Source organism: Arachis stenosperma, chromosome 7 (assembly GCF_014773155.1).
Source record: "Arachis stenosperma cultivar V10309 chromosome 7, arast.V10309.gnm1.PFL2, whole genome shotgun sequence".
Taxonomy (NCBI): Eukaryota; Viridiplantae; Streptophyta; class Magnoliopsida; order Fabales; family Fabaceae; genus Arachis; species Arachis stenosperma.
Genome location: NC_080383.1, coordinates 87,315,180 through 87,387,268, shown reverse-complemented (window position 1 = coordinate 87,387,268; position 72,089 = coordinate 87,315,180). Strand labels below are relative to the sequence as shown.

The following is a 72,089-nucleotide window of genomic DNA, read 5'->3' as shown; positions in this document are numbered from 1 at the left end:
AGAAGACAGTAGGAAAGCAGAGATTCAGAAGATGGAGCATCTCCAAAGCCTCAACCTATTCTCCATTACTGCTGAACAAGTACCTATTTCATGTTCTTTTGCTTTTCACAATCAATCCTGATAATTTCTGATATCCTGACTAAGATTTACAAGATAACCATAGCTTGCTTCAAGCCGACAATCTCCGTGGGATCGACCCTTGCTCACGCAAGGTATTACTTGGACGACCCAGTGCACTTGCTGGTTAGTTGTGCGGGATTGCAAAAGTGTTATTGCAATTTCGTGCACCAAGTTTTTGGCGCCGTTGCCGGGGATTGTTCGAGTTTGGACAACTGACGGCTTATCTTGTTGCTTAGATTAGGACTGTTTTATTTTTGTTGGTTTAGAGTCTTTTAGTTGAGTCTAGTTTCATATTCTAAGTTTGGTGTCAATTGCATGCTTTTGTTTTTCTTTTAAAATTTTCGATTTTGCATGTTCCTAGTCCCTTTTTGATTCATAAAAATTCTAAGTTTGGTGTTCTCTTTGTGTTTTCCTTTAAAATTTTCGAAAATTAGTGTTTGATTTTCTAAAAATTTTAAGTTTGGTGTCTTTTTGTTGTTTTTCTCTTTCCTCCTTTCAAAAATCAAATCTTTTTCAAAAAAAAAATTTTTCAATCATATCTTTTTAATTACTATTTTCAAAATCTTTTTAATTAGCTAATTGATTCTGTTCTCGATTTGCTTTGATCTTATTTTCTTTTTGATTTTCGAATTTTTATTTTCTTTTGTTTTATTTTATTTTTTTTCGTTTAACTCAAAAAAAAAAAAAACAAAATTTATCTATTTGCAATCATTATCATTTCCCTTTTGTCCATTATGGACCTAAGAGGGATTGATCAGTCCAAAAGGACTCTGGGGTCATATGCTAACCCCATTACAGCTGCATATGGGAGTAGCATCTGTACACCTCCCATCAAAGCAAGCAGCTTTGAGCTAAATCCTCAACTCATTATCATAGTGCAGCAAAATTGCCAGTATTTCGGTCTTCCACAGGAAGAACCTACTGAGTTTCTGGCACAGTTCTTACAAATTGCTGACACAGTACATGATAAAGAGGTAGATCAGGATGTCTACAGACTATTACTGTTTCCATTTGCTGTAAAAGATCAAGCTAAAAGGTGGTTGAATAACCAACCTACAGCAAGCATAAAAACATGGAAACAGTTATCAGACAAATTCCTGAATCATTTTTACCCTCCAAAGAGGATGACACAGCTAAGGCTGGACATCCAAGGCTTTAAACAAGAGGATAATGAATCCCTTTATAATGCCTGGGAGAGGTATAGAGGTATGCTTAGAAAATGCCCCTCTGAAATGTTTTCAGAGTGGGTACAGTTAGACATCTTCTACTATGGGCTCACAGAAAAAGCTCAGATGTCTTTAGACCACTCAGCTGGTGGATCTATACACATGAGGAAGACAATTGAAGAAGCTCAAGAGCTTATAGACACTGTTGCTAGAAACCAATACTTATATTCTAGCAATGAATTCGTTCCAAAAGAGGAAGTCATGGCATTAGTCACTGATCCTAATCCTCAAGAACAGATGAATGAGCTTAATCAACAATTGCTCCTGATGACAGAACAGTTAGCAGAATTTAAAGAAATGCTCCATGATACTAAGGTTGCTAACAAGAACATAGAACTGCAGTTGAATCAAGCAAAACAGCAAATATCTAAACAGATAACAGAAGAATGTCAAGCAGTTCAACTGAGGAGTGGGAAAACACTGAACACCACTGCTCAAAAGAGCAAAAAGCCAAACAAGGAACAATTGACAGAGGATAACCAAACCACTGTTCAAAATCCCTCTGAGGACAGTAAGAGCCCAGAGAGGAATGTCATTGGCGTTCAAACGCCAGAAAGGGAAGGAAAGCTGGTGTTAAACGCCCATTCCTTGCCCAGTTCTGGCGTTCAAACGCCAGAAAAGGGGGAAAAGTTGGCGTTGAACGCCCATTTTCCACCCAATCCTGGCGTTCAGACACCAAGGGAGGATCAGACACATGAGAGTGCTGACAATAATCCCTCCAACAAGGCTTCTTCAACCACTTCTGTAAGGAATAGACCTGCAGCATCAAAGGTTGAAGAATATCAAGCCAAGATACCTTATCCTCAGAAACTCCGCAAAGCGGAACAGGATAAGCAATTTGCCCACTTTGCAGACTATCTAAGAACTCTTGAAATAAAGATTCCGTTTGCAGAGGCACTTGAGCAAATACCTTCTTATGCTAAGTTCATGAAAGAGATCTTAAGTCATAAGAAGGATTGGAGAGAAACTGAAAAAGTGTTTCTCACTGAAGAATGCAGTGCAGTCATTCTGAAAAGCTTACCAGAAAAGCTTCAAGATCCTGGAAGCTTTATGATACCATGCACATTAGAGGGCGCTTGCACCAAGACAGCCCTATGTGATCTTGGAGCAAGCATTAATCTAATACCTGCATCCACTATCAGAAAGCTTGGGTTGACTGGAGAAGTTAAACCAACTAGGATATGCCTCCAACTTGCTGATGGCTCCATTAAACACCCATCAGGCATAATAGAGGACATGATTGTCAAGGTTGGGCCCTTTGCCTTTCCAATTGACTTTGTGGTGCTGGAAATGGAGGAGCACAAGAGTGCAACTCTCATTCTAGGAAGACCTTTCCTATCAACTGGACGAACTCTCATTGATGTACAAAGAGGGGAAGTAACCCTGAGAGTCAATGAGGATGAGTTCAAGTTAAATGCTGTAAAAGCTATGCAGCATCCAGACACACCAAATGACTGCATGGGCGCTGACATTATTGACTCTTTGGTAGAAGAGATCAATATGGCTGAAAGCCTAGAATCAGAGCTTGAGGACATCTTCAAGGATGCTCAACCTGATCAAGAAGAACTAGAGGAAGCAAAGGAATTTTCGAAAATTCCTCAGGAGGAGGATAAACCTCCCAAACCTGAACTCAAACCTCTACCACCATCCCTGAAGTACGCATTTCTGGGAGAGGGTGACACTTTTCCAGTGATTATAAGCTCTGCTTTAAATCCACAGGAAGAGGAAGCACTGATTCAAGTGCTAAGGACACACAAGACAGCTCTTGGGTGGTCCATAAGTGATCTCAAGGGCATTAGCCCAGCTAGATGCATGCACAAGATCCTGTTGGAGGATAATGCCAAACCAGTGGTCCAACCACAAAGGAGGCTAAATCCAGCCATGAAGGAGGTAGTGCAGAAGGAGGTCACTAAATTACTGGAGGCTGGGATTATTTATCCTATTTCTGATAGCCCCTGGGTGAGCCCTGTCCAAGTTGTCCCCAAAAAGGGAGGCATGACAGTGGTTCATAATGAAAAAAATGAACTGGTTCCTACAAGAACAGTCACAGGGTGGCGCATGTGTATTGACTACAGAAGGCTCAATACAGCCACCAGAAAGGATCATTTTTCTTTACCATTCATAGACCAAATGCTAGAAAGACTAGCTGGTCATGATTATTACTGCTTTTTGGATGGCTATTCAGGCTACAACCAAATTGCAGTAGATCCTCAGGACCAAGAGAAAACAGCATTTACTTGCCCTTCTGGCGTGTTTGCCTACAGAAGGATGCCTTTTGGTCTGTGCAACGCACCTGCAACCTTTCAGAGGTGCATGCTCTCTATCTTCTCAGATATGGTAGAGAAATTTCTGGAAGTCTTCATGGACGACTTCTCAGTATATGGAGACTCATTCAGCTCCTGCCTTAATCACCTAGCACTTGTCCTGAAAAGATGCCAAGAGACTAACCTGGTTTTGAACTGGGAGAAATGTCACTTTATGGTGACTGAGGGAATTGTCCTTGGGCACAAATTTCAAGCAGGGGGATAGAGGTGGATAAGGCAAAGGTAGAGGTAATTGAAAAATTACCACCACCTGCCAATGTTAAGGCAATCAGAAGCTTTCTGGGGCATGCAGGATTTTATAGAAGGTTTATAAAGGATTTTTCGAAAATTGCAAAACCTTTGAGTAACCTGCTAGCTGCTGACACACCATTTGTGTTTGACACACAGTGTCAGCAGGCGTTTGAGACCCTGAAAGCTAAGCTGGTCACAGCACCAGTCATCTCTGCACCAGATTGGACATTACCATTTGAATTAATGTGTGATGCCAGTGATCATGCCATTGGTGCAGTGTTGGGACAGAGGCATAACAAACTTCTGCACGTCATTTACTATGCTAGCCGTGTTCTAAATGATGCACAGAAGAATTACACAACCACAGAAAAAGAATTACTTGCAGTGATTTATGCCATTGACAAGTTTAGATCTTATCTAGTAGGGTCCAAGGTGGTTGTGTACACTGACCATGCTGCTCTTAAATACTTACTCACAAAGCAGGATTCAAAACCCAGGCTTATCAGATGGGTGTTGCTTCTGCAAGAGTTTGATATACAAATAAGAGACAGAAAAGGGACAGAGAACCAAGTAGCTGATCATCTGTCCCGAATAGAACCAGTAGCTGGGGCGTCCCTCCCTTCTACTGAGATCTCTGAGACTTTCCCAGATGAGCAACTCTTTGCCATTCAGGAAGCTCCATGGTTTGCAGATATTGCAAATTATAAAGCTGTGAGGTTCATACCCAAGGAGTACAGCAGTGTGCAAAGAAAGAAATTGCTTTCAGATGCCAAGTACTATCTCTGGGATGAACCATATCTCTTTAAGAGATGTGCTGACGGAGTGATCCGCAGATGTGTACCCAGAGAAGAAGCACAAAAGATCTTATGGCATTGCCATGGATCACAGTATGGAGGACATTTTGGAAGTGAGCAAACAGCCACTAAAGTCCTCCAGTGTGGCTTCTACTGGCCTACTCTCTATAAAGATTCCCGAGAGTTTGTGCGTAACTGTGACAGTTGCCAAAGAGCTGGTAACCTGCCTCACGGATATGCCATGCCTCAATAAGGGATATTAGAGATAGAATTGTTTGATGTATGGGAAATTGACTTCATGGGGCCATTCCCACCATCATACTCAAACACTTACATTCTGGTGGCGGTGGACTATGTATCTAAGTGGGTAGAAGCAATTGCTACACCCACTAATGATACCAAAACCGTGCTAAAATTCCTCCAGAAACACATCTTCAGCAGGTTTGGTGTTCCCAGAGTACTAATCAGTGATGGGGGCACTCATTTCTGCAATAAACAGCTATACTCTGCTATGGTTAGATATGGAATCAGCCATAAAGTGGCAACTCCGTATCATCCACAGACAAATGGGCAAGCTGAAGTCTCTAACAGAGAGCTAAAAAGAATCCTAGAATGGACTGTGATAGCCCGAAGAAAGGATTGGGCAAAGAGCTTGGATGATGCTCTGTGGGCATACAGAACAGCATTCAAGACTCCTATAGGAACCTCTCCATACCAACTGGTGTATGGGAAGGCCTGTCATTTGCCTGTGGAACTGGAACATAAAGCCTACTGGGCAAACAGATTCCTAAACATGGATGCTCAGTTAGCTGGAGAAAAAAGATTGCTCCAGTTAAATGAGCTAGAGGAGTTCAGACTCAATGCCTTTGAAAATGCAAAAATTTACAAGGAAAAGGCAAAGAAGTGGCATGACAAGAAATTGTCAACCAGAGTCTTTGAGCCAGGACAAAAAGTTCTGCTCTTCAACTCTAGGCTCAAATTGTTTCCAGGAAAACTCAAATCCCGGTGGAGGGGTCCGTATGTGATCACAGGACTGTCACCATATGGATATGTTGAGCTTCAGGATATTGATTCTGACAAAAAGTTCATTGTTAATGGACAGAGAATCAAGCATTATCTTGAAAGCAATTTTGAGCAGGAATGCTCAAAACTGAGACTTGAGTGATTCTCAGTAAAGGTCCAGCTAAAGACAGTAAAGAAGCGCTTGCTGGGAGGCAACCCAGTCATTAAGAGGTTATATGATTAGTTCTTACAGAGGCAAGTATCAAAAATGAAGGAATTCACAGAGTTACAAAAGGATTCAGCTAAAAAAGCAGAGAAAATGAGCTTACTGGCGAAAAAAACGCCAGTAAGGGGCATTTTGGGCGTTAAACGCCAGAATGGGTACCATTCTGGGCGTTTAACGCCAGGAATGGTGCCATTTTGGGCGTTAAACGCCAGAATGGGCACCATTCTGGGCGTTTAACGCCAGGTGTGCAGCATCCTGGGCGTTTAGAAAAACGCCCAGTGATAAAGGATTTCTGGCGTTTAACGCCAGCCAGGGCACCTGGCTGGGCGTTAAACGCCCAAAAGGAGCAACAAATGGGCGTTAAACGCCAGAATGGGTGCCATTCTGGGCGTTTAACGCCAGCAAGGTGGGGGGACCACAATTTTGTTTTCAAATCAAATTTTTTTCAAACTTTCCTTTTCTTACCCATATTTTTCTACAAAAATACATTTCAATCTCTCATCATTCACTTTCAAATTTTCAAAAATCTAAAATCACTCTTCAAATCTCTCAAATCATTCCCAAATTTTGTTCAAAAATTTCACCCTTTTTCTCAATTTCTTTCCATATCTTCTCAAATCTCCTTTCAAATTTCTCTTTTTTCGAAAACTCCCCTCCCCACCTTATAAATACACGTTTGGCTCCCTCTTTCTACCACACCATTCGAATTTCCTCTTCCTCCCTCTCTCTTCCTTCCTTTCTTTTGCTTGAGGACAAGCAAACCTCTAAGTTTGGTGTGCTTTTCCGTGATCACTAAGCCAAGATTCATCAAGATCATGGCTCCTAAGGGAAAACAAACCAATTTAAGAGGAAAGAAAGAGACTATTCCAAATAATCTTTGGAATCAAGAGAAGTTCTTAACCAAAGAACATGAAGACCATTATCACAAAATAATGGGTCTGAGGTCAGTGATCCCGGAAGTTAAATTTGATCTGAAAGAAGATGAATATCCGGGGATCCAAGAGCAAATTCAAAACAGAGGATGGGAAGTTCTAACCAATCCTGAAATAAAGGTTAGAAGGAACATGGTTCAGGAATTCTACTCCAATCTGTGGCTGACAGATAAGCAGAGAATGACTGGAACCGCTTACCATACCTACAGAACCATGGTCAGAGGGAAAGTTATGTACTTCCATCTGGACAAAATAAGAGAAATCTTCAAGTTGCCTCAACTGCAAGATGATCCTGACTCCTTTAATAGGAGGATGGTGAGAGTAGATAAAGGGTTGGATCAAGTTCTAGAGGACATTTGCCTCCCTGGAACTAAGTGGATAACCAATTCTAAAGGTGTCCCAAACCAACTTAAGAGGGGAGACCTCAAACCAATTGCAAGAGGTTGGCTAGACTTTATTGGGCGTTCCATACTGCCCACTAGCAACCGTTCTGAGGTAACTATCAAGAGAGCAGTGATGATTCATTGCATTATGCTTGGAAAAGAAGTGGAGGTTCATCATGTGATTACCTGTGAGATCTACACAATTGCAAATAAGAATTCCACTGTAACCAAACTGGCCTACCCAAGCTTGATCTCCTTGCTCTGTAAAGAGGCTGGGGTGAAGATGGGAGCAGATGAATTCATACCCATTGAACATCCAATCACCAAGAAGTCAATGGAAGGAGCAAGAGGAGCAGGGGCGTGAACTCCAAGAGATGAAACGCCAAAAGCTCTCCTCTCAAGCTGAGGGAGCATCCACTTCTCAAAATCAAGGTTGTTGAGTCTTAACTCTGTGAAAACCTCTATCATTAGGAGCCTATGTTTTGCGTTTTTTGTTTTGTTTTCTATTTCTAGTTTCATCTTATATTTATTTTCTGAGTCTTGTTCTTAATTCATAATTAATAAAATTTGAAGTTTATGCCTTAAAGCTATGAGTGTCCTATGAATCCATCACCTCTCTTGAATGAAAAATGCTTTAACCACAAAAGAACAAGAAGTACAGGATTTCGAAATTTATCCTTGAAACTAGTTGAATTAGTTTGATGTGGAGACAATACTTTTTGTTTTCTGAATGAATGCTTGAACAGTGCATATGTCTTTTGAATTTGTTGTTTTGAGAATGTTAAAATTGTTGGCTCTTGAAAGAATGAGGAGAAAGAGAACTGTTATTGAGGATCTGAAAAATCATCAAATTGATTCTTGAAGCAAGAAAAAGCAGTACTTAAAAAAAATTTCAAAAAAAAAAGAGAAAAGAGAAGAAAAAGAAAAAGAAAGAAATAAAGTTGTGAACCAAGGCAAAAAGAGTGTGCTTAAGAACCTTGGACACCTCTAATTGGGGACTCTAGCAAAGCTGAGTCACAATCTAAAAAGGTTCACCCAATTATGTGTCTGTGGCATGTATGTATCCGGTGGTAATACTGGAAGACAGAGTGCTTTGGGCCACAGCCAAGACTCATACACTAGCTATGTTCAAGAATCACTATACTTAACTAGGAGAATCAATAACACTATCTGAGTTCTGAGTTCTCATAGATGCCAATCATTCTGGACTTCAAAGGATAGAGTGAGATGCCAAAACTGTTCGGAGGCAAAAAGCTACTAGTCCCGCTCATCTAATTGGAGCTATGTTTCTTTGATATTTTGGAGTCTATAGTATATTCTCTTCTTTTTATCCTATTTTGATTTTCAGTTGCTTGGGGACAAGCAACAATTTAAGTTTGGTGTTGTGATGAGCGGATAATTTGTACGCTTTTTGGCATTGTTTTTAGTATGATTTTAGTATCTTTTAGTTAGTTTTTAGTATATTTCTAGTGGTTTTTAGTTAAAATTCACTTTTCTGGACTTTACTATGAGTTTGTGTGTTTTTCTGTGATTTCAGGTATTTTCTGACTGAAATTGAAGGTTCTGAGCAAAAATCCGATTCAGAGACTGAAAAGGACTGCAGATGCTGTTGGATTCTGACCTCCCTGCACTCAAAGTGGATTTTCTGGAGCTACAGAAGCCCAATTGGCGCGCTCTTAACGGCATTAGAAAGTAGACATCCTGGACTTTCCAGCAATATATGATAGTCCATACTTTGCCCAAGATTTGATGGCCCAAACCGGCGTACCAATTCGGCCTCAGAAATTCCAGCGTTAAACGCCGGAACTAGCATAAAACTTGGAGTTAAACGCCCAAACTGGCATGAAAGCTGGCGTTTAACTCCAGAAAAGGTCTCTACACGAAAATGCTTCAATGCTCAGCCCAAGCACACACCAAGTGGGCCCGGAAGTGGATTTTTCTGTCATTTACTCATTTCTGTAAACCTTAGGATACTAGTTTACTATTAATAGGACCTTTTGACATTGTATCTGTACCTCATGATATTTTTACACATTTCATTGTATACCTTCCACGGCATGAGTCTCTAAACCCCATGGTTGGGGGTGAGGAGCTCTGCTGTGTCTTGATGGATTAATACAATTACTACTGTTTCTTATTCAATCATGCTTGCTTCCATTCTAAGATATCACTTGCTCTTAACCCGGATGAATGTGATGATCCGTGACACTCATCATCATTCTCAACTATGAACATGTGCCTGACAACCACCTCTGTTCTACTTTAGATTGAGTAGATATCTCTTGGATTCCTTAACCAGAATCTTCGTGGTATAAGCTAGAACTGATGGCGGCATTCAAGAGAATTCGGAAGGTCTAAACCTTGTCTGTGGTATTCTGAGTAGGATTCAATGATTGAATGACTGTGACGTGCTTCAAACTCCTAGCAGGCGGGGCGTTAGTGACAGACGCAAAAGGATCGATGGATTCTATTCCGGCCTGACCGAGAACCGACAGCTGATTAGCCATGCTGTGACAGAGCATAGGAACATTTTCACTGAGAGGATGGGAGGTAGCCATTGACAACGGTGAAACCCTACATACAGCTTGCCATGGAAGGAGCCTTGCGTGTTTGATGAAGAAGACAGTAGGAAAGCAGAGATTCAGAAGATGGAGCATCTCCAAAGCCTCAACCTATTCTCCATTACTGCTGAACAAGTACCTATTTCATGTTCTTTTGCTTTTCACAATCAATCCTGATAATTTCTGATATCCTGACTAAGATTTACAAGATAACCATAGCTTGCTTCAAGCCGACAATCTCCGTGGGATCGACCCTTGCTCACGCAAGGTATTACTTGGACGACCCAGTGCACTTGCTGGTTAGTTGTGCGGGATTGCAAAAGTGTTATTGCAATTTCGTGCACCACCTACATACAGCTGGCCATGGAAAGGAGTAAGAAGGATTGAGTTGAAGCAGTAGGAGAGCAGGCGTCCTTGAGCCATACAACATCTCCATGTGCTTATCTGAAATTCCCACCTATGAATCTGCATAAGTATCCCTTTTATTATTTCTTTTTATTATTTGATTTTCGAAACCATAAACAGTTTTAATCTGCCTAACTGAGATTTACAAGGTGACCATAGCTTGCTTCATACCAACAATCTCTGTGGGATCGACCCTTACTCACGTAAGGTATTACTTGGACGACCCAGTACACTTGCTGGTTAGTTGAACGGAGTTGTGAATTCAACCAGTGCCATAATAATGATCTCATCCAAAATAGTTAGAACATTGATCACAATTTCGTCCACCACATACCTCGTAAACTGAAATTCTTGCAACATGTGATCCATTCAGTTCCAAAAGAAGTTTCTTTTCCTGGGAAAGAGAATATCAGTCAAGCAAGTAGTTTTGAAGCTCACAATTTATTATTATTACAAGTGTCAAAGGTAATAAACAAACTAATAGATTAGCGTCTAGCACTTTAAGCAATTCAAGGTCCATTAATCACAAAAGCTTACCAATTGTAAAGTCAACAAGCTCAGTAGCAACTGCTACTGCTGAACCACTAGAAGACCTTCCTCATAACAAATATATTACCATTATTAAAAGAATAATGGTAGATTAATAAGTTATATTATAAAATTATCAACTAGAATAATGGTTTTTTAATTATCAACTAGAGGCAAACCCGAAAAATTATAAGTTCATTCTTGAGATGAGCATCTCGGCAAGTCTCAAGGACGTCTAAAGGCTAACCGGACGATTAGCCGCCCTTTCCCGCCTCCAAGGAGCCTCGGCCCAGAAAGCTATGCCTTTCTTCAAACTCATGAAAAAAGGGTATAAGTTTTAAATGGTAACTTGAGTGCGAAGAAGCCTTCCAACATTTTAAAAAAGTGTTAGCAGAATCCCTCCATACTCTCCAAACCTAGAACTGCGGAAACGCTTTACCTCTACTTATCCATAACAGAGGAAGTACTAGCCGCGGTGCTCGTTCGAGAAGAGGAGCAAAAAATACAAAGTTCCATATACTTCATAAGTAAGGTATTCCAGAGTGCGGAAACACGCTACTCCTGACTCAAAAAGCTCGCCTTGGCACTACTGACGGAATCCCGATGCCTCCGGCAATACTTCCAAGCCCATTCCATTGCAGTCCAAACGAACTAGGCGATTAGGCAAGTGCTGCAAAAATCGGACGTCGCAAGGTGGATGCTCGCATAGTTCATTGAATTATCACAATACCAAATCAGATTTGAGGCTAAGAACGCTATTGAAGCCCAAGCCATGGAAGACTTCATAGTCAAAATGACCCCAGGAAATGAACCCTTGGAGACTTGGAAACTCCATTTTTACGGCTCGTCAAACACTAACTCAGGGGAGCAGGAATAATACTGGAAAATGAGAATCGAATCGCCATCGAACAATCCATTCGATACGAGTTCCCAATCTCTAACAACCAAGCCAAATACGAAGCCCTTATAGCTGAATTGATATTAGGAAGAGAAGTCGCTGCAAAATTGTTAGATGTTTGCAGTGACTCCCAGGTAGTCAGCTCTCAAATTAATGGAGGCTACCATACATGGGATCCTTTGCTATAGCAATACCTGGCCAAGGTGAAATAACTAGTGGCCGAGTTTGACAGAGAAATTGTCCAACACATTCCCAGGGAAAGGAATGCGATGGCCGACCCACTCTCGAAACTGGCAAGTACCAAACCTGTTCTGGGAAACTGATCACTGGTCCACGAGATTATCAAGACACCGTTCGTCTTAGTCACAACCTCCCAATCACAAGCCAACTTTCCTGGACCTTCCCAATCCTTCAATACCTCACTAACAGAAGGTCAATGAAAGTCGAAGAATCACAACTTCGATCCATCACGGACGGCAGCGGCCCCTCCTCCTCCATGTTCTCACTACTACTACCCTCCGCTGCCCTCATCCGCTTCCTACTCGCCTCGGTGGCTGAGACTACAACCACCTCCTCCTCAAGTCTAGCAATTGGCCCAGGCAAAACAGGACCCGCGCCTCCAGCCGAAACCATCTCCTAAGAGACAGTTCGGGAGTCCGCCTGAGGTCGGGATTCATGACTCAAGATCACCAACATAGTTGGGTATTCATGACTCAAGATCACCTAATTTCTCTTTCCAAGCCAAGAATGCTCAAAATCTACTCTAACATCCAACCAACCATTTTGTCAAACACTTAGTGGATATAAAAGGAAAGCATAGTAAATTGCAAGAATAATAAAATCTACTAACTATCAATTGCAAGGAAATTAAAATCAACACTCAAGCCAACAATAAAAGAACATCAAACATCAAATTGCATTAAATGTAAACCAAATCCAACATGAGCATTCATAAACATAAAAGAGTCATAAAAGTAAAATTAACAAGAAAACTAAGAGGAATGAAAGTGTAGAAGCAAGAAATTGTAAAGGCAACAAGATGAAAACATGAAATTCAGCCTAGATCTAGATGCAAAATATCCTAAAAACCCTAATTCTAGAGAGAAGAGGGAGCTTCTCTCTCTAGAAACTAAACTACATGATGCCAATTCTACAAATAAGTGCTCCCCCTTTGCCCAAGCTTGAATTCTGCATGAAATACCCTCAGAAACGAGTTGGATTTGGACCTGAGCAGCTCAGAAATCGCCCCAGCATTTTCACTTTAGTGAGGTCACGTGTGAGCATCGACGTGTATGCGTGGGTCACGCATACACGTCGCTTGGCATTATTTTCATCAACGCGTATGCGTAGTTCACCCGTACACGTCGCCATGCGACGTCATCTTCCACGCGTGCGCGTATATTGCGCGTGCGCGTCGATGAATATACTCCAAATCCTTGATTTTTCATGAGTTCTCCACTTTGCATGCTTTTCTCTTCACTCATTTGATCCATTACTAGCCTTTTCAACCTGAACTCACTCAACAAATACATCAAGGCATCTAGTGGAATCAAAAGTAAATTAAAATGACCAATTTAAGGGCCTAAAAAGCATATTTTTACACTTAAGCACATATTCAGGGAGAATTACAAAACCATGCTATTTCATTGAATAAATGTGGGAAAAGGATAAAATCCCCCAAAATAAACACAAGATAAACCACAAAATTGGGGTTTATCAGCAACCTGGACTAAAAAAGGAAAAGCAAACAAAGCGTAAGTCTCAAACCCGGAAAAAAAGGGATATATAAAAAGAAACATTTAAACACACACCAATATAAATCCGACACATCTCCGGTTCACCCATGACATCTCGAAAATTCAACGGCCACTCCACAAAGATCGACCACAAGACATCGCTGATGTCTTTATTCTCGGGAGGGAGCATCTCGTAAGTAACGAGCATCAAGTATGGCCCACCAGCACCAAAGTTCCAGTATGTCGCGAACCACCACTCCACCTTGAGGGTCAACCAAAAGGGATGGTGCCCTAGTAGGGCACACCTTAAAGTACTCCCCTTTGAAACCGTGGAAAGAATCCTCAAACAAACCAAAAATTCGTCGATTAGGCTGAGCCCTAAACGACACATATCCCTTCTTGTGTTTTCCCTCCTTAGATGGGAGAGTACACAAAAAGAAGAAGAGAAAGACTTTCACCCGAACTGGAAGCTCTAAATATCCACAAACTAACTCGAACATCCGGATGGCCACCCAACTATTAGGATGCAGCTGAGACAACGCCACAAAATAACGATTTAGCAGCATCTGAACGCATTCCAAAAATGGGAATCGAATCCCTAGCCGCGTGAATATGGACTTATAAACCTACATCCAATCAGCAACTCGGGGGAGTCAAGGTTTATATAGCAGACCCTCTCATCCACCCCAGGGGACACCGCCAGTCGGGACCACCGGAACCCTCGCACCCTCGCTCCTCTGTCGGGCTATACCTATAAAAGAGGAGGGCACTACAATCAGCCCCCTAACCAAACGGGAAGAAAAATTGCTGCGAATCCCTGTCTAATAGATCACTTAAAGGAGAAAAAACTACACCTAACACAAGCACAAACCACACCCAGAAACAATGGCACACACTCCCTCTAATAAACTAACACTCGTAACCAAAAAAGCAACCCCAAACGGAGAAATACAGAGCAGTCGAAAGGAAAAAAAAGAAACATACAATCAAAACATGTACCAAAAAGGAAAAAGAAAAGTACCAATCTGATTGAACTGGAGTAAAGGAAAACACAAGGAGCAGCAAACGCACAAACGAACCAAAAGATCGAAGTAGTAGAAAGAAAGATGTGAAACAGAACAGAAGGAGAGAACTATAAGTGAAGGAAATAAAAGGAGAAATAGAAACAGTTACAAATAAAAAATCAAGAATTTTTTAGAAGAAACACGAAGAGGAAAATGGCAAAAATGGAAAGAGAAACCAAATGTCCATTTGCAATAAGTGTTATTTTGATGCCTAAGAGAGTGCAACTGACAAACTTCCCTTCGGGAAAAGCAACACACATGAGATGAGACGTCCAAAACCACTCCACGGTTTTCCGACCTCGCACGCGACACCCTGACAATACCCTCCACGCTAAGATTCATGATCACACGATGGCACGATTGCACAACCAATACGAAACCTAGTAATACGACCGAGCACGCTGACTCTATCGCTGCAGGGGCAACTGTTCCAGACCCGGCTCCTGGGTCCTTCCTCAGAATGGTCAACGAACCTGGATACTTGGGGTTGGGCCATCCTCACGGCCCAAAATAGATCAATAACTTCCAATATCCCAGGCCAATATTCGAATTCAAATGCCTCCCTTATCTTATCTAGATAAGATAAAATAAGATAATTACCACCGACTATATAAAGGGGAATCAAAGCCCCCCTCAGGTACGTTACTCATTCCACACACCATGTACCTCTTAGATACATTCTAACTTGAGGCGTTGGAATGTCTTGGCAGGTACCCAGCCTATTGCTCCAGTTAGATAATCCGACGACCAGCTTGACTCGCAAGTCCCCGATCTATCTCACAACCCGTATCAGAGGCTTCTAGTACACGTTGCACTTGGACTTACTGGCGTGAAACTTGGGCTTGAGATTATGCTTGGGCATTTAACACCGAGCAATGGCGTTAAATGACTTACATTTGGGTGCCCTTCATGTGGCGTTACACGCCACCTACTTTAGCAAGCATTCACTTGACTGATCCAGGGGCTTGGGGTTGTTCAAGGGCATTTAAAGCCAAGTGATAGCGTTAAACGCCACTTTGTTGTAACTTCAGGGCATTAAACGCCCTTAGTGGCATTAAACACCACTTCTATTTGCTCCCAAGGCATGTAGATTGGGTATTGGGCGTGCCACTTGCTGTCTGGGCATGTAACGCAGTCTCTGGGTACTTTTCAAAGGCGTTACATGCCTATTTTGGTTGTTACACGCCATGCCTATTTTCACTGATTTTATGAGCTAAAAGGTGAGAGTCATTTGTAGCTCAAATTGAATGTCCACTATAGACATATGCATATCGTTTTTGAAGCTCTAGATATTACTTTTCTAACGCTACTAAAACCGTCTCATTTGGATCTCACTAGCTCAAGTTATGATCACTTGAGTATAAAGAGGTTAGAATTGACAACATATATAAATTTTCTTTCCAGGAGTTTGCTTGTCTTCAAGGTGTTACATGCCTGTTTTCATGCATGGCACGCTAGCTCCAACTTGCATGCAGGGTATTGCACGCCCTATGTATGGTATCGCACACAGCACACCCCTGTTCCTCTCCAGGGCGATGCACGCCAACTATGCTGCATGGCTTTAATTTGATCCTTATTTACTTGCTATGGCTCTTCATGCGATGATTCTCCTTTGATTATCCTCTCTTTTGCTACTTGATTTTCATATCTTTAATTCTGTATTTTCTTAAAAACACTTCGAAAGTACTTAGTAGTAAGGGATACTTAAAAGTAATGAGATTAAGAGAAGATTATGCAATTAAACTTAAGAAAACAATAGAAAAACACAAGAGAAAAACATATTATAAACTACTAAATATGCGAACGCATCATTTAGCCAGATTTTTGTCAACAATACTTCGAATAGATGATTTATACATTATATCAATAAAAAATACGAAATATAAGTACTTGCAAAAAATATTTTCACACTCAAATAAGTCATTTATAAGATGAGATCAGTATTTTTAAATATTCACTACTCAACATACCTCGCTCCTCCCTTTGTTCAAGAGTTCTTTCCTAAGCAACTGGTATTCTTAGGACCGTTATAGAGACCATCGGTTATAGGATAAATAATAAACAATTATAAAAAAAATAATAAATCTCATGAATTCTTTCATATGAATGGATTTGAATAATAAAAACTGAAATATAATTCGGTTATCACGGAATTATAACAGAGCGATCAGAACTCCTATAATTTATATAATTTTCAAATTAATTGACCTTTTCTAAGTTATAAGGACTTTTATGAAACTTCATGCGTTAAGTTTTTCTATCACGAATTGGTCAAGCAATTCTTTTGCTTCTGAGATCATGATTTACATTTTAAAGCTCAAATATGTCCACTTTAGAAAGAAATCTTTAGTACTAGGTAAGGATCTTTCCTTTAAGTATAGGTAGATTAGGATAACTTTGTACACTAATGTAGCGTTTACTTTTTATATTATATCTGCATATTTCTTCTAAAATACACTACATTATAGGTACAAAAAACACCAAAATTGAGTAATGTCTTGACACCATCTAGCAGAAATGTATGATAAGTTGAATCTGCTAATAAGAGGGGGTATTACAAGAAATTAAAGTTAAAAATGGTGGTTGAAAAGGCCAACAAGGCCAAACTGAAACAAAAAGAGTATACTAAAGACAATATCCTAGTTATTATAAAAAGGTTAGGAGATAAAAATAGTTCCAATGATATTTCACTACCACTGCCCCTATCCTCAATGGAGTCGAATGAAGATAAAATCACATTGAGGATTATAGCTGATCGTTTAATGTTTATTAAACATGATGTACTTATTTTTATGTTTAGAATTAACTTGTTTAGTTTTAGTATTTTTTTTTAATTTGATGACATGACTAACTTGTTTGTTTATACTACTTTTTTTTTCTTAGTTTGATAATATCATTGATTTGTTATTTTTTGAATTATCATGAAAATTCTAATTTAAGTTTTGGTTTTATAAAAAATTAGATGAAAATCTGTCATAATTAAACTTATATTTATTTTATATAAAAACAAATTTATTTTGTGATAGAAAGAAATTATGTTGCATATTTTTGACAAATTATTATCCGGTAAATAAAGTTATTTAACATTTTTTCTAAAAATAAATTACAAACAGAAAATTCGTCGAAAAATTTGACCTTTTTTATCGACCGAAAATTTGTCAAAATTGGACAATCATTATTGATAAAAAAATCTATTGAAAAACTAGATGAATTTGGATAAATCGAAGAGATAGTTACTGAAAAAAAATCCTTTAGTAACAAAGGAAAATATGATGCTAAATTACTGACAGGAAAAATACATCATTAAATTATTACTATGCGAGGCTTTTACCAATAGACGGAATCATTGGTAAATGTATCGGTAATAAAAAATCCGTTAACAAGAAAAACCAAATTTATTGGTAAATCTATTTGTAATATATTATTTTTTGGTGGTGACTTACTCTTAGTTGCTCTCTGAATTTTAAGAATGTTAGTTGTTGCTAAATGTGGTTTTCTTAGGATATTTGTCAGCTAATCTTGAGCTAGAATATGTTGAATGAAGACTTTTTTTTGCATGATCTCTCAAAAATGATTGGTTCAGTGCAAAGTGTTTTGTGGTGGTGTGTAGAATTGAATTGATAGAGAGTAGTATTGCACTTTGATTGTTACATTAAATGACTAGTTTTGTTGTGCACGACATTCTAATTTTATCTAGTAAATTTTGCAGCCAAATCGTTTCAGTTAATTAGAATGTTAACTATCCCTTTGAATTCAACTTCTATGCTGCTCTTAGAAACTGCAGTTTGCTTCCTACTCACCCATGACACTTACTTTGTCCCCAAAAGAACTTCAAATCCGTTTGTTGACTTCATATCATCTACATTACTAGCCCATCAATCAGACTCACAAAAACTTGAGAAATTTGAGAAATTGCTGAACTTCAGTCCATGATGGATTGTGCTTGCTAGAAATCGGAATTGAGCTACCTTGACCGAGAAGGAGAAATGAATCATGAGAGACACTTTTTAGTTGACCAAATTAGGCAACAATTTTTGGTGAATGCATTTTAATTTTTGTTTTTCTTGGTATGACAGGCCATTGGAAAGAGGAGGTGCAATTTTTTTGTTTGAGCAGATGATGTTTGATTCTTCTTCATTATTTCACTTCCTAAGCTTTTCCATACTTCAAATTAGGGTATTTTCTAAACTTTCTTCACTTCCTACAAGCCACCTCCTAGCTATTTGCTACCTTATTTTGGTATTCCTATAGCACATATAATCATAGTTAAATCTCTTAATTTACCAGCATAACTCATCATGATCCTTTGCAGTTACGAACCTTGAACTTGAATATTGTCTTTACCCCATAACTTACATTTCTTTGCAACTTTATTTGCCTACCCTCTTATATGGTAAATTCTCTAACCGCCTCTATAAAGTCCTTCTTTATCCTACTTTGAAGTCTCAATTCTACAAACCTGTCACTTTTTTGTGAATATTCGAAACACATCATTACTATCAACATCAGAGTATTTATCTTCAATTCTTCATCATCAAAATTTGGGGAGTTTTCATCTGTTCTAAATGCCAAGAATCAACTCCATCAAAGACCTCATGATATACATTATATGCATCATAATCTTGTTGGACATCACCAACAATTCCCAACACTTGACCTAAATCAGTCTCCTCGTTAGAATTATCAATTATCACCTCATCATCATTCAGTAACATTTTGTTTTTCCCTTACTCCAAACAAACCCTAGTGCATGCGTTAGCTTCAAGTCACTCATCCTTATTGTAGAACATTGACAACCAAGGTTTAATTGAGGCATTATTGGATGAGAAGAAATTGGATGCAATGAAATTGTATTGTTTTGAACTGCTTCATCTACTTCTACAAGAAATTTGTATTCATTACATTTGGACTCTTCTTCTTACTCAAAGAAGAGAGATAACTAGAGATATTAAATTTATAGTAGAAAAAATTGTATTTTCTTATATCAGTTATGTATATTTGCCCATAAATTACTATCCTGGGCCTTGTTTGGTATCGTATTTGAAAATTAAGGAGATAATAATTAAGTTAAATTACATCGTTGGTCTCTATATTTTTACTGAAATTATAAATTGATCTCTACCCTTTAAATGTCTATACGTAATTGGGTCTCTAAACAAAATTAAATTTGTTTGATTTAACAGAATATTCATCAGCATATTTACTATTTTAAACATGTGAGTGGCACGTGTTTGACAGTAGATACTAATTTGTAATTTTATTGAAAGTACATGGAGTAACGGTATAATTTAACCATTTGAAAATGGCTAAAAAATTTTTAGGCTATATGAATCCACTCCACTACTCTCCATCTCTCTCACTCTCACTTTTTCACTTTTCAAAATAGCACCCGGCCCCACCCCAGCGCTCTTTATCTCTCACCTCTGTCCACCGCATCTGTGCTCACAAATTTTGTTTCGCCTCTCTACTTTGTCTCGTCTCTCTCATTCGGCAGGGCTTGCGTCGCTACTACTCTCCCTCTCCAGTCTCTGTATTGGTGTGCTTCGTCTCCCTCTCCTCCTCCTGCGTTTTGTCTTTACATTATTAAATTTTTTTTTAATTTTTTTAACTATTTAGTTAATTATTGAATTATAATATGTTGATTTCTTGCTATTTTTATATAATTGTAATAAATTGAGCTACTATTTTTATGTTGATTTGTAGAAGAAAGAAAAAAAGAAAAGAACAAAAAAGAAGAGAAGGAACAATGAAAGAAGGGGACGGGGCAGACTTTGGTAATGGTGGGTCAGTGTGATAATAGAAGAAAAACAAAAATCTTAAAAAAAGGAAAAATAAGAAAAAGAAAAAGAAAAAGAAGAAAACATTATAGTAAATGTGAAATTTTTTTTATGATAAGCGTTATTGAATATAAATTTATATTTTGTACAAAATTTTAAATATAAAAACTAATTTATAATTACAATAAAAATATAGAGACTAACTATTTAATTTAACTTAATAATTAGTATTAGCAAGGTAGAAGGTACTATTATCATTCACTTACTAAAAAATTACGGTCAATATTAGTCAACAAAGAAATCGACAAGTATGTATATGGATTGGGGATCAGTCCACGTTTTGCTTTGTTGTTTTTTTTTTGTTCTTTTTTATTATTATTCAGTTACTAAAAAATTACACACTCCATATTAGTCAACAAAGAAATAGTCATGTATACGGATTCGAGATCAGTTTTGAGTGTACGCGGTTTGCTTTTATGTTTTTTGGTTTTTGCCTGTGAAACCCCCACCAAGTGTGTCCTTTTTCGCAAGTAGACCCATAATTTGAGTCCTTCTCAAAAGTCATTGCTGGGCTATTTTAAGAAAGGTGAATACTCCCGTTAACACATCTATTTCACATGAAAATGAAGTTACAAGACATTGGATGATATTATTTGATATGACTAAATGATAAGCAGATATTTTATACATTTTTTGGTGATATTTTTTTGGTATTTTCAGTTTGTTTTGTTAAGTTTTATTATGTTTTAGTAGATTTTAATACAAAATTCATTTTTAGGATGCCATTTTGAGCTTTTATATTTTTTTTATAATTTTAGGTGAATTTTGGATGAATTTAGAAAGTTTTGGCAAAGTCTGATTCAAAGGCAAAGAAAGGACAAGAGATCCTGTCAGATCCTCACCTCCGTGCATTCAAACGAGCATTTCTGGAGCTACAAAAGTCAATCTGAAGCATTCTCAATGGCGTTGAAAAGTTAACTTCCAGAGCTTTCCAATAAGATATAATAGTTTATACTTTGCTTTGAAAATGAAGGCCCAAAACGGGCGTTGAACGCCCAAACTACTCCCTTTCTAGCATTCAACGCCCCAAGGGGGACAGAAGCCAGCGTTTAATGCCCAAGACTGGCGTTCAACGCCACAAAGGAAGCAAGGAAGCAGCATATCTACCCCATATTGGGTGTTGGACGCCCACTCACTCAAGTTAGAAGCCAAGTTCAGCCCAAACACTCACCAAGTGGGTCCAGAAGTAGATTTTCGCATCACTTTAGCTTAGTTTATTTCATTATTGTAATTTCTAATTATTATTAGTTTCTTTTTATGTCTAGTCATTAGTATCAATAAGGGGAGATCACCAATGTTTAAAAGAGTTTTTTTCGATCTTCTCCACCACATTCGAACTTTACACTTTATTTTTTGTACAGTATGAGCAACTAAACCTCCAAAGTTAAGATTAGGAGCTTTGCTGATTCCTATGAATTAATATAATTACTTTTCTATTCCAATGCATGTGTGATTCTCTTCTATGATGCATTGTTGTTCTTCATCCTTATGAATTTCGATTCTACAGGAGTTTCTTACAAGTCATGACCCGGATAGTATTGAGCTACAGCTTGAAGATGCATCACGGATTCCAACAGAATTATCTGGATTAATCCGTGTATGTGACATATAACCTCGTTGGTCAGTGGCAATTGAGGTTCCTGTGGCTCTAAGGGCTAGAACCATAAGAGCAGCAGTCTCTGATTCAAAAGATCTGACCTTGTCTATGGCATTTTGAGTAGGATCAACAAAGGGATTGACTTGCACTTGATCTAGTTCGTTCGGATGTTCGGTCTGGACCTGTAAAACTTAATGACCACGACCCATGGCTTAATCACTTCCAGCCTTGCTATTGAAGAAATCATTCATCATTGAAGTAGAGAGTATGACGTGTTAATTCAGAAGAAGAAGTAACTCCGAAGCCTTAACTACTGCTAATTACTATCTTTATCCTATCCATTTATCGCTTCTATTATTGTTTGTTTATGCGCCTACAACAATCAAAATTACCTTTCTATTCACCTGACTAAGATCTGCAGGATAACCACAGCTTGCTCAATCCGACAATCCTCGTAGGATTCGACCCTCACTCACCTGAGGTAATACTTGGACGACCCGGTGCACTTGCCAGTCTAATTGTGGGAAATTCAATTTTTCCGCATAAAGTTTTTGGCACCATTGCCGGGGATTGTTTGTTGGCAAACTAACGGTTGTCTTGCTAGTTAGATCAGGTATTTTTATTGTTTTTCTTTTAGTGTTTCTTGTTTTCCTTTTAGAATTTTTTGGAAAAAAAAAACAATATATATATATATATATATATATATATATATATGTTTTATTTTTGTTTTTAGTATCATTGTTTTTCTTTTGTTTGAGTCTTGTGTCAATTTTTAAGTTTGGTGTCACTTTGATTTTCATTTCTTTTCTTGAGTCTTTAAAAACTGTTATTGTTTTCTTCCTTAGTGTTTGAACTGTTCTTGCTATTTTTCTTATTTGATTTCAAAATTTTTAAGTTTGGTATCTTTTGGTGTTTTCTTTCAAGATTTTTTAGAATTTGTGTCCTTGATCCTTAAAATCTTTATGTTTGGTATTCCTTAGTGTTTGTCATTTTTTTTCGAAAATTTGGTGTCTTTAATTTCAAAATTTTTAAATTTGTGTCTTGTGGTGTTTTACTTTTTTAAATTTTTGAAAATTTTTTAATTTAATTTCAAAAATTTTAAGTTTGGTATCTTTGTTAGTAGTCTTGCTTTTCTTGCTTATGTTTTCTTTCAATCTTTATCTTATCCTTCCTTTCTTTGATTTTTAAAATTTTGCTATCTTATCTTTCTTTTAAAATTCAATTTCCAAAATTTTAGTATCTTGTTAGTTTTTCTCTCTTTTGAATTCTAATTTTAAAATCTTTAAATTTCAAATCTTATCTTATCTAATGAAGCAATTTGCAGAATAATAAATTATGATTGTGTGGTGGTGGTTTCGAGTTTGCGAAGCATTGATTTAACTAATGTAATTATAATGATGATAATAATGAATTTCAATTGAGTTAGAGATGGGTTGATTATAATGATTTTGTTAAGGTATAATGATGGTTGAATTAGAATGAATTGAATGAGATAGAGGTGATCGGGTAAGATGGCAATGACTACTCGCTCCGGGTATATGTTGAAGAAGTGTAAAGATGTTGAGAATGTATGGAAGATGAATCGATGATTGAATGATTATGAATGAATTTGAATAGTAATGAAAATGAACTTGAATTTGATTGTGATATGCCTCCGGGTAAGACGTAGTGGTGTTATCCACTTGCTTCGGGTAAGAGGTGAGATTGCCGGGTAAGATGCAGTGGTGTTATCCACTTGCTCCAGTTAAGAGTTCGAAGCTCCGAGTAAGATGCAAGGGTAGAATTTTATCGCCGCTTGCTCCGCGTTAAGAACTGTAATACCACCTGGGTAAGAGGTAGGGTGAAGTTGTCCCCTACTTCGGGTACGCGGGTAAGATGCAATGGTTACGGCGTTATTTCACTTGTTACGTGTTTGGTGTTCTGTCCACGGTTAGCTACCAGGATATGTCGGGCTAACTAAGTAACCGACAGTTGATATCAACAGTCATAGGACATGTATACATCATGTGCATTTGTTTGCTTGCTTTGAAATTGATATTCATGTTTAACAGCTATGTGTTCTGTTTGTTGCATCTATAAATTACCTATATTTTCTTTGTCTGCTTGCTTGTCTGTGTGATTCCACTAGTGATGGAGGTTTTGGAAAAAAGTGGATGGTGAAGGGTTACATTAAGGTTTTGGTTAAGTTTAAGAATCCTTAGAAAACCACACTTATTTATGGATACTGTTTTAAATCTTTAAGTTTTATAATCTGAGTGTCGGAGTTCTAGGATTGCCTCTGACTTTCCCGAGACCTTATCTATTATATATGTGGGCACCTTAACCATACTGAGAACCCCCCGATTCTCATCCTATACGATATTGTTGTTTCTCATATGCAGGTCAAGATGCGTTTCACTAGGCGTCTGAAGTTCTATTACAGTGAAGATGGGAGTTTGGATTTTCATGTTTTGTTATGTGTATATATATATATATATATATATGCTTAGACTTCTTCTTTTATGTATTATATTTTGGTGCCTCGTAGAGACTTTTGTTGGAGAACTAAGACTTATTTTGAGAACTTTGCATTTGGAATTATATGTATGTACATAGTGACGGATGCAAAAAATTTAATAGTAGGAGTAAAAATAATATATAAAAATAATAAAAAAATTTAACATAAATATATTTAGATATTAAAAATTCAAAATATATTAGTCAAATTTTAAATAATTTAATTAACACATAAAAAAGTATATTAATTTAAAAGTTTTTTTTTATCAAATATTTTTCATATCCATCAACTCCCATTTTATTGATTTTTTTTATATAATACAAAAAAATTATAGCTCAATAATTAAAAAATCTATAAAAAATATATAAGATTCAAGAAAGAAACACAAATAATTACAAAAAATAAAAATTAAACTTAAACGATCACATTTTTTATATATAAATTTAAATAATGTCTTTTTTTTCTATCAAGTAATTATTTAAATTTTTTTTGCCATTTAATTGCACAGTTGACACTTGACACTCTATAATATTCATGGTAAAATTTTTTTTGATGAAAATAATTATTATACATAATACCAAAACTAAATTAAATAAATAGTAAAAATAAATAAACGATATATAATATATATTATCTCAATTAAATTAAAAAATTATTAAATATTAACCGTCTCATTTTTATTTGAGAAACTAAATTTAATTTTGAATAATTAACTAATTAAATTATTATTATTTAATCAAGCATATTTATTTTTCTAATATAAATAGATTAAATTATATAATTCAATAATTTTTATCATTATGTTGTTATTTAATAACCTAGAATTTTCACACATATATTTAAAAAAAAAATAAACATGGGGTAAATTTATTATTTTAAGGGGGCATTTTATACTTATGTATATATTTATTATTTATTTATAAAAATTTGATGGGGACAATTGCCCCCCACATCCTTATAAGTAAATCCGTCCCTGTATGTACATAAATATTCTTTGGCCAACTTTAATTTTGCAGGCTGAACTTGGAACTTGATTACTATGTATTCTTGATCCTCTATTTTCTTTTGTGTGTGTATATATATATATATATATACTTTTAATTTTGCGATTTTGCTTAAACTATCTTTCAAGATTCATCGAATATTATATCCTTTCAACTATATATATATATATATATATATATATATATATATATATATTTTATTTTTAGAGGTTGTAGTATCTCGTCATCTCTGTTTTACATCTTAAGTGTAAAATTTTGTGTAGTAGAATGTTACACTTATCTTATTTATAGTGTAAACAAAATAAGAGATTCAATATATTTTAGTTAAAATATTATAAATTATTTATTTAAATAAATAAAATATTTATTTTATTTCTTTAAAAAAAATCCTGAAAATCTTCGTTGGTTAACTGGCCAATTCTATATAGTCATTCTGCAAGGGGTGCTCATATGTACTCCTCTTTACAGATTTTCCAATTTATGACCCCACCTCTGATATCAGTGTTTAATATGCATTATTCATGATACCTGCATGTGCCGGGTCAATTACAAATTTCTACGTGGAATCTTTCTCAGTTTCTTCCTTATATGCGATGACAAAACACCTTTATTTTTGTAAATGATTGATATAATAATCCTAAGTTAAGCTATTTTTTTAACTTTATTTACTGAAAATACAAAAAATAGAGTATTCCCTGTCATTATGAAATAATAACTACTTACTAATCCTGACTGCTTCATTTTATTTATTGACATAAACAAAAAATTAAACACTTTTATTAGTTATCCAAGTACAAATTTATACGTTATTCTATATTATCATAAAGAGTTTAATTGAAGAATTAATTTTTTCAGTTAATATTAATTAATTTTTTAAAAAATATTTTTTAATTATAAATTCTCAATCCTAAAATCTAAAACCTAGATTCTAAAATCTAAATCTTCAAAAAATAAAAACTCTTGCAATTTAAAAACATTGACTAATATTCATTAATTAAAATTTTATTTTTATATTTATTCTATAATAAAATCACGTATCATAGAAGTTTAAACGGTTAAATACAAGTATACATATATAATATTGAAATCTAAATTTTTTAAGTGATTAAGCTTCTGAAAATAATAATCGATAAAATTAGAGGTTTAAAGATTCAGCAAAGATTTAACTGTAGAAAAATAATATATAATAAAATAATATATTTATGTATAAATATATAATATTTTTAAAATATTAACTTTTTATAATTTACTATTTTAAATCAATTTACTGTTAAAAATTGCATACGTCTTTTTTTATTTTTATTTTTTATTCGTGTGGATAGTTCTAAACAAATCAAAACAAATCGGTTGATTCGATCTGATTTTTTAAATCATAAAGATTATAATATTATACTACGAAATTATTTATTTTAAAAGTTTATATTTTTAAATAAAAGTATACTGAAACGATGATTTGGACCTAAATATGAAATTCAGGCTCTTCTTGAGACAGCATCCGATTTGTTCTGGTGTTGAAGTGTCTCCGTCCGAGTTTTTCGTAAGGAGGCGGATGTGATACCCGCAAGAGACTCCAATCTTTAAGCTAACAAAGATTACTTTAAGAATATTTTTAATAGAGTGGGTCATGAATATATTTAAAGGGTGTCAGTGTATTTATAATAGAGTCAATAACTATTTTTTTGAGTAATTTCATTTTTAATGACCCTTTATCTTAAAAGTTTGTTGAAATCTATTTTTGAGTAAAGATAGAGATAATAAAAAATATTCGCAGAGATTATTACTTATTTAGATAGGTGAAATTAGATTTTTTTTGTGTCCGACCTTTTAAAAAATGAGAAAAGAAAATTTTGGATGGCCTTTCATATTTAATGAGTTTGGATTTGTGTTTTGAATTTGGATTTGTGTTTTGAATTAGGATATGAATAATTCTATATATAAGTAACTTTTTCATGAATTAATACGTAATTTTCAACTTATATCTGACTAGGCATAATTAGATGCGTAAGAATAAGTGAATAACTATTGAATTGAATGAAAAAACATCTGTAAATAATTAAAAGCAAAAAAAGTCACCAATTGAAAGGTAAAAAGAAAAAGAAAAAGAAAAAAAAATGGTCCTTGGTGCGTTGTATATGTTCTCTTTAATTTTCCTCCATCATTTCCTCACCGACGCTACTAGTATAAATATCTTTGTCTCCTCTTCTCTGCGCTTGCTGTGGCAAACTATATTTTCACATCTTATTAAAATCAATTGCTTTCAATTCAATCATCATCGATCAAACTAAATCAGCAAGCAAACATGAAGAAAGCTCCACCATACATTTCTTTCTTCCTATTACTCTTATCTGCCTTTTGCTTTTACTCTTCGGCTTTTGGACAGGCTTTGTCACAAGATGAAGGTAATTAAGCCCATAAATTCTCGCCAAGTAATATTAAAGAAGCAGCTTTTTTTCGGTTAATATTAATTAATTCTTTTAAATTATTTTACCCACCTTAAATTTTATATCTCAAAACTCAAATCATACATTTGTATTAATTTTAGACTCTAAATTATAAACACTAAATTCTAAAATTAGCTACTGTTTTTTTTTTTTTTTTACTAAAGATAGAAAACTCGAACTCGCAACCTCTTAATTGAGTATAGAGAGACTATGTCATTTGAGTTTTGATATCATGATTTTATATATCCATCTCTCAATCGTGATTCTTTTTTAACGTATTATATGTAAAGATCTCAATCTTTTTATATATATAGTTTTTCACACAACAAGTTAAAAATGTAGATATTAAGATTTTGTATAATTAAAGGATATATTTTAACTATGCACAATTTATATATTAATATTAAGTTTTAAAATTTTTGGGATCAATTTCAATGTTTATTCTTAATATTTTTAATAAATTACATTCTATGTTAATTACTTGTTTTGTTGTACTGCATCATATATATCATATGAATGTATATAGTGGAAGCTCTGAAAGACATAGCTAAGACACTTGGGAGGGAGAATTTGTTTTCTGGATGCAATAGTAGTGAACAACTACAAAATATGAGTTCGTGCATGATGTTGAAGAGTAATCAAACTACTGCTGTTATATGCAATTGCTCCTATGCCGATTCCACTCTCTGCCATGTCACTAGCTTGTAGGACTTCTCTACATATATATCTCTCACTCCATCCTTCTTATCCCTAATTGATTACTCTTTTTGAACAAAAATACTCAAAGAACAAAGAAAATTTTAAATTTAAGAAATTACTTATTGCAAAGGTTTAGCTTATTGGATAAAAATTATGTAAATAATTATGTATTTCACATAATATAAATAAATTTGTTTAAATAATTATATTTGGCTTTTTTTTACATAATATAAATAAATTTATTTTGATTTTACTTTTGAATTACGTTTCGGACGTAGTCCTGTTTTGGTTTTTAAGATTTGAAGTGTCCTATTTAAATCTTAAAATGTTTCATTTAGATTAACGAAATATCTTACGTGCGTGACAGCAGTACAAGAATAAGGCCAATAATCTAAAGAACAAGTACAAAGTCCAGAAGTACAAAATCAACAATAGATGCATCAATATATTTATTTATCATTTTTCTTAGTTTTATAGAAAATATTTCATTTAAATTGTAAGGAGATTGATAAATAAATTTATTGATATATCCATTGTTGATTTTGTATCACTGGGCTTGTACTTGTTTTTTATATTATCGATCTTGTTGTACTATGCAGAACATGCCGTTAATTATTTAACTTTAACCTCACGATAAGACTATATTAAAACTAAATAAAACTTTTTTAAATTTAAATAAAATATTTTAAACTTAAAAATTAAAATAGAATTATGTGCAACCTAAGGACAGTACTTTACCCTTAGCTTTGAATTAATACTAGCCAACTCTGCTATTTTACTAAAATGTTTGGCACATTAGCATTGTCTTTTTAGTTTGACAAAATTAGAGTCCGTTAAGATAATAGTAGAAAATAATATATTAACTTAACATAAACAACAGAAAATGATCACAAATGGCTATAATAACAAGTGAAATAAGTAACCAAGTTCATGAAATAACTTTTTGGAAAAAAAATAATACTTGCGGTAACACTTTAGTGTGAAAAAAAAAAATGATTAGTGTTGGCTAAAAGATAAAAAAAAAAAAAGTTGGTCCCTGAAAGTACTCTTTTTGAACATCATTTTCACGGTTAATAATTAAATGAACCAAGCAGATGTGTGAAACGAGAAAGTCTCCCAGGTCAACTCCCAGCGGAACTTGTGAGGTTGCCTTACCTTCAACAAATGTATGTGTCTCTCTTAACTTTACAAAATTCAATACCCAATCATTTCTGGATTGTTTTTTTCTCATATCTTAAACTTTAGAAAACATTTTAAGTACATTGAAAATACCAATATACCAGTTGTTTTAACTGTTAATCTGAATTATAAAAAATATATATAATATATATTAATTAAAATCAATAGTTAAAATAATTGGTACACCAGTACTCCTCGGTGCACTTAAAATATTTCCTAAACTTTAATATATATGTTGCGTGCATGACAAACACTCTTCCTCTGTTTTTGTTACAGCGATCTTACATACAACCTCCTGAATGGAACTATTCCAAAAGAATGGGGCCGAATGACCAATCTTACCTTCATGTATATTATTTTATTTTATTAATTATTTCTCTTTTATACTATATATATATATATATGCGATCACTAATATTTTTGCATAATAATTATCAAATCGAATAGGTTATATTACAAAATTATCAAATTATTGATTTGATCGGTAGGCACAAACTAAATTTACTGATCAAGTTATAATTAAATAATCATATAAAATTAATTTTATTTTTTCTTTTCATAATAAATATATTTTGTTAAGTTTTATTTAATATTAAATTAACAATTATTTTTAAATTTTAATAATTCATTAATTAGTTTATATTTATTATACTCTTTAAATATTTATAAAAAATAAAAAAGATATTATAATTAATAAAAGATTATTTTTTAAAATTTATAAATATAATTTAATTTATTTATGTGCTATATTTAATAAAAAAACATCATAATAACAAATTTTTTTTTGGTGTCTCATAATAACAAATAATAACTTAGTCTAGCTTAACTGAATTTCACAAAATTGATTCATCCGATTTTAGCACGTTTGATCGGTTTTATTGAATTTAACCAAATTTAATCTAATTAATTATTTATTCGGCTCAAATAATGAGTTAATGACCTAATTCAATTTAGTGACTATGAGTTTTTTATTCGACCGACTGGATCAAATAAACCGAATTTGATCGTGATATATGACAAGGAAATTTAATTTGGAGCGAGCATTAAGTTTTTTTAATTTAATTTCAAGATCACTGATACAAATAACAAAAATCTAATGTCGACGTTAATCTTCTATGACAGATCCTTAGGGGGAAATCGAATAACAGGTTCAATACCGAAAGAGATAGCAAACATTTCTGGTCTCCAAGTTCTGTGAGTCTCTGCTCTTCCACACTATAGCTGGCAAACAATTTACGTTTTCAATATTAAATAAAATAATATATTTAAAATTAATGTACTTAAATATAACTTTAAAACTAAATGTATGTTGATAAATTAATTATCAATAACGTAACTTGAAATGGATATAGTGTTGTTGAGTTTAATCAAATGTCTGGAAACCTTCCTCCTGAGCTTGGGAATCTCTCACAACTTCAAAGACTGTAAGGCCTTTTAATTATTAATTACTTTCTTTTATCTTATATTATCTTCCACATGGATGTGTTAGTTTTGGAATTTACTAATTTTGTTTCATAATAATAATAATTTCTGTTTTTATAATTACTAAATATACAGGCAAATTAGCTCAAACAATTTTACCGGAGAGCTTCCTGCAACACTTGCCAAGCTCACTTCATTGCAGATTGTGTAAGCTTCATATATATATAGTTTTATCAAATTCACGGGAAAAAATTGTTGTTTTTGTTTCTCAATTAATTTATGTTTTTATTTGTTTCATGTGTCCTTATCCTATGTGCATGCAGTCAACTTAGCGACAATCAATTTTCTGGAAAGATACCTGATTTTATTCAAAGTTGGACAAATCTGCAGCAATTGTGTGAACTCTTTATTAATTTTTTTTTATTTCTTCTATTGATTGATAATTAAAAATTTATCTGAATTTGTCTCGATTGCTTATTTATTTTGTTAGAGTAATTCAAGGGAGTGGAGTAAGTGGGCCAATTCCTTCTGGGCTTGCAGTTTTGGGATATTTAAATGACTTGTAAGTATATACCATACGTTATTATCGTGTAAATTATTATTTTATTATCCAATATTTGAATAAAATTTTAATTTTATTTTTAATATTTAAATATTTTATTTTGTTCTAGTTTAGTATTTTATTAAAATATTTATTTTAAAAATATTCTTTTTTTCATTATCATCTTTTTATAGGTAACAACAATTATAATTGTAGTAGTTATCATCTTTTTAAAAATAAACTAGTGGTTGTAATAATTTGAAAATGAAATTGATAAAAATAGATAATAAGAGGGAAAAAATAATATTTATAAAAAAAAAATAATTTTGATCATAAGACAAAAATACGATATAATGAAAAAATATAGAATCTAACTTTAGTGTTTAAATTTATAATTTAGGATTTATAATAAAAAAAATTTAGATAAAAAAATTGATAGATGTTGGTTGAAAAGAATTAGTTATCTAGTATTACTCTAAATAAAATGTTTAAAACAAAAATAAAAGATTCGAAATATTAGTGACAAAATGTAAATAATTAGGAAGTAGTTAGATTGTTAGAAGGAGCTAGACACTGAGCTAAAGTTAGTTAGAAGTTGAGCATTTAATTATGTCACCTATCACTAAAGTCTGTTATATAGAAGTAATGTAACTATGTTGATGATTCATTCATTCAATTCACACGTTCACTCAAGAGTGTGAACTTAATCAAAGATTAAAAAAAATGTATTCCCTTCTCAGCTTTCTTTGTTCACTATCTTCAGTTAGAAACATAATTAGGATTTAATTCAAATATTAATAAAAATTGAAATAATGTTTTATCTTTAATTTTATATTGTTTTAGTGTTTTTCAAAAACTGTTTATATATGAAAGCTTTAAAGCGAGCCAGGTAAAAAGAGAAAGAAACACCGAGTTATAAGAGAATAGCCCACTCTGTAGTTTATATAAGCACACACAGAGGAGCATAGAGCAGGGAGAAAACAGAGAGAGAAAGTCGTAACTGAAATAACAAACCTAGTGTATCTAATTAAGTACAACCCACTCGTCCACTTAAATAAATGTGAAGGTTCGAATCCCACGTTATGCATGTAGTAATCTATTGACTAATAGTAAATTTTTAAATAAAGTTCAGATTCGTGACGAATTAGTTCTTTATCTGTGTATCGTGGACAATAAAAAAAACTGACTAACTACCTCCCTAAGAAACATTAGTACATTACCCTTTTATCATTTATTACTACTCCTTAATAATATAGTATGATCGTGTTTATTGATTTAGTTATGATTCTATTAATGATTTTATGCAGGAGAATAAGTGATCTGAATGGAGCTGAAAGTTCACCTTTTCCTCGACTTAGAAATATGTCAATGAAAAATCTGTGAGTTGATTTTTTTAATCTCTCATAAATGATTAAAATTTAAAAGTAAATAATACGTAAAATTGAATATACATATTTTTATTTTCATGAAACAATGAAAAATAAAAAAGAAAAAAATTAAAAATCTTTTTTATTGTTTAGTAAATTTTAATTTAATAAGTCAGATAATTAAATTATTTTTTTATAATAATAACTTTTTAAAAAAAATTATCCCGTGTATTGGTGCTGTATGTGTCTTTTGTTTGGCAGGATTTTGAGGAGTTGCAATATTAATGGAACCCTACCTACATATCTTGGGAAGATGACAAGCTTACAAACCTTGTAATTACATTTTAATATTTTTTGTCTTATAATGTTTTAATATTCTTGCGCTTACCAATCCATATATACATTTTTGTTTTCCCAGAGACCTCAGCTTCAACAAATTAACTGGACCAATTCCCCCTCAGTATGAGAACCTTATCAGACGAATAGTGGCATACATGTAACAAATTTTACCATACTTTTTTTTCCCATAGTTATTTACTTGGTGCTTATATCCGTTGATGACTTATTGAAATACACCCTATTTGGTAGTTGGCACTGTCAAAAAATAAAATTATAAAAATATTGCAATATAAAAATTATTCATGTACTTAAATAAAAATAAAAATAAAATAAAATATTTTGGTTCGAAAATAAAACTTGTTAAATTTTGTGCTCCTTCAAAAATATAGATTAGTTTCTTGACTCCCCCAAACCCGAATGCAGGTATTTAACTGGAAACTTTCTCACGGGAGATGTACCTAAGGAATGGATAAATAATGCTAATAAGAAGCACTACTTGTAAGTTCTCTTTCATAAGCTAATTATACAAAAAAATGTTTTGAAGTCAAAGTTGTTATTATTATTATTATTATTATTATTATTATTATTATTATTATTATTATTATTATAAGTGAAGATTTTTAATGATATAGAGAATGGAGTTTAAATTTAGGGTAACACCAAAATAGCTAGTTTGAAGTAAAGTTATTGCAGTATCTATTAAATCAATTATGTAAGAGATTATTTATTTTTGTTTCATAATTACGATATATATAAAAGATAGAAAAAAAAAGCTTATTGCACTATCATGTATTTTGATTAGGTCATTTATGTAACATGGTTTACATCTAATTTTTATTACAATAATAATAAAATTTTTATTATTATTTCACCAAATTTTTATGTTTTTTTTAATTCTATTAAGAAAATACACAATCTTCTAACTAAACTTGTCATCAGTAAGTTAACCTAACTTAGATTTTTTTACTAAGTGCATTTTCAACTTAAAAATGAAAATCTCTCAAAACTTATGATACAAAACAAAAATTACATCAAAATGATTTGACATAATCAATGGCTTTTACTCTACAATTATTTCTCTTTGCCTTTATTCTCAAAGATTTTTACAATTTTCTCACATACATTATAACAAAACAGTATTTTTGCGACGATTTTTTTAAATGTTAGGCGACAGTTTTTACCGCCACTAAATTTTTTTGCAACAGTTAAAAAAACGTCATAGATTTAAACGTCTCCCGTTGACATAATGACACTTTTAGACTACCGTTGATAATGAGTGATATTAACCTTTTTTTTTTAAAACCAAAAAAGATAAACTAAAAAAAAGCATGATATTCAATGTAAATAATGAAAGAAAAATTAAATTTGTGCTCTCATTCTTTGTTTTCAAAGCTTGACAGAATATCCTTTTGTATAAATGTATTTCTTAAAAAATTGAAGCTTTACTTAGTAACAAATTTTGAACACCAAAGATAGAATTATAGTTGTTTTTTTCTCCAAAAATCAAAGTGTTACAACAGGAATAATGAAGGTGCAAAAACGCAGAAGAACAAAGTTGTAATAGCAGAAGAACGTAGATGTGTACGAGTTGTCCTTGTTACTCTTGTGTTTGCTTTTCTATCTTTTTGTTGATAGTATATTATCTTTGCACCAACCAAATCAGTAGCATTGATTTTTATTTTTCCTCCAAATTTTGATATTTTTTTTTGCCTCCTTCGCACTTGATGAAAATGTTTTGATACCAAGAGTAAAAAAGAACCACTTTTTCTTCTTGCTTTTGTATACTATACCAGAAAGGGAGCCACTCACGTACACTACAAAAAAAAAAGGCCTATGGTCACGGTAAAAAACCATTACCATAGCTAGTAAAAAGGGTGGCCATATATCTGTGGTCACGGTTTTTTACCGTGGCCTATTCTCTCGTGGCCATAGGTCTATGGTCACGGTTTTTTGATCTATGGTCACCGTTTTTATGGTCACAGTTTCAATTTTCAAAATCTGACACTTTAGGCCACTTTTTTTACTGTGACCATAGGTTAATCTATGGTCACGGTAAAAAAAACCATAGGTTAAAAACCGTGACCATAGCCTTATCTATGGTCACCCCTCCTTAAAACCGTGACCATAGCCGCTATGATCACGGTTTTCACCGTGGCCATAGTCTCTATAGTCACCCCTCCTTAAAACCGTGACCATAGCCCAACCTATGGTCACCGTTTTCACTATGGCCATAGACTCTATGGTCACCCCACTTAAAACCGTGACCATAGCCTATCTATGATCACGGTTTTTCACCGTGGCTATAGCCTCTATGGTCACCCCACCTAAAACCGTGACCATAGCCCTACATATAGTCACGGTTTTTCACCGTGGCCATAGCCTCTATGGTCACTCCCTCCTTAAAACCGTGACCATAGCCTATCTATAGTCACGGTTTTTCACCGTGGCCATAGACTCTATGGTCACCCCCTCCTTAAAACCGTGACCATAACCCTATCTATGGTCACAGTTTTTCACCGTGGCCATAGCCTCTTTGCCCTATCTATGGTCACGATTTTTCACCGTGGCCATAGCCTCTATGGTCACCCCTAAAAAACATGACCATAGCCCTATCTATGGTCACGGTTTTTTAAAACGGTGACTATAGCCTATTGTTGTTTATGAGATTCAATTTTTTTAAATTATAATCACATCCCAAAATGATAATAATCACAAAATAAATCTAGAAATAAGAAATTAAAGAAATCTAAATCATAAAAGTTTCATTATAAGATAGATATATTTAATCTTTAGTCTAAACAACACAAATCCAAATAAAGTGAAATTTTTTCAATTACATGTACTACCTCAAAAAGTACATAACACATTAAAATATTACATTTGCATAACTAATTAAGGTCATTGTAAGACCCATCCCATGTGATATTTGTATGGAACATATTTTCTTCATCACATCATGTCTTCCTGCACGTAAAAGAAATAAACATGTTAAATATCTTGCAAAAATGGTTTTGATGATGCAATACATATGCAGCAAAAGAAGGAAAACATTCATCCACAGTAACACTCAAGAATTATTCGAAACCATCATTCACTTCAAACAGCAACTATTGTAAGAATGCAGCAGTAGTGATAGCTTAGACTCAGAAATTCATCAAAGTTATCACTACTGCACAAATAATTCAGAATTTGTTCATTCCAACAGCAGCCAACACAAGAATAAGGCAGCAATAATACTATGCAGCAGCATCATATAAACCAGTTTAGCACAAAAATAAAATAATGAAACAGCAACATAGGATCAATAACAGTTTAAACCTAATCAACAGCGCCAAGCAAACTAATTTAGCACAGGACATATCAATGAAGCAGCAGCAGAAAACTAAATTAGAACAGGGCAAGTTATTACCAGCACAGAAAAACCAATTTCAGATAGAATAAATATCAGAGTTCAAACCTAAATCCACTACAAAATCAATTGACTACCTAACCACCTAATTCAACTAAGCTAACCTAATCAAACAACAACCTAATCAAGTAATACTAACATGGAGTTTAATCAAAGGAAATTTTTAACAGAAGAAACTAATTCCACTCAACTTTTTAAACTCAATCTCATTATTCTTGCAATTAGCAATCACTACGACAATTAAGTTCTCAAAAAAAAAAAATACCATGTGACAAGCAACATATATACAGCCAATATCCATGCATAATTATAAAAGATTAACAATTCTAAAACCTTAACTTTAACTCAAATTCATGATATATCATTTACCAAAAGCATACTATTAATTTAACTAGAAGTTTTGAACAGTACTTACTTCGATATCCTTTGATACATGGTTCGATCCAAATGAAGGAGGAATGCTTCGCCGCGCATCATTTGGTGCACTACTCGCGTCAGGCGGAGATTGTTGGGCAGCTTCTATCATTACTTGCACTTGTTCTGCACTCATACCAGGATTGACTTGTTGCAACAACGTTTTAATCAAGTTTGTTAAACCATCCAACTTGGAAGTTAAGTTATTTTAATTTTTCTCCATAGTTGAAACCACTTCATTATGTTGTTGCTGCATTTGTCGGATTTCCTTCTCCTTTTTAAGAGAGGATTTTGTGACTGATCGACCATAGAAACGAACTCTTCCATGTCTCTCTTTTCCGAAAACTGTTTGAACTGCGTCATCATCATTGTATCCTGCTTCTTTCAAATTTTGAAGATGTTCCTATTACACACAAATAGGATCAAAATAAATGCATGCACCCAACAACTTTAGAATAAATAAAAATAGCTAACACATTTCTTGTTTGGTGTACTTTTCTAAGAGACCAGAAAACTAACAATTGTCTCTTGTGTTCCCGAATCAGTCTCTCCTTTTTTGCTCGTACGAGTTACAACAAACATCTCAGATTGTGATGGATCTTCATTGTCCTCCTTCTTTGCACGCTACAAAGAAACCACCAACATGTGACTAAGTAAATCAATACTAACTATAATTACAATAATATGACATTATTATTTCTGAACTGAGATTTCAACTTTGGGCAAAGTCATTGCTTCAAGGTACAAATTAAGTAGCAGCAGCCAACACAAGAACAAGGCAGCATTAATACTATGCAGCAGCATTATATAAACCAGTTTAGCACAAAAGTAAATCAATAAAACAGCAACATAGGATCAATAACAGTTTAAACCTAATCAACAGCACCAAGCAAACTAATTTGGCACAGGACAGATCAATAAACCAGCAGCATGAAACTAAATTAGAACAGGACAAGTCATTACCAGCACAGGAAAATCAATTTCAGATAGAATAAACATCAGAGTTCAATCCTAAATCCACTACAAAATCAATTGACTACCTAACCACCTAATTCAACTAAGCTAACCTAATCAAACAACAACCAATATATAAAGATATGTGTTTCCATTAGGTGCTCTGCTTTATTAAAGCATTACTATGCCACTCTAAGGATCAAGTACATCTCAGTAAAAATCTTGTGATGTGCAGCTACCAATATCTTCTTCAAACCTTCCTGCCCAGTACTTTGAAGAAACAAAAAATGTGCCAAATTTTGTGGTATCATGTTTCTTTTAATTTTGTGGCTACAAGAACATTGAATTTCCAAATTTTATCTGCATAAGTCAATCACGATGACTTATTATATGGTTAAAAGTAATCAGCCAACTAAATAATATATATGACATGTGACATTCAATATCATCAAATTGACTATGAAGGTATCACAATTAGAACCAATGCAGATTAATTAAAAGAGTAATTTTTGCTATGTGCTTGTCCACAGTGCTAATTAACATTTAACAATTCCAGAATTCTGCTCTTTTCACCTTTGAAATGCTGTCAAAGACTTCCAATGGAGAAATGTAGCCCATCACTGTCACCCTTTTGCTCTCTACATCTATACTGAATGATGTTACTCTTGAGACAAAACATTAAAAACATGGAATCACAATTCTTTTCATCTTCACTGTAGAATAAATAAATACTATAGTTACTGCTGTTTTTAGAAGGGGTAAAAGTTGTAGCTTCTTTTTTTTTTAAACTCATTTATTTGTCACTGTTGCATACCCATCGGTTGTTCTAGGCATAGAAAAGACAGAGCATGAAAAGACCGCAATAAGTTATCACTACTGCACAAATAAAATCAAACCTTAAAGCAAATACCAAAATATCTACTTTTAAACAGCCAACATACAGCAGCAATAGCACTCACAGTGAGACATTGACAAAATCATTCATTTTCGAAGGAGGATAAGTTATTTTCTACAACCACAAGCCATAAGAGTATATATTCCGTTATGTTTTCAAGTCATCACAAATGATTTTGATTAAGTAAAATATAAGCAAAGTACACAGAAAAAATGGAATCATTCATTTTCGAAGGAGGATAAGTTATTTTCTACTTAGAGAGAGAAATTTTACAAGAATAAATGAAAGATTTCAATTGAGATGTTAGTTAGTTTAATTAGAAAAGTGGTGCAATATTGAAAAAGAAAAACGCAAGTCACAAGCAGCTTAAGTATTAAAAATACAATGCTACTAGTTAATCTAACAATGAAGTGATCTGGCATTGAGAGAGTGAGCAAGCAAAGACATTAAATAAGAAAAGATAGAAGAAGTAATTAAGATGAAAATGGACGTAAGTGCTAACAAGATAGGAGATCAAAATCATTTACTGGATACTACCTTTTTACATTTTAGAAAACTTTTATTTTTTATTTTATTTTAAATCCTTAAACAAACTTACGGCAATAACCAGTTACTAATTAAAAAGGGTATTAGTGGAGGCAAACTTCCACCAATCAAGAATAAGGTATAAAATTATAATATAAAAAATCTAAGGTATAATCTGAAAAAAAAATGGAAAAAAAATTGGTCAATAAAAGAAAAAGAAAAGAAAGAAGAAAAAGCTCAACTAGCGAGCATGAGGTACTGATTAGTAACACGATGTATATATATTCTCATGCAAGTTTAGAGGATCACATAATAATAATAATGCTTTCTTTGCCTACTATTATTACAAATAATGGATATCAAATAATAATCATTCAACGAGAGATTAATACCTTCTGGTGTACTCAATCTTTCTTGGTAACTATCACAACAAGCAGTGTTCAGAAATCATATAAACCTAATCAATGATGCAGCAGCAGAAAATTAAATTAGAACAGCGCAAGTCATTACCAGCACAGGAAAACCAATTTTAGATAGAATAAATATCAGAGTTCAAACTTAAATCCACTACAAAATCAATTGACTACCTAACCACCTAATTCAACTAAGCTAACCTAATCAAACAGCAACCTAATCAACTAACACTAACATGGAGTTTAAACTAAATTTTGAGTTAACTAAAATTAAGTTCTGTTTTTTGATTAATCTTAACGGTGTATAGCATGTATATCCCTACTTACATATGCTAAGTACTGTATTTTAGGTTGAGTGTTACTGATAATCAGATTGAATCCAAAGAGAAGAATAACAATATAATTTTACTTAAGAAGTTATATAATTACATATATAGTTCTTGTAATATATTGCAAAATTAGAATAATGGAAACTCTACTTCTTTTTTTTTCCTTTTAATCTATAAACTTACACTTCATTCCCTTTCAGATAAAAAACTATTTTATTTTATCCAATCTATACTTAGAAGATACTTCAACCTAAAGTAGAAGATTGAATGTTACCCAGAGGATTTTGCTTCGAATAAGACTTGCTCACATAATCAGGCTTGCTCTTGTGACAGGAAACTCACGGTGAAACTGAACGGGGCACAGCTCAACGGCGGACTCCACCCGTGGTAATGGCGGCAGCGGCTTCCCCTGGCGGCGGCTCAGACGGCAGCAGCAGCCGCAGCAGAGCTTCAACGGCGGCGGTGACGGCAGTGGAGGCGGTGACGGACGCGAGCTTAGCTATTGACCCCTCTCTCTCTCTCCTCGAAGTTCCACGGTGGCTGGATAGTGGAGGAGCGCGACGCCTACTCTTCTTCCTCGCGGTGAGACGCGCTAGAGGAGCTCAGCGACACTAGGGTTTCTGCCTTCTTCGATCATGGGGGCTGTGATGAAGTAGGGGTTGGGAGGAAGGTGAACAACAATGGTAGGGGCTGGGAGAAAGGGAAACGGCGTACGATGGAGAGGGTTGGGAGGAGCTCGACGAAGGTGGGGGCTGGCTCGAAGGAAAACGGTGAGAATTGGGGGGGGGGGCTGTGACGAAGTGATGATAGGGTTTTTTTTTCCTAAGTTACTAATTAGGAGGGAATGGGAATTTTGTTGGGAGGGAAGGGAATTGGATTGGGGGGGGGGGGAGGAAAACGACGGCATTTTTGGAGGGATACTTAAAATAATAAAAAATGAATTAAAAAAAATAAACCGTGATTATAGACCACCTTAGGCCACCCCTAATAACCGTGACCATAGAATATCTATGGTCATCTCCAAAAACCGTGACCATAGATATTTTTAGGTCACTTTTCAAAACCGTGACCACAGACCCTTTTAGGTCACCCTTTCGAAAAACCGTGACCATAGACCCTTTTTTGTCACTGTAAAAAACCGTGACCATAGACCACTTCTAAAACCGTGACCATAGACCCTTTTATGCCACCCATCAAAACCGTGACCACAGACCACTTAGGTCACCCCCAAAAACCGTGACCATAGACCCCTTTAGGTCACCCTTTTTTGAAAAACCGTGACCATAGACCCTTTTTGGTCACTGTAAAAAACCGTGGCCATAGACCCTTTTAGGTCACCCCTAAAACCGTGACCATAGACCCTTTTAGGTCACCTCCCAAAACCGTGACCATAGACCACTTTAGGTCACTCCTCAAAACCGTGACCATAGGTACCCTATGGTCACCCTTAATGTGAAAACCGTGACCATAGACCCTTTTTTGTCACTGTAAAAAACCGTGACCATAGACCCCTTTAGGTCACCCCCCAAAACCGTGACCATAGACCCTTTTAGGCCACCCTTTTTTAAAAAACCGTGACCATAGATACTCTATGGTCACCCTTTCCAAAAAAACCGTGACCATAGCTTTTTTTTTTTGGTCACCTTAAAAAACCGTGACCATAGAGGGTCTATGGTCACGGTTTTTCACCGTGACCAAAAAAACCGTGGCCATAGACCCAAAATGTTGTAGTGGTAATAAAGATATTTAAAACGTCTTTTTTTAAAGACGCTTTTTAATAATTAAAATTTAACCTATATAATCAATTAAACTATATTATTTTTGTCAAAATTAGACCAAACAAACTGATTTGACTGAAAAATCGATAAATCAAATCTTGAATCGATCTAAATTAATAATTTTTTTATAGAAAATGACTATAATACTCTTATTATAAAAAAATGACTAAAATATTCTTATTATATATATTAATTTTAAAAATCCTAAAGTCTAATTCAATGATGGCATAGAGAGAAGAAAAAGATTAGAATTTAGAGTTTTTAAAATATATAATAGAAATATTTTAAGTCATTTTTCATAATAGAGGTATTACAATTATTTTTATAAAAAATATTAATTTAAATTGGTTCAAGATTTGGTTTATCGATTTTTCAGTCAAACTGATTTATTTCGTCTAATTTTGACAAAAATAATACAGTTTGATCAATTATATAGGTTAAATTTTAATTATTAAAAAATATATTTAAAAAAAATATTTTAAGCGTCTTTATATCAGTGATTCCTTACCAAAAATGCTAGTGCTGGAGTGATGCAGAAAAAATACTTGTTGTCCATAAAAAGAACTTATTGGCTTTCGTTTTTTTTATTGAGCCGTTCAATTATTACTATAGACATGTATAAAAAGAACACTCAACGAATAATATATTTAAACTAATCAAATAATATTTGTCATCATCAAAAATAAAATTATTATTTCTTAAACTCAAAATAAATATATAATTATAAATATTACCTATATAAAATTATAAATATTAAATTAAATAAAATAATTTTAAATTATTGGCTTCTTGCCAACTTTACCGTTATAATATTTTGACACAAATTTTATTATTTGTATAGAGACATTTCCTACAATAACTTCAGCATTAGTGGGAGCCAAAATAATCAAGGATGTCAAGCTGAAAATACGTAAGAGATCGAGCAGTCATTGCATTATTTATTGTGTCATTATTTTTATTCCAAATAAGTACTTATTAATAATAATTGTACATATAGTAGACTAAAATATTATTATTATTATTATTATTATTATTAATTTTTCTTTCATTTAGTAAAGTCATTATATTAAAAAATTTAATCTCAATAATTTTCTTTTTTACATAAATACTTGTTTAAAATAATTTAGAATTTTAAAAGTGACGCTTATTTAAAATTAGATAGTAATTTTGATAGCAAATTATTAATACCTACTTATGTATGTATAAATAATGTATGTATGTTTGTGAGCAGATATTAACCTTCTTTTATATATCTAGGAACTTATTTGCTAGCTCCTTGACACGCAATGACACGTAAGTTTGGTATTCTATAATGCAACACTATTAATCATAGATGTACATATAGCCTTTTCATTTTTTCAATATATATATATATTTTATACTGTTTTTATTATGATATATATGAGCCGGTTATTATGTTAACTTACTTTGTCACTTCCATAATTTTTACAGTGGAAAGGTTTCATGTTTGGAAAGCACTGTGTGTTCTAAAAGTAAGGTTATTATTAATAAACAACTGCTCTTTCTTATATCCCTTGAATATATGGTTACAAAAGGAAACTTGGAACCACTACTTTGCTGTTACAACTTATTCCTAGCTATAACACCCTATATCAAAACTTTGAAAAGCATTTTGTAAATAAAAGTGTCGTTTAATCCATAATATCTATAGTAAATTAACAAAACTGTAGTTTTCTGCTAAATGGGTTCTATGAAATTATTAGACAATAAAATTGTACATTTACTAAAAATTATAAACTTTATTTTAATAATAAATACACTTTTATTTATTTAATTTATTTTTTATTGAACTTAGAGTAGTGTAATGTTTCTTGTTAAATTTAACAAACAACAACACTATACCATAGTATTTGTGTTCTTTGTCCAGAACACATCAAAGGCAGTTGATAGCAGAATGTAGTAAGTTCTAGAATATTGTTAAGAGTAATTAGTTAGAGAAGCTAGTTATGGCAATTAGCACTCTAATTTAATTACTGTAAATACCGTGTAAGGAATCTGCAGAAACGAACTAATCATTTTTACAACTCTCAATAACAGTTTTTATAACTCTCAATTCGTTCAAGCTCTCTCTCTTCATTTCGATTATTCTTCATCTTCTACCTTTTTCTTTCTTTAACTTTTTCACTGTCTAGTACCCTTCATGGTATCAGAGCACTAAGTTCTGATCAATCATGGCAACAAACATACCATTCATAGTTTCTGAAGCTCAAATGAGCTCAACACCTAATTTCATTTCTTCTCCAATCTCTATGAACCTCGATGAGGACAATTTCTTTTAATAGAAGGATCAAACAGAGTCAACAATCAAAGGTCATCATCTCTTGAGTCACATAACAGGAGAAGGTATACCAGATAGTTTTGATGTACTACTTTGCTCAAGTCGTGGTTGTTGGCTTCAATGATAAAATTGTTCACCACGAGGGTGGTAAGGTGTGTATACACATAGAAGATCACTTTGCATCTTAGATTAGAGCTAAAATTATACAGCTAATGAGTAAATTGAGTAGTATTAAAATATTATTAGAGTTGTTAGTAGTTGGGAGTTAAGTTAGTAATGGCTAGTAGTTAGTAGATGGATATTTATGAGGTTAGTTGAAAATATCTTTATAAGTAGCATGACTTTTGTATCATGTAACAACAATTTCAATACATCAACTTCATATAATATTATCTTCATATATTCTGCTTTTCTTCAAGAAATTTAGCATGGTATCAGAGCTATGGTATCCTCCTTGAAGAGGATAAGCCATTAGTTTTTCGGTGAAAAATCACCACGTATCTTCTTCACATTTAAATAATAAGTCCCATTGTCTTCTTCCTCTGTAATGACAGAATCATCTTCTAACATAGCACAATATCCCACTAGCCCTTTCTATATTCATCCTAGTGATCAATCCCACATCTGTCCTTGTCACTCTTGTCCTTACTGGCAGTAACTACCACTCTTGGTGTCGATCTTTTTCTATGGCCATCATCTCCAAAAATAAATACGACTTTCTTCTCACTGGCTCTATTCCTTCTCCTCTAAACTGATAATCCTCTGTTTTCAATATTGGAGCATTGCAATAACCTGGTGTTGTCTTGGTTATTTCATTCCCTCTTTCCCTATATTACCCAAAATTATGGTTATTGAGAGCTGAAACACGCGTTCACATGCCTCTCAAAGTTTGTTGTCACCGTCACCTTTTCTTCTTTTTCTTTTCTTCTTTTCTCTTCTCTTATTCTTTTTCCCTTTCTCCTTCTTCTTCGGTTAAGAACCACCTCATGTCTGTACCTTTTCTTCCTCTCTTTATCTATCTGTTCAATCCACTGCCGGTCGTCACGGCGTCCTGTCTCCTTTCTTCTCTCTTTTTCTTCTTCCTGCTCCTTCCTGGTTGTCTCACTCTCAAACACAGAGCCAAAGCAGTAGCCTTGTTTCTCCTTTTCGTCATGACTAGAATTGTCGACCTGCCACACACGTCTTTCTTCTTTCTCTGCGTCTTGCGCCACACGCCTCTTCCTCTGCGGTACATGCCTCTTCCTCGACCATCTCATCAAAACTCATCCAAGCTGGTGATTATTGACATCTTCCATTCACCAGTTTGCGGGAGCATATTACAATATTATTAGAGTTGTTAGTAGTTGGGAGTTAAGTTAGTAATGGCTAGTAGTTAATAGATGGATATTTATGAGGTTAGTTGAAAATATCTTTATAAATAGCATGACTCTTGTATCATGTAGCAACAATTTCAATACAACAACTTCATATAATATTATCTTCATATATTCTGCTTTTCTCCAAGAAATTTAACAAGTAACATTCAAATTGGAGGTTCAGTAAACGAATATGTCTTAGCATTGAAGGAAATAATAGGTGCGTTAACATCAGCAGGAGAACCAATGAGAAAAATAGATCATATTAATGCAATTTTTCATGGCTTAACAGGAGAGTATGCTTCGTTAATCACTTCTGTAGTTTCCAGATCCACAAGTATATTGGAGAGTTAGAGGCATTGCTCCTTGCGCATGAAAGTATGTCAGAGAGGTTTCGAAGGTCAGAGCCACCTATCTTAGCTAATACTGCTCAAAATTCACATAATTACAATATGAGAGGAAGTTTTTGTGGAGTTTATAAAGGAGGCAGGTTTAATGATCAATTTTCATATGGCTCTGGCTCAAGATCGAAAGGAACTGAGGCACGATTTGAAAATGATGCAAGGTTTGGAGGATAGATATGATGCATAGTTTGGGAAGAAACCTTCCTATGAGAGCCTAAGAGTATTTGGGTACTTGTGCTTTTTACATTTGAGCCCTTACAGTAGGCACAAATTGAACTTTCGATCTGCTCCTTGTGTGTTCCTTGGCTATGGCACTACTCACAAGGGTATAAGTGCTTAACACAAGAAGGGAAAATCATCTTCACTAGGAATATAATGTTTAATGAAACACATGTTCCTTTCAAGAATGGTGACTTCTTGAACAAGAATCAACACATGTCTATGACTCATCTCACTTCAACTCCCATCATACTAATAATTCCAAAACTATCTCTTTCTGTACCAACAATTTTTGTATTAATTTTTACTACTCCAAATCCAACCTCACATCCCTCACAACCTGCTCCAAATCAATTACAGTCGGTTCCCTTAAACCACCTTTTATATCATACTCCACCTCTTACAAACTCAACTACTGATTTTTCATCTCAGCCATCCCTATCTCATGATTTTAATCCAACATACTCCCTTGCTATCACCAATTCATCTCCAGCCCTCATCCCTTTGGCGCCATCAGCTACACCTATCATTGTTCCAATTTCAAACTTTGAAATTGTCTTGCCCTTCTCTGATTCTACACCACAGTAGACCAACACTCATTTGATGATTACCAGGAGTGAAGCTGGTATTTTAAAACCTAGGTTCCTCAATGCAATGCTTGAGATTCGAATTGTTAAGGAAGCTTTGTTGCAATCCCAGTGGAAGGCAACAATGGATGCACAATTTAATGCCTTACAAAGGAACCACACTTGGAAGCTAGTGCCATTACCACCAGGGAAAGATGCTATTGGAAGTAAATAGATGTTTCATGCCAAGTATAACTCTGATGGGACTCTTTAGAAGTATGAAGCATGGTTGGTGGCTCAGGATTTTTCTCAAAGGTCTGGCTTTGATTTCAATGAGACCTATAGTCCCATGGTGAAGTCAACTTCTATTCACATTATCTTGTCTATAGCATTAGCAAATTCTTGGTGCATTAAGTAATTAGATGTTAATAATGCATTTTTGTATGGTGATCTTAGTGAGGATGTGTATATGAAGTAGCCTCAAGGCTATTTAGTTGGAGACTCAAATCTGGTTTGTAAACTAACAAAAGTGTTGCATGGCCTGAAGTAGACTCTTCGGGCCTGGTACAACAAGCTATCCACAGCTCTGAGGCACTTGGGTTTCTCTTCTACAACATCTAATGTCCCTATTTTCAGTAGATTTTGCAAAGGCTTAGTATTATTTGTGCTTGTATATGTTGATGATATCATCATCACTAGGAGCTCAGAAAGAGTGATGGTTGAGGTTACTAAACAGCTCAATGTCAGGTTCTCTTTGAAGGACATGGGTGATTTGCACCACTTTTTAGGCATTCAAGTAATAAAGGATGCAAATGGAGGGTTGTTGTTGAGTCAGGAGAAGTATGCTACTGATATATTGATCAAGGTTGGCATAAAAGGATGTAGTTCTTGTAAAATTCCTTTGCCTTCTTCAATAAAATTCTTAGCTCTTAGAGGTAGTGATTTTGAAGATCCAAATCTTTATATGTCTATTGTTGGCAGCCATCAATACTTGACCATTACAAGGCTTGAGATCTCTTATTGTGTGAACAAAGCCTCTCAATTTATGCAATCTCTTTTAGATACTTACTGGCAGCTAGTCAAACGAATTTTGAGGTATATTAGTGGTACTTTGAGCTATAGCTTACACTTACACAAGAATAGCATACTTGCTCTTACACCATATAGTGACTCGGGTAGAGACCCTGATCATAGAAAGTCTACTGGTGGTTTCTGTGTATTCTTGGGCAAGAATCTGGTTTCATGGTCATTTAAGAAGTAGAGTGTAGTGGCCAGGTCTAGCACTGAGGCTGATTATCAAGCCATGGCAGACCTTGTAGCTGATTTCATTTGGGTGAAAAATCTCCTATGTAAGCTCAAGCATGTTGTTTCTGAACCTCCAATGATTTACTGTGACAATTTGAGTGTTGTGTTATTGGCTGCTAATCCAATACTTCACTCAAAGTCCAAGCATTTTGAAATTAATTTACACTTTGTAAGAGACTATGTGATGAAAGGTGTAGTTAAGGTCAATCATGTTCCAAGCTATGTTCCAATGGCTGATGCTTTAACAAAAGCACTACCTTTAACAACTTTTCTTCATTTTCGATCAACTCTTGAAATTACAAATGTAAATCTTGTTGGCTTAAGGCCTTGGGTCACTGAAGTGGCAGAATCTCTAGGTAGTGACGATTGTATGATGGAAGATAAGGAAGAGGTAGAAAGCAAGGTGCATGATAGCAATGATGGCAAATAAGGAAGAGGTAGAAGGCAGGGTGCATGATAGTAGAATATAGTAAGTTCTAGAATATTGTTAAGAGTGATTAGTTAGAGAAGTTAGTTAAGAGTTAGTTATGATAGTTAGCACTCTAACTTACTATAAATACCTTGTGAGGGATCTGCTGGAAACAAACTAATCATTTTCACAACTCTCAATAACAGTTTTCACAACTCTCAATTCTCTCAAGCTCTCTTTCTCTCTCTTCATCTCAATTGTTCTTCATCCTCTATCTTTTTTCTTCCCTCAACTTCTTCATTGTCTGGTACCTTTCAGTAGTGTCGAATTCTAATCATTCCAAAATTTGATACATCGATGGTAACCTTTTTTAATATGTCATATATCATTTGCACCATTTTTTAAATACTTTTGTGTATATATTTCATTTTCATTTGTGAGTTTGTAAGATCTAGGATCTACTTTTGTCCTACAAAACTAGTCTTTCACATGTACTTTTATATTTATGAAAATTGGTGTGCACTTTTGTCCACGCAAAAATTTTTCATGTATACTTTTGCCATTTACTCTATAAAAGTGAATATAACGAAAAGAAAAAAAAAAACTGCGACTATATCACTCCTCCCAAAAGCTTAAGCGGATTAGAAAAGATAATATGAATGGTTATATCTCTAATACTCCCCCTTAAGTAATAGTCTATTTTGGGTTTGTTTGAATTTTTTGCATAAGTCTTTTTCTCTTTTTAATCTTATGCTATTTTTTTCACTTTTGAACTTCACCAAAAATCGAACTCTACATTTTTTGAATATAAAGCTCCGATACGATCATCATAACAAAAAAAGGTAATATGAATGATTATCTCTCTAATAAAAACAATAACTATACACTCTTTTCTAATAAAAAATGAAAGTGTATACTTTAAAACAATAAAAAAGTAGAACAAATATTAGTTCTCTCTTAAAGTTACATATTTCTCTCATTTCTCTTACCTGATTATGTTCATTATTAAAGCCTCACCTCTATTCTCTTTAGCTTAGCATAGATGCTACTAGAAAAATTATTTTTAGTGGTTATTTATTTTGATTTTAGTGTCAATAAAAATAGTCACTGATATATTTATCTCCAATTGGACATTAAATATTATGTTTTCTTGCTAAAAGATTTTAATGGCAGTTATATAATTGCTAGTAATGACCTTTTTAATAGCCGCAAAAAGTATATAATTACCGTTATGACAAATGTAAAACGACAAATATATAATTGTTGTAAAGATATAAGTTAAATAAGATATATAGTGGTTATATGTTGTTGCCACTAAAAATAATTTTTGTTTTAGTAACAAGTACCTTTCATGATGCAATTCTAAAATGTTATATATACATGGATCTAATTGATTTAATTGATTTTGCTAATTGATATGGCTCTTATAATTTTTTCTTGTTGTGGTGGCAGTGTCACACTCTTTCCATATAAATTGTGGTGGAGGAAAGGTAACAACAGAAAATGGAAAGACGTATGATGATGACTCAGATGAAGGAGGAGCAGCTAAGTTCTATCACAATGAAAATACAAATTGGGCGTTCAGTAGTACCGGTAATTTCTTGGAAAGTACAATTATTACTTCGAGCTACATTCCTTCTATTGTGTCTAATAAGCTCTCTATAAAAAACAATAATGATATTGAGCTATACACCAATGCACGCGCATCTCCTATTTCTTTGACTTATTATGGATTTTGCCTTGGAAATGGAAACTACAATGTGGATCTACATTTTGCTGAGATCGTGTTTATTGATGAAACATATAAGAGCCTTGGAAGGCGCATATTTGATATCTACATTCAGGTACATTTCCAACATCAGGATCTACATACTACCATATTATGTTATGAATCGTGTCTTCAAAAAGTTTAAATATATTACTTAAAATGTCATAAATAATTTTTATATTTAATTGGATAATTTTATTGATCTTTATTTTTACTATACATAAAATATTTGACTATGTAAATCGCATAATAAAAAAGTCATATAACACATCATCTGTACAACATGTCTTCATATACAAACGAGAGGTTTAAATACACTACACTAACTTCGGTGAATAGCGGCGAGTTTTTAGCGGAGCAACTTTTGATAACTTCTGTTAAACCGTATTTAGGATTAGAATTTAGTGGCAGTTTTGTATCAACCGTTGCTAAAGAAGAGTATATCATTGTGTTAAAACACTCATTCTAATACTGCGCTATTTTCTGTGATCTTTGTAGCATGTTAACATACTCATTCTAATACGAGTTAATTAATTTGTTTGTAAATAATTTTTTAATATTTTTTCTCAAAATAAATAATTGTCTAAAGTCACACATTATAACTTTTTTTATAGCTAGTTTTTTGATAGAAAAATAGTTAGTTTTTTGAATTATATATATAGGTCATTTTAGTAAGTCTATATTGTGGTGACGGTAGTATTTGAGAAAGTGTTGTTAAAATTAAAATAATATTTTTTATTATTTAGCAACACTTTTTAAAATGTTGATAAAAAAGTGTTACTAAAATGTGAAAAAATGTGATTTTAATTTTAAAAACACTTACATAATTACTATAACTACTATAATCATAGATATACTAAAATCTACTTTTCTCTTTCTTTATATATATATATATATTAATGAGGATGATTTGACAATGAGATTGAAATTGAAATGTTGTAGGGAAATCTAGTGCAAAAGAACTTTAACATTGCAGAAGAAGCAGGAGGCCTTGGTAAGAAAGTTATAAAATCATTTAATGCAAGTGTGATTAATGGTACTTTAGAGATTCGCCTTTACTGGGCTGGCAAAGGAACAACTGCTATCCCAAAAAAGTCAATTTATGGACCTCTTATATCAGCCATATCTATCTACCGTGGTATGTTTCTTGATCAGAAGTATTATAATAATCTTGATATTATAATATAGTTTTTTTATTAAAATTCTTAAAAGTCAGATAATTATGCATGCCAATTTTTAAGCTTCCCCAGATCATGGAAGTAGAATATCAGCAGCTGTTGTCGTTGGAATTGTTGTTGCCATGGCAATTATTATTGTCTTGATATTTGCCATATTTTGGTGGAAAGGCGGTTTAGGAAAGAAAAATTCTTTTACAAAAGGTAATTATTAGAAAAAGGAATAATTACTTTCTTTGTAAATAATCTTTTATTTATTTTTTTCACAAAATAAATAATTGTCTAAAAAGTCACGCATTATAACATTTTTTGTAGTTGGCAACGGTTTATTTACTATTTTTGTTTGTTTCAATTTACAGAATTAAATAATTTAGAGCTGCAAACCGGTATGTTTTCTATACGACAAATAAAAACAGCAACAAATAATTTTGATATCGTCAACAAGATTGGAGAAGGAGGATTTGGTTCTGTGTATAAGGTATTTTTACAATATATAAATATTAAAAATTTTGTATTGTTTATTTATATTTTCACATTCTATCCGGTTTTGAAAATCCTTTAGCAACATTATTATATTCTAAAAACTACATCCTATTATATTCTTCGAAAATACAGGGTGAGTTACCTAATGGTACAAAAATTGCAGTCAAGCAACTTTCTTCAAAATCAAAACAAGGGAATCGAGAGTTCTTAAATGAAATAGGCATGATTTCTGCTTTACAACATTCATGTCTGGTTAAACTCTATGGATGTTGTGTCGAGGGAGATCAGTTATTTTTGGTATATGAATACATGCAAAATAATAGCCTTGCTCATGCTTTATTTGGTAATCTCTCTCTTTTAATAAAGTAGTCTTACTTATGTAAATGATTAATTATATGGGTAAATAGTCAAATTTATTCTTGAAAAGATCATTCATTTTTTAAATTGGTATTTGAAGAATTTTTTAATTAAATTCGTCCTTCAAAGATTTTAAATTAGTTATATTAGTCTTTCTGGAACTTTCATTGCTAACGGCGTCAAAATTTGCCAATGTGACACGTTAAGTGACACCACAATGACTACAGTATGCACCTGACAATCCTAATTGACTGTTAATATGATAAATTTATGCAATAAGATCAAATCAGCTCCAATTGGGGAGGACTTTAAGGCATTGAAATTCTTCAACTTGGGTTTGATTTGATTTAATTTTATAAACTTATCATGTTAGCACCCAATTAGGACGGTGAAGTACGTGCTGTGCAAACTCTGACACCACGAGCAATAGAAGTGACCAAAGGACTAATATAACCAACTTAAAATTTTGGAAGGACGAATTTGATTAAAAAAAATCTTTCAAGGACCATTTTAGAGAACACACAATTTTTTAAAGATTAATTTGACTAGTTACTCTTAATTATATTATATGGTATCATTTAATATAATTTTAATGGTTTTCAAAAGGCCGTGAAGAAAACCAAATAAAGTTGGATTGGCAAACAAGACACAAAATTTGTGTTGGTATTGCTCGAGGATTAGCATACCTCCATGAAGAGTCAAGAGTGAAAGTGGTTCATAGGGATATCAAAGCAACTAATATCTTACTTGACAAAGATCTCCACCCTAAAATATCAGATTTTGGTTTGGCTAAACTTGATGAAGGGGATAATACCCATATTAGCACTCGAATAGCTGGAACATTGTGAGATTCTTGACTTTTTTCTTGTGCAAAGTTAATTAGTAAATAACATTTACCCGTAGCCTGAAATAAGGATATACTAATGCATCTTCAATTATTTAACAATTCTTTTAAGGAAAATGAGATTTAGCATGTACATTTGTCAAGTTATAAAGTTGGTATATTTTATAATTCTTTTTCAATTTATTATATAGTGGATATATGGCTCCAGAATATGCTATGCATGGTCAGTTAACCGATAAAGCAGACGTATATAGTTTTGGAATTGTTGCATTAGAAATCGTGAGCGGAAGAAACAATACAACCAATCGATAAAATGAAGGGGCATTCGTTTTACTTGATTGGGTAAGTCTATTTCATCTTGATGATCACATACTCAAATATTCCTAGTGGCTTTCATAAGATTATGGATCTATTTGGTATGAATAATCTTGTTTGTTACAAAAATAATGTGTGGAAGAATAAATTTAGATCTCGTAGTAACAAATAGATAATTAACACTAAAAACTGTTAAATACAATAGTTATATATTTTGCATTATAATCATGCATATAAAACCTAACAATTGTGATTTATTCATTTTGCTTTAATAGATAACCTCTTCTCTCATTTTTTAGTGTTCTTTGTAAAAATTTCTTCTATACAATATTTTAATAAAATTTTACAATTATATATCTAAACAAAATAATTTTTGAATTCTACATTTTATTCTACTTTTAAAGAAGTGTTTTTTTATACTTGTTTGCAAGATACACTTAAAGGATAAACAAGAAAAACGAGAATTTAATAGAGACACAATTGGTGTAGTTGTCATTATTTAATTTTAATATATTAAAATTTCTAAATATTTATATTCTTGCTTGCTTAGTTTGGAAAATTAGTTTATTGATTTAGAAATAAACTAATCAGTTCCTATATTAGGCACGTTTGCTGAGAGAGAAAGGTGATATAATGGAAATAGTTGATAGAAGATTATTGGATTCAAACTTGAAGAAAGAGGAGATGATGGTGATGATCAATGTTGCTTTCTTATGCACTAATGTGTCTCCAACACTTAGGCCTACTATGTCTTCAGTGGTAAACATGCTTGAAGGCAAAACCATTGTTCCAAAACTAGTTTCAGAGTCATTAAATGAGAAGAAATTAGAAGCATTAACAATGTATTATAACCAAGATGACCAAAGTACCACAACAATAATGGAGATGCCTTTAACTGCTTCATCTACTTCTACAGCACAAGATTTGTATGCAATTCACCTAGACTCTTCTTACTTTGAGAGTAGAAATTAGAATATAAGTTACATAAACTATATATACATCTATCCCAAAATCCCAATTGATTGATGACTACTTTTTCCAATTGTAATTTGTAAATTGCTACATAAAAAGCTATTAGTTTCAACCTCTCCATGTATGACAATCTCTTTAGTTCCGTGAGATTTTACACAACAACTATAAGAATAGAACTCAAAATAGACATTGTTATTACAACAAAATTTATACACACTGAGTAAATTCTTTGTGATATTTGAGACATGAAGTAGCTTATGCAACAAGAACTCTCTATTACTCACATCAGTTTTGAAATAAGTCTGTCCACAAGGTTAAATTGTAAACTTGATCCATTTCCTACAATCAATTAACATAATTCTCTCTTTTCATCAAATTATATTGGTCTGAAGTCATGTGATGTGTTGCACCCGAATCTGGATACCAACTCTGGTCTTGCAGTGTTGCAGGTGTAGTCAGTACATTGCTTAGGTTTGCTTTTGGTTCTTGAAGTGGCTGTGAATTCAATCTTCCATATTGAGTTCTTGAACTTTTGCTTCTTTCATATCTGTACTAGCACGTCTTTGTAGTGTATCCAAGCTTATCACACACTTAGCAAATAGGTCTGTCACTATTGAACATTCTTATGCCATTATATTGCTGCTGCCTTTCAATACTCATGAACCTTGATCTTTCAGCATTAGTGAATCTTGAATCATCTCCAGTTCCAAATCTTGAGCTATTACTTTTGTTTGTGAACCTTGGATCATTATAGAGTTGAGCTTCAAATTTGGAACTACTTCCACTAAAGTTATTTCCACTTTTTTCGTATCTCGAATTGTAATTGTTTGCACCAAACTATCCATTCTCATTGTAGAAACCTCAACCACCTCGCACTGATCTGCCACCATTTCTACCTCTATAGTCACCTCTAAAACTACCTTTAGATCCACTTCTCATGTTGAAATTTTGAGAGTAACTTTGCACTTTATGCCACATTTATGCCTGTATGTGTAATATTCTTTCCAGCAAAATACTTTGCTTAAGTCATGGTATTTTTACTAGAAAGAACGTCACGTAACCTTTTCTAATATTAACTACTCAATACTGAGCCTTCATGTTGTTATTGCATCCCAGTTTTAAGAAAATACCGGAAAATTTTATTTTTATTCATTGAAATCACATGTTGAAGATCTCCAAGTAATAATAATCACATAAATACTAATAATAATAAATATTATATAAGTAAATTTAAATAAAACTCATATACAACACCTACCCCTGAATAAAATAAAATATTAAGCTACAAGAGCGAGAGGACTCTATGAAAGCAACTTGATTCATAAACAAATTATACTATTTGCTTGCAGCTTCATACTGAGTCTTTAGACCTGTGTCACTGAAAGAGTGAGAGATTTTGGTGTGAGAACAAAACCATAAGTCCTCAGTAGAGGGCGAGAATGCCACAAAAGTAAAGAATAAAGCGTAAATAATTAATTTAGTTCAACAATATTTACTTTCATTAATTCCATAGAACTCTTTAAAGTTACATTAGAAAAGTTGGTTATCGGCTTCAAGTTATATTCCTTAAAAATTCTCTCTGGTTAAAAAAAACCTCAAATACAAAAGAAAAACAGATACATAAGTAAATCAGACAGTATAGATAAATAAACAATGCACACATCAATCAAACAATAAAATAATATAAATAAAGTAACACATAGTACAAGCACACTCAAATAGGTCATACAAATGCATATGACGAATGTCTAGCTCTAGTGCAGGTAATAAGCTCAATTGTCAGTTTCTATCCATTCCCGACATAACCCGGCAAGTAAACAACCTCTATCTTACAGGTGCAACTCTCTCTAGTCCATATATACTGGACATAACCTCTATAAGCAACATTTGTCTTATAGGTGCAACTTTCTCTGGCTGTTGTAGGTCATGACAAACCTCTGTAAGGACACTATCTTACAGGTGCGACCATCACCCCAGACTGGCCGTTGTATCCCTGAAAAGCAAATCTCAGTGAACTCACCACCATATCTCTGCTCGTTTTTAGCAAGTAAATAATCATCTCAGCTCGTTCTCTAAGTCAAACAATATCTCTACACGTTTTTAGCAGGTAAACAATAATCTCAATCATTTTCATTGTTCATCATCAATTATCATTCTCATTCAGATTTTATTTTTCTTACTCGGTCTTTATTAAGGCAAAATTCTCTTTTTAACTCATACATTTTAATTTATTCCAGTTTCTTTATAACTTAAAAGTTACTTAAATTATATGAATAACTAACATGTTCCAAGCATAAATTCATTAAGTATATATTGAACCGATTTGATTTTTCATCCTCTGCTAAAACTTCAAAATAAATCAATTATCTCTTTATCAAAAGATTATTTAAAATATCACAACAGTTTTTTCTTTTAATATTTTCAAAAATATCTGACAATAATATAAAAATCTATTTTTAAATCTCATACCAAAAGCTGTCATCAAAACAACCTTGGCTGCCTAACTTCCATTCTATTTTTAAAATATTAAATGAACTCGAAATTATGCAAATTTTATGTCCAAGTGAGAGTCTCGTACTAATATTTCTAACAAACTAAAGATCATAATTTTTTTATTTGTCTAGCTTCAGTAATAATGAAAAAACTATAACTGCTCTACAGTTTTAAAAACTAGAAAAACAACAGCAATGAACAACTTTTAAAGAGTAAAGTATCGTTTTTGTCCCCAACGTTTGGGGTAAGTCCTAAAGTTTTTTCTAACATTTCAGTCGTCCTATTTAAGTCCCTAACGTTTCAAAATTGACTCAATATTGTTCTGCTATTAAGAATCCATTAACAGAATTGGCGACGAGACAAAATTAATAAAGAAGTAAAATTAGTGAAGAAGTAAAATTTGGAGTTGTATTTGTTGGAGTTGTATTTGATTGATTTACTGAGTTTTTAGCAAATAGATTGTTATCTACTATTGAAAAACTTTGATACCATGAAAAGTATTAAGTTCAAACAAAGAAAAAAAAAAGGAGAATTGAAGAAGAAAAGAGAAAAGACTAATTCTAAATTTATTTTGTGCGGAGCTAAGTAAAAGTTAGTTACAAAATTAGTTAAATTTTAACTATTTATAATAAGAATAAAGCCAACTATCATATTGTGAATCACATATACTAAACTAATTAGCTAACTTATCCTGCATTATAAACTAACTAACTAACAGTAGCATCTTAAGCACTAACTAATTCTCTTTAGTTTATTCTATCAGAATGCACATTTTCCTACCTTAAATTTTCATACTCGTGTTTTTTAATAAGTGACAACACGTGTTTTGATTAAATAACGCATCTTTTCTTGCATGGCAAACATATCCTTTTCTTTATATGACAAACATCCTTGATTAAGATATATATGATTTCATGAATAAGCATCTTTAAGGCTTTTAATATTCACAAGTAAATTCCAACTTCTATTCTGAAATTTTTCATGAAGTATACTAATACTATCCGACGAAATTTTGGAATTTGTCCCGACATGCATATCTATATCTTTCAGGATTTAGAGAGAGGGTTAACTAAAGTCATTGGCAACCAATTTGTGCATGTTGACTTGGAAAATTCTACGGAAAAATGCAACTGATAATTATTACATACAAACCAATTTATCTTTCGTTCACTTCAGAGTTATATTTATTTATATGAGGTTTTTTGTAAGATAAGAAATTAAGTAAAAGTTAAATGAGTTCGGGTTCTTTTTAAAGAAGCTTTGTGAACGACATTTGGTGTTAAGTATAGAAAAATCCTAATTGGAAAATTTAAAATTTTCAATAATTTCACTATGCATTTATTAAAGATAAAACCTTAAAAACTTTGTAGTCTGAGAAATTAATGCTATCATTGAATGCTTTGTTTTTTTTTTTAACGGTTCCGCTACGTTACCAACAGCATATCTGTCAACTTCTGCCAACTCTTATTTATAATTGTGTTTCATGGAAGTGTGTTCGTGGATGTGTCTAATAAAAATATCTTTTTTATAACTGTGTTTAATAGAAGTGTCTTTATATATATTTTCTGGATGTGTCTCTTTATATATGTATTTAAAATATATTAATTATTAGACACATCTACAAATACACTTTTATAAAACACAAATATAAATAAGAGTTGGCAGAAGTTGACAGATAATATGTTGGTATCCTATACTTTTCCTTTTTTTAATATGAAACTATTGATGAACTCTGCCCGGTGCCAGCTTGAACCGACGCACGAGCTATCAAATAATTGAATGCTTTTGAAAAATCAACTCTTGACTAATTAGTATCCACTCATTTCCTATACTTATTATTTTTTTTTTTTTTTAAGTTTGATGAAAATATCTACTCTTCTTTTCCGCGTAGTCGTACTGGCTCAATTATATATGCATGCATGTGCCTACGTGGACCCTTTACCAATCCTTTCTCCCTCTTCTTTCTTTCGCATCAAAATCTTCGAAGTTTGGCATTTCCTCCCGAGTACCGACCATTCAATTCTCAACCAATTTGTTGTCATTTTTTAATTTTTTTTCAAAACATTTTTTGTGTGTTCAGATGTATTAAATGATAAAAAAGATTTTTAATAAAAAAACTGTTCGGTTGTTCGCTTGTTAAACAAGTCGGATCTAAAGGTAAGAAAGGTGGAGCGACTAGGAGATGGGTGTAGATGAGCCCTGACGCATAGTTCTTTTGGGTTACCAAGTTGTGTATGTGAGGAGAGGTCCACCTGCAAAAGGACTCTGACGCCCAAGTCAATATCCGTATGAGGCAAAAGTTTATTTTAGCATAGGTGACGTAACTGGGGGAGGGGTAGGACCTTCCCTTATATAGTCTATACCAACGTGGATCCTATACAGGCAGACCCTCTTTCTTAGAAGCTTCCACTCCAGCTGTCCAGGTTCACGCAGAAGGAAATGCCACTCGGGTCGCTGCTTGGTTGGGCCCTGTTAACCCACCGGGTCGGGCGGACGCCCGAACCTTAGTTCAAGGTTAATAGGCTGGGCCGGAACAGTGCTGATGAGCGCATATTTTATACACTTTTTGGCATCATTTTCATATAGTTTTTAGTATGTTTTGTATAACTTTTATTAAGTTTTTATAGGTTTTAGTGCAAAATTCACATTTTTAGATTCTACTTTGAGTTTGTGTATTTTTATGCAATTTCAGGTAAATTCTGGCAGAAATTGAGGTGCTAGAGCAAAAGTCTGATTCAGAGACAGAGAAAGCACTGCAGATGCTGTTCGGAGCTGACCTCCTTGCAATCAAAAGAGATTTTCTGGAGTTACAGAAGTTCAAATGGAGCGTTCTAAATTGCTATGGAAAGCTAACATCTAGAGCTTTCCATCAAAGTATAATAATCCATACTTTGCTTCAGAATTGAAGGCCTAAAACTGGCGTCCAATGCTAGTCTCCTGCCCTATTCTAGCGTCCAGTGCCCAAAGGAGAAGAGACCAGCATCCAACGCCCATAAAAGACCCCCTAGCCAGAGTTCAATGCTCTAGAGGCCTCCTAGTACGTGGATATAATCAAAGTTCAGCCGAAACACTCACCAAGTCGGCCCCAGAAGTGGATTTTATCACTAAAAGATTGTTTTACCCTTTTTATGTAATCCTTAGTCATTAGTTTAATATTAAAGGGAGACGATCACACTTGTTTAGGATCTCTTCTAGCATATTTCGAATTTTACATTGCACTTTCTATCAGTATGAGTTTCTAAATCTCCTAGGCTGATGGGAGGAGCCCTGCTGAGTTTTATGGATTAATAAAAGTATTACTATTTCCTTTCAATCCGTGTTTGATTTTCTATTCTAAGATCTATCTTCGTTTTTCATTCTAAGATCGCATGCCTAACAACCACCCGTGTTCTTCTTGGGTTCGTGTGACTACGTAATTGGAAAGCATTGAACCACCAGTTTGATTATACATCTCTTAGACGGCCAATCCACGAGTTCGTTGGGGACTTCTCGAAATATCAGTTCAGCCGAGGTATGGGGAGATTAGAGTCTTTATGGTAGAGGCTAGAATCCAAAGGCGCAATATTCTCTGATTCGGAAGATTCGACCTTTTCTGTGGCATTTTAAGTAGGATCATTAAGGAGACTGGACTGTAGGAGCTTTACCCTCAATCAGAATGGATCCACACTAACCCTGGGTTTAGATCTGGAGGAGCATTGGCAACCTCTCAACCGGCATTAATCATATACAGCCTGCCATAGAAGAAAGCATTCATAGTTGAAGAAGACAGTAAGACCATAATTAATCCAGAAGAACAAAGCATCTCCAAGCCTTTACTATCTTTTATCATTGATAATAATCAAACCTAGTAACTCCATCTTTAATTCCTTTTATGCGTTTAACCAAATCCAACAACTCTTCTATCCACCTGACTAAGATCTACAAGATAACCATAGCTTACTTCAAACCACAATATTCGTGGGATCGACTCTGACTCTCTCAGGTATTACTTGGACGACCTAATGTACTTGCTGGTTCAGTTGTACGGAAGTGTGGGATTCTGCACACTAAGCACCCCCAATGCGTTAGTCACGGGAGCGAGAGCCGTGGCTGGTGCATTTTTCTCAACTCCCCTTTATGTGTAGTTCCCGATAAGCCGGCTGCCCGTAGCAGGGGCATGCCCCCTACACGCGAGTACCCCTTATCTGCTCCTGGGGAACGTCAACCATCGCCTCGTTCTTCGCACGGGGAATTTAATGCCCATTATGACTAATTTGAAGGGTCAGAGGAAATGACCATTATACCCTTGTCTTTTCGCGCTTTCATCTTTGACGGTTACTATTCCAGTTTTCTCAAAACTACTTTTCTTCATTATCCCTTCATTCTCCACTCACTCCCGTACCTGCTTATTTTTGCTGCTTCATTCTTTGGATTGCTCTCGAAAGAATTCCTGCGCACAGTTCACTATCTGACTATTGCTTTCTTTATGCATATTTCTCATGTAAGTGCTTCACATTCCTTTGCTGCTCTTACTGTTTCATTCTATGATTGCATGCCACTTTCATTTTGCTTTAGTCCATTTTTGCTTGAACCAATGTAGCTTTCATTAGGTAGTTGCTAGAAGGGGTACCATTTTAGGTGCATTGTTTGTTTTTGATTTGTCATTCGATATTAGATCGCCATTAGATTTTCGTCCAGTAGGCTTTAGTGCTAGTTTTTGCTTCTTCTGAGCCCCCAACCTCTTGGTCTGACTTCGAGTGCTGCCCCACTGTAGGTATGGCGCAACGCCCTCTTCTGAGGCCCCCCGTAGACTGTTACGCCTGGGTTACCTCAGATGTAAAGGATCATCCGTCCAGGATGACCCTCGAGGAGCTTGAGGAATTCTGTCGCTTTGACCTGATTTGCGAAGGGACTCCCGAGGAGGAGCGCTACTACGCGTTCGTTCCTGGAGATCAAGAGCGAATATGCCACATTAACTTGAACACCCTTCGGGTTACCGACTGGCTATGGGTGTACAAGTCGATGTTCACTAGCTTGGGGGTTTGCCTCCCCTTCTCCCCGTTTGTGATGGCAATTCTGAATCGGCGTGATGTGGCACTGTCGCAATTGCACCCGAACAGCTGGGCTTCCGTCAGGTGTTTTTAGATGGTATGCGAGTATTTAGAGCTACCGATCTCCGTGGAAGTCTTTATATGGTTCTTTCTTTTGACGAATCCTTCAAAAGAAAGGAGGCATAAAAAAGGATACATGTCCTTCTGGGCTGCCCAAGGTAGACGGATCTTCGGGATGTTCGAAGATTCATTTCATGTCTTCAAGAAAAAATACTTTAAAGTACGGCCTGTGGAAGGCTAACACCCCTTTTGGGTAACCTTAGAAGGGGAGCTCCGTATCCCGACCTACTAGAGTTTCGGGGCTGGGTATAATGCCTTTACGAAGGTGACATATAAAGGTTTGACCCAAGAAAACAAGAACATAGCTGACGTGTTGTTGGCTATTTTTAGTAGAAACAACGTCAACCCTCACCTCTTAATGGGTGATCGTGAGATGGGTAGGAGCTACATAGGTGAGTAGTCCGTTGGCCGTAGTTTTCCCGTCTCTTATGTTCGATTTGTTTGCTTACTTAGTGTCTTGCTTAACGAACTCTTATATGTTTCCTTGTTTCAGTGTCCATGGCTGGTGAACAAGTTGGACTTGATAATTTGTTTTCGATGTTCCTTCCTGGAAATAGCGACGATAGCTCTACCACTCGCACCAACGATGCTTCACTCTCTTCAACTCTCGAGGTGCAGTCCCAACCTCCTCAAGGAAAGGTGATCGGCACAAGTGCTGGTCTGACCCCCAACCGGAGGTTCTGGAAGAGGAGGCAGGTTCTGAGGTCACCATTCGTAAAAATCCTAGGAAGAGGAAATCAACCTCGAGCCTAGAGCGGGTGTTCACCGTAATGGAAAGGAACTTCGATGCTGGGACGAACTTCATTGATTCACATCCTCCTACCTGGTACTGAGGAGTTCTTTCATGGTGGGGACCTTGCTTCACAAGCAAAGTAGGTATATCGTACCCTACTTCGGGCTACTACAATAGCGAGGAAGGCGGAGCCCAGTTTGGCTGGTGGGCGAACCCTAGAGGGTAAGCTGCAGGCGGCCTTCCAATCTGTGTACAAGTTGAAGGCAGAAGTGACGTTAGTGAAGACTCAACTGGCCGAATCCGAGGCGAAGGTGAAGGAGTTCGATGCGATGGTTGCTCGTCTCACCGAAAGGAAGCTTACTCTAGAGAGCCAGGTCAATGCTGCTCGAGGACGGGCAGAAGAACTAAACAAGAAATTTGCTGATGCTGTCTCGTTGGAAAATGCCACTAAGGTCGAGGCCGCCGAGCTGAAGAAGAAAAACAAAGAGACTGTGAAGCATGCTCGGAACGCCATTGGGGCTATCGAGGAGGCGATCAGGGCGCAGGTGAAATTGCCGGCTCCTGACTTTGATGTCTCAGCTGTTGGCGCCTTCAAGACCATTAAGGATAGCAAGATTGTCAACCTCCCGAGGAAGTAACTTTGTGGAATATTTGTACTTTTTTGGGCCGTTGTGGTGTTTTGTTTTGTATGTTTTGAACATCTTGGTACTTTTGTAAACTGTTTACTGTTTCGTTTTAAACGATTAACTGTCGAGCCGAGCTGTGGCTACCCTTGACCACTTTAATTATATGGCATACACTTTCATAGCCGTTGCGTAGTTGTTATGGTCTGGGTAGCTCTCGGGATGATCAGTCCCGAGATGTTGTGGTGTTATTAATTGTGCAAACAAAAGGTAAAATAACTGGTACGCGAATCATACAAAGTAAAGCAAAATTCATATAATTGAAATGTTAAAATGGTAAAAATCCATGTAAAGTGAGATAATTAAAACAACTTCCTTTACTCTGTACGGGCCTTTCTAGTTAGCCGCTAGCTTGCCTTCTCTCGGGATCGGTTGGCCTACATCGTTGCACTGTAAAACCAAGTCACTAGGTTTAAAATTCCTCTTCAGTACGTTGGAGTTGTACTTTAGGGCTATTCTTTGCTTTAATGTTGTTTCAGACAAATGAGCCAACTTTCTGGTCTCGTCAATCAAGTCCTTCTCCACTGCTTCATTGGCTCCCTGGTGAGTGGATAATTTATACGCTTTTTGGCATTGTTTTTATATAGTTTTTAGTATGTTTTAATTACTTTTTAGTATATTTTTATTAGTTTTTAAGTAAAATTTACATTCCTAGACTTTACTATGAGTTTGAGTATTTTTCTGTGATTTCATATATTTTTTGGCTGAAATTGAGGGATCTAAGCATAAATCTGCTTCAGAGGCTGACTAAGGACTACTGATGCTGTTGGATTCTGACCTTCCTGCACTCGAAATAGAATTTTTTGAGCTACAGAAGTCCAAATGGCGCGCTCTCAACTGCTTTGGAAAGTAGACATCTAGGGCTTTGCAGAAATATATAATAGTCCACACTTTTCCCAAGTTTAGACGATGCAAACTGGCGTTTAACGCCAGCTTTCTACTCTATTCTTGCGTTAAATGGAAGAAACAAGTTGCAAAGCAGAGATAAACGCCAGAAACAAGTTACAAACTGGCGTTCAACTCCAAGGAAGACCTCTACACATAAAAGCTTCAATGCTCAGCCCAAGCACACACCAAGTGGGCCCAGAAATGGATTTCTGCATCATTTACTCATTCCTATAACCCTAGTAACTAGTTTAGTATAAATAGAATTTTTACTAGTGTATTCATATCTCTAGATCTTTGGAACATCTTTGAACTATTGTTCACGTTTTAGGAGGATGGCCATTCAGCCATGCCTACCCTATTTTCACTTATGTATTTTCAACGGTGGAGTTTCTACACACCATAGATTAAGGTGTGGAGCTCTGCTGTTCCTCGAGTATTAATGCAATTACTACTGTTTTCTATTCAATTCATGCTTATTCTTATTCTAAGATATTTACTCGCACTTCAACCTGATGAATGAGATGATCCGTGACACTCATCACTATTCTCACTTATGAACGCGTGCCTGACAAACACTTCCGTTCTACCTGCGAAAGCTAGAGTGTGTATCTCTTGGATTTCTGACCCACGATGCATGGTTGCCTCGCCTGACAACCGAGCCTTCCATTCCGTGAGATCAGAGTCTTCGTGGTATAAGCTAGAATCTATTGGAAGCATTCTTGAGATCCGGAAAGTCTAAACCTTGTCTATGGTATTCCGAATAGGATCTGGGACGTGATGACTGTGACGAGCTTCAAACTCGCGACTGTAGGGCATGGTGACAGACGCAAAAGGATAGTAAATCCTATTCCTACATGATCGAGAACCAACAGCTGATTAGCCATGCAGAAAACCGTAGAGGACCTTTTTCACTGAGAGGATGGGAAGTAGCCATTGACAACGGTGACGCCCTACATACAGCTTGTCATAGAAAGGAGTATGAAGGATTGGATGAAGGCAGTAGGAAAGCAGAGATTCAAGAGGGATAAAGCATCTCCATACACTTATCTGAAATTCCCTCCAATGATTTACATAAGTATCTCTATCTTTATTTTACATTCTATTTATCTTTTAATTATTAAAACTCTATAACCATTTGAATCCGCCTGACTGAGATTTATAAGATGACCATAGCTTGCTTCAAGCCGATGATGAGCGGATAATTTATACGCTTTTTGGCACTATTTTTAGTATGTTTTTAGTACATTTTAGTTAGTTTTTAGCATGTTTTTATTAGTTTTTAGTTAAAATTCACTTTTCTGGGCTTTACTATGAGTTTGTGTGTTTTTCTGTGATTTCAGGTATTTTCTGGCTGAAATTGAGGGATCTGAGCAAAAATCTCTCAGAGGCTGAAAAGGACTGCAGATGCTGTTGGATTCTGACCTCCCTGCACTCAAAGTAGATTTTCTGGAGCTACAGAAGCCCAATTAGCGCGCTCTTAATTACGTTGAAAAGTAGACATCCTGGGCTTTCCAGCAATTTATAATAGTCCATACTTTGCTCGAGATTTGATGGCCCAAACCGGTGTTGCAAATCAGCTTCAGAATTCCCGGCGTTTAACGCCGGAACTGGCACAAAAATTGGAGTTAAACGCCCAAACTGGCACAAAAGCTGGTGTTTAACTCCAGAAAAAGTCTCTACACATGAAAGCTTCAGTGCTCAGCCCAAGCACACACCAAGTGGACCCCGGAAGTGGATTTTTACGTCATTTACTCATTTCTGTATATCCTAGGTTACTAGTTCACTATTAATAGGACCTTTTGACATTGTATCTCTACCTCATGACACATTACACGTTTCTTATTATATCTTCTACGGCATGAGTCTCTAAACCCCATGGTTGGGGGTGAGGAGCTCTGCTGTGTCTTGATGGATTAATGCAATCACTACTGTTTTTTATTCAATCACGCTTGCTTCTATTCTAAGATATCACTTGTTCCTAAACTTGATAAATGTGATGATCCGTGACACTCATCATCATTCTCATCTATGAACATGTGCCTGACAACCACCTCCGTTCTACCTTAGATTGAGTAGATATCTCTTGGATTCTTTAATCAGAATCTTCTTGGTATAAGCTAGAATTGATGGCGGCATTCAAGAGAATCCGGAAGGTCTAAACCTTGTCTGTGGTATTCTGAGTAGGATTCAAGGATTGAATGACTATGACGAGCTTCAAACTCCTGAAGGCTGGGCGTTAGTGACAGACGCAAAAGAATCACTGGATTCTATTCCAACCTGATTGAGAACCGACAGATGATTAGCCGTGCTGTGACAGAGCGCGTTGAACATTTTCCCTGAGAGGATGGGAGGTAGCCATTGACAACGGTGAAACCCTACATACAGCTTGCCATGGAAGGACCCTTGCGTGTATGAAGAAGAAGACAGTAGAAAAGCAGAGATTCAGAAGATAGAGCATCTCCAAAACCTCAACCTGTTCTCCATTACTGCAAAACAAGTATTTATTTCATGTTCTTTTACTTTTCACAATTAAACCTGAGAATTATTGATATCCTGACTAAGAGTTACAAGATAACCATAGCTTGCTTCAAGCCGACAATCTCCGTGGGATCGACCCTTACTCACGTAAGGTATTACTTGGACGACCCAGTGCACTTGCTGGTTAGTTGTGCGGAATTGCAAAAGTGTGATTGCAATTTCGTGCACCAAGTTTTTGGCGCCGTTGCCGGGGAGTTTGGACAATTGACCGTTTATCTTGTTGCTTAGATTAGGACGGTTTCATTTTTGTTGGTTTAGAGTCTTTTATTTGAATTTAGTTTCATATTTTAAGTTTGGTGTCAATTGCATGCCTTTGTTTTCTTTTAATTTTTCGAATTTGCATGTTCTTAGTCCTTTCTTGATCTTTCAAAATTCTAAGTTTGGTGTCTTCTTTGTGTTTTCCTTTAAAATTTTCGAAAATTTGTGCTTGATTTTCTAAAAATTTTAAGTTTGGTGTCAGTTTGTTGTTTTTCTCTTTCCTTATTTCAAAAAAAAATCAAATCTTTTTCAAAATAATTTTCAATCATATCTTTTTAATTGCTAATTCCTAAATCTTTTTGAGTAATTAATTAATTTAGTCTTCAATTTGTTTTGATTTTATTCTCTTTTGGTTTTCGAATCTTTATTTTATTTTCCATTTAATTTATTTTACTATTTTCGGTTACTCATTCAAAAAAAAAAAAATTAATCTACTTGCAATCCATATCATCTCCCTTTCTTCATCATGGACCTAAGTGGAAGTGAGCAGTCCAGAAGGACTCTGGGGTCATATGCTAACCCCATTACAGCTGCATATGGGAGTAGCATCTGTATACCTCCCATTAAAGCAAGCAGCTTTGAGCTAAATCCTCAACTCATTATCATGGTGCAGCAAAATTGCCAGTATTCCGGTCTTCCACAAGAAGAACCTACTGAGTTTCTGGCAGAGTTCTTACAAATTGCTGACACAGTATGTGATAAAGAGGTGGATCAGGATGTCTACAGATTATTACTATTTCCATTTGCTGTAAAAGATCAAGCTAAGAGGTGGTTGATGGTGCACGAAATTGCAATCACACTTTTGTAATCCCGCACAACTAACCAGCAAGTGCACTGGGTCGTCCAAGTAATACCTTGCGTGAGCAAGGATCGATCCCACGGAGATTGTCGGCTTGAAGCAAGCTATGGTTATCTTGTAAATCTTAGTCAGGATATCAGAAATTATCAAGATTGATTGTAAAAAGCAAAAGAACATGAAATGGTTACTTGTATTGCAGTAGTGGAGAATAGGTTGAGGTTTTGGAGATGCTCCATCTTCTGAATCTCTGCTTTCCTACTGTCTTCTTCATCAAACACGCAAGGCTCCTTCCATGGCAAGCTGTATGTAGGGTTTCACCGTTGTCAGTGGCTACCTCCCATCCTCTCATTGGAAATGTTCAACACACCCTGTCACGGCACGGCTATCCATCTGTCGGTTCTCAATCAGGCCGGAATAGAATCCAGTGATTCTTTTGCGTCTGTCACTAACGCCCCGCCTTCAGGAGTTTGAAGCACGTCACAGTCATTCAGTCATTGAATCCTACTCAGAATACCACAGACAAGGTTTAGACCTTCCGGATTCTCTTGAATGCCGCCATCAGTTCTAGCTTATACCACGAAGATTCTGGTTAAGGAATCCAAGAGATATCTACTCAATCTAAGATAGAACAGAGGTGGTTGTCAGGCACATGTTCATAGTTGAGAATGATGATGAGTGTCACGGATCATCACATTCATCCGGGTTAAGAACAAGTGATATCTTAGAATTGAAGCAAGCATGATTGAATAAGAAACAGTAGTAATTGCATTAATCCATCAAGACACAGCAGAGCTCCTCACCCCCAACCATGGGGTTTAGAGACTCATGCCGTGGAATGTACACAAAGAAACGTGTAAGAATGTCATGAGATACAGGAACAATGTCAAAAGGTCCTATTAATAGTAAACTAGTATCCTAAGGTTTACAGAAATGAGTAAATGACAGAAAAATCCACTTCCGGGCCCACTTGGTGTGTGCTTGGGCTGAGCAATGAAGCATTTTCGTGTAGAGACCTTTTCTGGAGTTAAACGCCAGCTTCCATGCCAGTTTGGGCGTTTAACTCCAAGTTTTATGCCAGTTCCGGCGTTTAACGCTGGAATTTCTGAGGCCGAATTGCTACGCCGATTTGGGCCATCAAATCTTGGGCAAAGTATGGACTATCATATATTGCTGGAAATCCCAGGATGTCTACTTTCCAACTCCGTTGAGAGCGCGCCAATTGGGCTTCTGTAGCTCCAGAAAATCCACTTCGAGTGCAGGGAGGTCAGAATCCAACAGCATCTGTAGTCCTTTTTGGTCTCTGGATCAGATTTTTGCTCAGGACCCTCAATTTCAGCCAGAAAATACCTGAAATCACAGAAAAACACACGAACTCATAGTAAAGTCCAGAAAAGTGAATTTTAACTAAAAACTAATAAAAATATACTAAAAACTAACTAAAAGATACTAAAAACATACTAAAAACAATGCCAAAAAGCGTATAAATTATCCGCTCATCACAACACCAAACTTAAATTGTTGCTTGTCCCCAAGCAACTAAAAATCAAAATAGGATAAAAAGAAGAGAATATACTATAGACTCCAAAATATCAAAGAAACATAGTTCCAATTAGATGAGCGGGACTAGTAGCTTTTTGCCTCCGAACAGTTTTGGCATCTCACTCTATCCTTTGAAGTTCAGAATGATTGGCATCTATGAGAACTCAGAACTCAGATAGTGTTATTGATTCTCCTAGTTAAGTATAATGATTCTTGAACATAGCTAGTGTATGAGTCTTGGCTGTGGCCCAAAGCACTCTGTCTTCCAGTATTACCACCGGATACATACATGTCACAGACACATAATTGGGTGAACCTTTTTAGATTGTGACTCAGCTTTGCTAGAGTCCCCAATTAGAGGTGTCCAGGGTTCTTAAGCACACTCTTTTTACCTTGGTTCACAACTTTATTTCTTTCTTTTTTCTTTTTCTCTTCTCTCTCTTTTTTTTTTCGAAATATTTTTTTTTTTGCTTTTTCTTGCTTCAAGAATCAATTTGATGATTTTTCAGATCCTCAATAACAGTTCTCTTTCTCCTCATTCTTTCAAGAGCCAACAATTTTAACATTCTTAAAACAACAAATTCAAAAGACATATGCACTGTTCAAGCATTCATTCAGAAAACAAAAAGTATTGTCACCACATCAAACTAATTCAACTAGTTTCAGAGATAAATTTCAAAATCTTGTACTTCTTGTTCTTTTGTGATTAAAGCATTTTTCTTTTAAGAGAGGTGATGGATTCATAGGACATTCACAGCTTTTAAGGCATAAACTTTAAATTTTATTAATTATGAATTAAGAACAAGACTCAGGAAATAGATATAAGATGAAACTAAAAATAGAAAAACAAAAAAAACGGCAAAAAAAAATAGGCTCCTAATGATAGAGGTTTTCACAGAGTTAGGACTCAACAACCTTGATTTTGAGAAGTGGATGCTCCCTCAGCTTGAGAGGAGAGCTTTTGGCGTTTCATCTCTTGGATTTCACGCCCCTGCTTCTCTTGTTCCTTCAGCAATTTGCAGAGCATGCAGTTCTGATTCTGCTGTTCTTCCCTAAGTTGCTCCATAGTTTCTTGCAACTTGGTGATAGATGCTTCTAGGCTGGCCCAGTAGCCAATTTCAGGAAATTCAGGGAGGAACTCCTGCGCCCTCCTTTTGATAGAGTTTTCTTGCATTTGTCCTTCCATTGACTTCTTGGTGATTGGATGTTCAATGGGTATGAATTCATCTACTCCCATCTTCACGCCAGCCTCTTTACAGAGCAAGGAGATTAAGCTTGGGTAAGCCAGTTTGGCTTCAGTGGAATTTTTATTTGCAATTGTGTAAATCTCACAGGCAATCACATGATGAACCTCCACTTCTTTTCCAAGCATAATGCAATGAATCATCACTGCTCTCTTGATTGTAACCTCAGAACGGTTGCTAGTAGGCAATATGGAACGCCCAATAAAGTCTAGCCAACCTCTTGCAATTGGTTTGAGGTCTCCCCTCTTGAGTTGGTTTGGGACACCCTTAGAATTGGTTATCCACTTAGTTCCAGGGAGGCATATGTCCTCTAGAACTTGATCCAACCCCTTATCTACTCTCACCATCCTCCTATTGAAGGAGTCAGGATCATCTTGCAGTTGAGGCAACTTGAAGATTTCTCTTATTTTGTCCAGATGGAAGTACATAACTTTCCCTCTGACCATGGTTCTATAGGTATGGTAAGCGGTTCCAGTCATTCTCTGCTTATCTGTCAGCCACAGATTTGAGTAGAATTCCTGAACCATGTTCCTTCCAACCTTTGTCTCAGGATTGGTTAGAACTTCCCATCCTCTGTTTCGAATTTGCTCTTGGATCCCCGGATATTCATCTTCTTTCAGATCAAACTTCACTTCCGGGATCACTGACCTCAGACCCATTATTTTGTGATAATGGTCTTCATGTTCTTTGGTTAAGAACTTCTCTTGATTCCAAAGATTCTTTGGATTATTCTCTTTCTTGCCTCTTAAATTGGTTTGTTTTCCCTTAGGAGCCATGATATTGATGAATCTTGGCTTAGTGATCACGGAAAAGCACACCAAACTTAGAGTTTTGCTTGTCCTCAAGCAAAAGAAAAGAGAGAAGAGAGGGGGAGGAAGAGGAAATTCGAATGGTGTGGTGGAGTGAGGGAGCCAAACGTGTATTTATAAGGGTGGGGAGAAGAAATTTCGAAAAAAATAAGAATTTGAAAGAAAATTTGAGAAGATATGGAAAGGATTTGAGAAAAGGGTGAGTTTTTGAAGAAGATTTGGGATTAATTTGAAATAGATTTGAAGAATGGTTTTGATTTGTGAAGATTTGAAAGTGAATGATGAGAGGTTGAAGTGCATTTATGTAGAAGAGTATGGTAAAGAAAAGGAAAGTTTGAAAAAATTTGAGTTGAAAACGAAATTGTGGTCCCCCCACCTTTCTGGCGTTAAACGCCCAGACTGGCACCCATTCTG

At 34.8% G+C, this 72,089-nt stretch overlaps 2 protein-coding genes and 2 long non-coding RNA genes across 8 annotated transcripts; 3 read left to right on the top strand and 1 right to left on the bottom strand.

Annotated features, from left to right (window-relative positions):
• The first annotated feature begins 27,584 nt into the window (after positions 1–27,584).
• Positions 27,585–54,752, top strand: LOC130941714 (probable leucine-rich repeat receptor-like serine/threonine-protein kinase At3g14840). 3 transcript variants are annotated; one of them, XM_057870290.1, is made up of 24 exons: positions 27,585–27,764; positions 28,333–28,510; positions 29,600–29,671; positions 29,961–30,032; positions 30,807–30,878; positions 31,037–31,108; positions 31,242–31,313; positions 31,430–31,501; positions 31,597–31,668; positions 32,955–33,026; positions 33,276–33,347; positions 33,433–33,510; positions 33,777–33,851; positions 42,912–42,980; positions 43,328–43,363; positions 43,523–43,563; positions 50,080–50,471; positions 51,338–51,533; positions 51,637–51,774; positions 51,930–52,048; positions 52,186–52,396; positions 53,017–53,254; positions 53,446–53,596; positions 54,173–54,752. In XM_057870290.1, the coding sequence occupies exons 1-23, from the start codon at positions 27,665–27,667 to the stop codon at positions 53,564–53,566; spliced, it is 2,640 nt and encodes an 879-aa protein (XP_057726273.1). In that variant the 5' UTR covers positions 27,585–27,664; the 3' UTR covers positions 53,567–53,596; positions 54,173–54,752. The 3 variants fall into 3 exon arrangements, 1 of the variants encoding a protein (XP_057726273.1); XR_009070694.1 differs by lacking the exon at positions 53,017–53,254; XR_009070695.1 differs by lacking the exons at positions 52,186–52,396; positions 53,017–53,254.
• On the bottom strand, positions 35,812–41,074 carry LOC130941715 (uncharacterized). 2 transcript variants are annotated; one of them, XR_009070696.1, is made up of 6 exons: positions 40,567–41,074; positions 39,943–40,007; positions 38,704–38,794; positions 37,696–37,800; positions 37,178–37,579; positions 35,812–36,317 (listed from the first exon to the last, which is right to left on the bottom strand). It is a non-coding gene; the product is annotated as an uncharacterized LOC130941715 (long non-coding RNA). The 2 variants fall into 2 exon arrangements; XR_009070697.1 differs by having other exon boundaries at positions 38,704–38,774.
• LOC130940063 (probable leucine-rich repeat receptor-like serine/threonine-protein kinase At3g14840) lies at positions 54,203–54,541 on the top strand. Its single transcript, XM_057868111.1, has one exon. The coding sequence runs from the start codon at positions 54,203–54,205 to the stop codon at positions 54,539–54,541; it is 339 nt and encodes a 112-aa protein (XP_057724094.1).
• Positions 54,753–58,980: 4,228 nt separating the features above from the next.
• Positions 58,981–60,347, top strand: LOC130941755 (uncharacterized). 2 transcript variants are annotated; one of them, XR_009070708.1, is made up of 2 exons: positions 58,981–59,548; positions 59,727–60,347. It is a non-coding gene; the product is annotated as an uncharacterized LOC130941755 (long non-coding RNA). The 2 variants fall into 2 exon arrangements; XR_009070707.1 differs by having other exon boundaries at positions 58,981–59,626.
• The last annotated feature ends 11,742 nt before the right edge of the window (positions 60,348–72,089 follow it).

Bases quoted from the DNA above. Each gene is read 5' to 3' on its own strand.
- LOC130941714 (XM_057870290.1), top strand. From the start codon at position 27,665: ATGAAGAAAGCTCCACCATACATTTCTTTCTTCCTATTACTCTTATCT. The intron at 29,672-29,960 runs GTATGTGTCTCT...TTTTTGTTACAG, and splicing joins TTGCCTTACCTTCAACAAAT to CGATCTTACATACAACCTCC. The intron at 33,511-33,776 runs GTAACAAATTTT...ACCCGAATGCAG, and splicing joins AGACGAATAGTGGCATACAT to GTATTTAACTGGAAACTTTC.
- LOC130940063 (XM_057868111.1), top strand. From the start codon at position 54,203: ATGGAAATAGTTGATAGAAGATTATTGGATTCAAACTTGAAGAAAGAG.